Here is a 72,089-nt window from a genome sequence, read left to right as displayed (position 1 = left end):
GGTGTGACAGATTGGTATCAGAGCCATTGGTTATAGAGAACTTGGTTTTAATATGGGAAAACGTTTTTTATTAAAACCAGACTATAACCAGAACAGTGCTCTCAACGATCCACAACGACGCTTCGCTCCACGTGCAAGACTCGACATCCCAGGTAATAAGGTTTATGTTTATTGCCTGATTGCTAGAACTGCTTAGAACTTTGCTCGCATTACGTTTAGATACACATGATACTATAGCATGAGAACACCTACGTGCTTACACTTTTCTGTCATCGCCCTACTCGCGAACCACTCTCATTTACGTTACTTTTTTACTATGAAGATCATGTCTGGAAGAATTAACATGACTCAAGCCCAGCTAGAGGCTCTCGTTCAAGCTCAAGTTGCTGCGGCACTTGCAGCTGCTCAAGCAGGTAGTACATCCTGTAGTCATAACTTACGCTAGGATCTTTAGATCCTACATTCCTAAACTAGCCCTTGTATTTAAACTTTGCCCTATTCGTACACAATAGGTCAACACGCGCAGCAACCTGTTTGCACCTTTAAGAACTTCATGGACTGTCGTCCAAGTACTTTCAGCGGCACAGAGGGGGCAGTTGGACTCCTCCACTGGTTTGAGAAGCTAGAGTCAGTATTCGAAATGTGCGAGTGCCCTGAGGCTCGCAAGGTCAAGTATGCAACTGGCACCTTGGAAGGGATAGCATTAACTTGGTGGAACGCCCAAGTTCAGATCTTAGGGTTGGCAGCTGCTAACGCCACACCCTAGAACGATTTTAAGGAACTTATCAAGAGGGAATATTGTACTCGTGAAGATATTCACAAGTTGGAAGACGAGCTGTATAATCTGAAAATGGTTGGGTCAGAGATCGAAGCGTATACTAAACGGTCGAATGAGTTGGCCGTACTGTGCCCGACTATGGTGGACCCTCCATACAAGCGCATTGAGATGTATCTCAAGGGGTTGGCACCAGAAATCCAGAGCCATGTTACCTCGGCTAATCTTGACAACATCCAGGAAATTCAGCGCCTCGCTCATCGCATCACCGACCAGGCAGTGGATCAGAATAAACTGCCTAAGCGTGTCAACGCTACTGCTACAGTCACTCCTTCAGCTACACCTGCTACTACTAGCGACAGCAAAAGAAAGTGGGATGGAGATTCCAGTAAAGGTTCAGCATCTGTTCAGTCTCAAGCTCAGCAACAGAAGACTGACCACTACCAGAGTCCCAGTCAGCAATCCTCTGGTGGTCATAGACGGGGAAGATATCAGGGTTTTCACCCCAAGTGTCACAATTGCAACAGGCACCATAGCGGCCCATGCAGCAAGGGTCGTTGTCAAAGGTGTCTCAAAATGGGGCATGAGGCCAAAGACTGTAGGAGTCCACGGCCTGCAAATCAGAACCAGCAACCGCAACAACCTACTCCCCAGAACCCACAGCAGCAGCAGCCACAGCGTGGAAACCGGGGATGTTTCCAGTGTGGGGATGAAGGTCATTTCAAACGCGACTGCCCTCAGTTGAACCAGAATCGCAACAACAATAACCAGGGCAACGGGAACAACAACGGTGGGAACAACAACAATAATGGCAACGAGGCTAGGGGACGCGCTTTTGTGCTGGGTCGAGGTGACGCAGTGAACGATCCCAACGTTGTTATGGGTAAGTTTCTCCTCGACAATATTTACGTTACTATTTTGTTTGATTCGGGTGCGGATACAAGCTATATGTCTGTGAAAATGTGTCAACTGCTAAAACGTGCACCAACACTTTTACCCACCAAACATGTAGTAGAGTTAGCTAACGGTAAAAGTCTAGAAGCCACGCACGTAGTTCAGGGTTGTAATCTTATCCTAGCTGGTCAAGCCTTCTCTGTCGATCTCATTCCTATAGTTTTGGGTAGCTTCGACGTCGTGATTGGGATGGATTGGTTATCCCAACACCAAGCAGAAATCTTATGCAGTGAGAAGATAATTCGCATTCCTCGTTCAGGTCAAGAACCTCTCGAAGTCCAAGGCGACAAGAGTGGTGCTGTGGTTGGCATCATCTCTTTCTTGAAGGCTCAGAAATGTTTACGAAAGGGGCACACTGCCATTCTGGCACTCGTTACAGACGCATCAGCAAAGGAAAAGAAATTGGAGGATATTCCAATTGTACGCGATTACCGTCAGGTGTTTCCTGAAGACTTACCTGGCTTACCGCCTCACCGTCAGGTCGAATTTCAAATCGAGCTCGCTCCAGGAGCAGCACCCATAGCTCGCGCACCATATCGCTTAGCTCCATCAGAATTGGAAGAACTGTCGAAACAACTGCAAGAGCTCTTGGAAAAGGGCTTCATTCGTCCAAGCTCTTCGCCTTGGGGAGCTCCAGTACTATTTGTGAAAAAGAAAGACGGTACGTTCAGAATGTGCATAGACTACCGTGAACTCAACAAGGTGACGGTGAAGAACCGTTATCCTCTTCCGCGCATCGACGACTTATTCGACCAGTTGCAAGGGTCGAGTTACTATTCCAAGATAGACTTGAGGTCAGGATACCATCAGCTGAGAGTCCGGGATGAGGACGTCTCCAAGACAGCCTTCAGAACTCGTTACGGTCACTACGAGTTTCTTGTCATGCCGTTCGGGTTAACGAACGCGCCTGCTGTATTTATGGACCTTATGAACAGGGTGTGCAAACCCTATCTTGACAAGTTTGTCATAGTATTCATCGACGACATTCTGATCTACTCCAAGAGTCAGGAGGAACACGAGCAGCATCTTCGCCTGATATTGGAACTCCTTCGGAAGGAACAGCTATACGCTAAGTTCTCGAAATGCGACTTCTGGCTTCGTGAAGTCCACTTCTTAGGCCATGTGGTGAACAGGGATGGGATCTATGTCGATCCATCCAAGGTAGACTCGATCAGAAACTGGCCTGCACCGCGTACACCGACAGAAATACGCCAATTCTTGGGTTTGGCAGGTTACTACAGACGGTTTATCAAAGACTTCTCCAAGATCGCGCAACCACTTATACTACTGACACAGAAGGGTGTCACCTACCATTGGGGCAACACGCAGGAAACTGCTTTTCAGTATCTAAAGGATAGGCTTTGCAGCGCACCTATTCTCTCATTGCCAGAGGGCACGGATGACTTCGTGGTATATTGTGACGCATCAATACAGGGTCTGGGTTGTGTATTGATGCAGCGGGATAAAGTTATTGCCTATGCCTCTCGTCAACTAAAGATTCATGAACGGAACTACACGACGCACGATTTAGAGCTGGGAGCTGTGGTTTTCGCGCTTAAGATATGGCGACACTACCTGTACGGTACCAGGTGCACGATTTACACCGATCACAGGAGTCTCGAGCATATTCTTAAGCAGAAGGATTTGAATATGCGTCAACGACGATGGGTTGAACTACTGAACGATTATGAATGCGCTATCAAGTACCATCCAGGCAAGGCCAATGTTGTGGCTGACGCCCTCAGTCGGAAAGACACTCTACCACGGCGCGTGCGAGCGCTACAGCTTACGATTCAGTCTAGCCTCCCTGCACAGATACGAAATGCTCAGATAGAAGCATTGAAGCCCGAAAACGTTAAGGCTGAAGCCTTACGCGGCTCACGACCGCAAATGGAACAGAAGGCAGACGGCGCCTACTATGTAACGGGGCGTATTTGGGTCCCATTTTATGGCGGTCTACGCGAACTTGTGATGGAAGAAGCACACAAGTCTCGCTATTCGGTACATCCAGGATCGGACAAAATGTACCACGACATCAGCACTACTTACTGGTGGCCTAGCATGAAGGTCCACATTGCTACTTACGTCGGCAAGTGCTTGACCTGTGCGAGAGTCAAGGTTGAATATCAGAAACCAGCTGGCCTACTTCAGCAGCCTAAGATACCTCAATGGAAATGGGAAGAAATTTCCATGGATTTCGTTACAGGCCTACCTAGATCCCAGCGTGGGAATGATACCATATGGGTGATCGTGGATCGACTCACTAAGTCTGCACACTTCCTACCTATAAAGGAAACGGATAAGTTCTCCACTCTCGCAGACGTTTATCTTAAAGAAGTTGTTTCGAGGCACGGAGTGCCCACATCCATCATTTCGGATCGGGATGCACGATTCACGTCAGAGCTATGGCAAGCGATGCACAAATCTTTCGGCTCACGATTAGACATGAGCACAGCATATCACCCTCAGACGGATGGGCAGTCTGAGCGAACAATCCAAACTCTCGAAGACATGCTTCGGGCATGCGTTATAGACTTCGGCAACGGCTGGGAAAAACACCTCCCTTTGGTGGAGTTTTCGTACAATAATAGTTATCACACCAGCATTCAAGCCGCTCCATTCGAGGCATTGTACGGACGTAAATGCCGGTCACCTCTCTGTTGGGCAGAGGTGGGAGATAGTCAGATTACGGGTCCAGAGATTGTAGTGGACGCCACAGAAAAGATAGCACAGATACGACAACGCATGGCGGTAGCACGCGACCGTCAGAAAGCCTACGCGGACAAGCGTAGAAAGCCGTTGGAATTTCAGGTCGGGGACCGGGTTTTATTGAAAGTCTCACCCTGGAAGGGTGTGGTACGTTTTGGCAAACGGGGCAAACTAAATCCGCGGTACGTCGGACCATTCGAAATCTTAGAAAAGATTGGCAAAGTAGCATACAAGCTAAACCTACCAGCTGAACTCGGGGCAGTTCACAATGTCTTTCATGTGTCGAACCTAAAGAAGTGCCTATCAGATGAAACCCTCATCATTCCTTTAAAGGAACTCACTATCGACGAGCGGTTGCAGTTCGTCGAGGAACCAGTTGAAATCACGGACCGGGATGTGAAGGTCCTCAAAAACAAGAGAATCCCTCTTGTCCGAGTACGTTGGAACTCCAAACGTGGCCCAGAGTACACCTGGGAACGCGAAGACAGGATGACAGAAAAGTACCCCCAGTTATTCGAAACCAATACAACCACTACTGAGGCTGAAGCTACTACTTCGGAATTTCGGGACGAAATTCCAGATCAACGGGGGGAGGATGTGACACCCCAGGAAAACCAGTGAATGATTGAACTTACCTAGCTTCCTCAGTGAGTGCATACCAAATTTCGGGACGAAATTTCCAATTAGTTGGGGATAATGTGACAACTCGAACCTTAGACTTACTTTGTGTAACGATACGTGTCTACGAGAACGTTATCAATTGAATGAATACTTGATATGTTATGTTTATGTGCATTATGTGTGTATGTATGTTATGTGTTGCACGAGCCAAAATCACACACCATAACCGATCGCACAAGGCTCAACCGGTCACAAGCCCATTCGGGCCACTTCTTGAAATCGGACCAGAAGGGGGCAGCCGTGATGGGCCGGCCCACTTCTCTTCAACGTGAACAAACAAACACCCTAAGGGTGTTGTTTCCCATTTGTTACACAAGAACTCTAACACACACATAACCCTAGCTCTCCTCTCTCTCGTCCCTTTCCCTCTTGAAGCCGACGGCATCCAAAGGCTCACGAGTTTGGAATTGTTCTTGCATCCTCCACCTTTCGGTTAGTGTTTGGTTATTTAATTGGTTGATGTTATGTGGTTTCACATGTTTTAGAATTGCATGATGATAAACTAGGGCTAATCCGGTTAGTGTTTGATGTTAAGTGCTTGCTAAACGATGCTTTGATTATGGGTTATTGAATGTTTGTAATCGGCTGTTGATTGACGTATGAATGGTTATTCGGGTTGTTGAATCGGATGAGATGTGGTATGGATCTAAACCGAATTGATGTTGTGATTAAAGAATTAGGTTGCATGTTAGATAAAGGAGTCGATTTGGTTTGAATAATGATCCGATTCTATGCTTGATTAGTTGATGATTGCTGTTCTTGATGATGATGATATGAATATACTTTGAATTGTTTGAAACTGTTGTTTGATCTGATTTCCGAAACTGCCTTAGATGTTTGCTAGAATCACGGATAAATCATTGCATGAATTATGGAAATCAGTTACACACTTGGTTGCGACCCAGATTGCGAGTCGGGAACCCACAGTCTCGACTCGAGACCACAACAGCATGAACCGAAACCACGGTTGCGAGTCCCGTTGCGACTCGTAACCAGACCATGATGAGCCGAGACCACCTGTTGCGACTCGTAACCCCTTTGTTGCGACTCGAGATCGCCGGTTGCGACTCGAGACCAAGTATGCACGTACACTGTTTTGGGCCTACACTGTCATGGGCCCAATCATTCTGGACCAAACCTTTTGGACTTATGCAATTGACTGTCATGCGTTATGTATTTGGGCCGTGTATACCATTGGACCTCTATTGGGCCGATATGTATTTGGTAGTATGTAATTGGGCTGATTGTCTTTTGGGCTTAGACATTGGATCGCACAAGTTCAATATATTGGGCCGGGTTATGTTGGGCCGAGATTAGAACGCACAAGTTATGCTCTTGACTGCTAAGTGTTACCATGTTCTATAAGTGCTCGAAACATGTTAATTTGTATGTTTTATACGTGCATTACGTGAAGTCAAAACCTGACTTGTATTATAACCATGATAGGACGTGGTTGACCATTTACTAGCTTACCTGTACTCTTTGTGTATCTGCCGAGCAAACCAAGGTGAGTTCACACAGCCAAGGCATGGGATTCCCGGGTTGGGAATTGGGTTGGAATGTTGATATGATATGATTACTCGTACTTACGCAATCACTAGACTATAGACCATCGTCCTCAGGATAGTCAGGACACGTTACGTAAAGCCTACGTAACCCAGTAATTACCATTTGTCTCCCGGGTCGGGAGGACATGTTACGTAAAGCCTACGTAACCCAATACCATCTACTGTCGTCCGGGTCGGAAGGACACGCTACGTAAAGCCTACGTAGCCCCCACGCGTACCACTGTCCTCGGGGAAGGGCACGTCACGTAAAGCCTACGTGACCCAGTACGTATTCCTGTTCTCGGTTTAAGAAGAACACATGGTTGCACTAGTCTAGTAAGTACCATAATGGGAATCCCCCATTGTTAAGGATAATTGTGAGAATCCCTCACCAATAGTATGTACTTGTATGGGAAGCCCCCACTTGATGAATTTACGCATTACTGTTACGAACTTACTTTCTGTGAACTCGCTCAACTAGTTTGTTGATTATTTGCTGCATGCCTTGCAGGACCTTAGGTACTTTATGGAGCTTGCACAAGGAGAAGCAGGTCGTTGTGGACAAGGGTTCTTGAATGCTTACTAAACACTTATGATATTTCATACGTTAACACTTATGATTGGGTTTTACTTAAATGCTTCCGCTACATATACAATGTTTGGTTTTGAACATCAATTATGTCTATGGTTGCTATTAAATGCTATGTTTGATATAATTGGTGGCTTGATCCTGGTCATGTCACGCACCCAAGCGGAAGTACTCCGCAGGTGGATTTTGGGGGTGTGACAGATTGGTATCAGAGCCATTGGTTATAGAGAACTTGGTTTTAATATGGGAAAACGTTTTTTTATTAAAACCAGACTATAACCAGAACAGTGCTCTCAACGATCCACAACAACGCTTCGCTCCACGTGCAAGACTCGACATCCCAGGTAATAAGGTTTATGTTTATTGCCTGATTGCTAGAACTGCTTAGAACTTTGCTCGCATTACGTTTAGATACACATGATACTATAGCATGAGAACACCTACGTGCTTACACTTTTCTGTCATCGCCCTACTCGCGAACCACTCTCATTTACGTTACTTTTTTACTATGAAGATCATGTCTGGAAGAATTAACATGACTCAAGCCCAGCTAGAGGCTCTCGTTCAAGCTCAAGTTGCTGCGGCACTTGCAGCTGCTCAAGCAGGTAGTACATCCTGTAGTCATAACTTACGCTAGGATCTTTAGATCCTACATTCCTAAACTAGCCCTTGTATTTAAACTTTGCCCTATTCGTACACAATAGGTCAACACGCGCAGCAACCTGTTTGCACCTTTAAGAACTTCATGGACTGTCGTCCAAGTACTTTCAGCGGCACAGAGGGGGCAGTTGGACTCCTCCACTGGTTTGCGAAGCTAGAGTCAGTATTCGAAATGTGCGAGTGCCCTGAGGCTCGCAAGGTCAAGTATGCAACTGGCACCTTGGAAGGGATAGCATTAACTTGGTGGAACGCCCAAGTTGAGATCTTAGGGTTGGCAGCTGCTAACGCCACACCCTGGAACGATTTTAAGGAACTTATCAAGAGGGAATATTGTACTCGTGAAGATATTCACAAGTTGGAAGACGAGCTGTATAATCTGAAAATGGTTGGGTCAGAGATCGAAGCGTATACTAAACGGTCGAATGAGCTGGCCGTACTGTGCCCGACTATGGTGGACCCTCCATACAAGCGCATTGAGATGTATCTCAAGGGGTTGGCACCAGAAATCCAGAGCCATGTTACCTCGGCTAATCTTGACAACATCCAGGAAATTCAGCGCCTCGCTCATCGCATCACCGACCAGGCAATGGATCAGAATAAACTGCCTAAGCGTGTCAACGCTACTGCTACAGTCACTCCTTCAGCTACACCTGCTACTACTAGCGACAGCAAAAGAAAGTGGGATGGAGATTCCAGTAAAGGTTCAGCATCTGTTCAGTCTCAAGCTCAGCAACAGAAGACTGACCACTACCAGAGTCCCAGTCAGCAATCCTCTGGTGGTCATAGACGGGGAAGATATCAGGGTTTTCACCCCAAGTGTCACAATTGCAACAGGCACCATAGCGGCCCATGCAGCAAGGGTCGTTGTCAAAGGTGTCTCAAAATGGGGCATGAGGCCAAAGACTGTAGGAGTCCACGGCCTGCAAATCAGAACCAGCAACCGCAACAACCTACTCCCCAGAACCCACAGCAGCAGCAGCCACAGCGTGGAAACCGGGGATGTTTCCAGTGTGGGGCTGAAGGTCATTTCAAACGCGACTGCCCTCAGTTGAACCAGAATCGCAACAACAATAACCAGGGCAACGGGAACAACAACGGTGGGAACAACAACAATAATGGCAACGAGGCTAGGGGACGTGCTTTTGTGCTGGGTCGAGGTGACGCAGTGAACGATCCCAACGTTGTTATGGGTAAGTTTCTCCTCGACAATATTTACGTTACTATTTTGTTTGATTCGGGTGCGGATACAAGCTATATGTCTGTGAAAATGTGTCAACTGCTAAAACGTGCACCAACACTTTTACCCACCAAACATGTAGTAGAGTTAGCTAACGGTAAAAGTCTAGAAGCCACGCACGTAGTTCAGGGTTGTAATCTTATCCTAGCTGGTCAAGCCTTCTCTGTCGATCTCATTCCTATAGTTTTGGGTAGCTTCGACGTCGTGATTGGGATGGATTGGTTATCCCAACACCAAGCAGAAATCTTATGCAGTGAGAAGATAATTCGCATTCCTCGTTCAGGTCAAGAACCTCTCGAAGTCCAAGGCGACAAGAGTGGTGCTGTGGTTGGCATCATCTCTTTCTTGAAGGCTCAGAAATGTTTACGAAAGGGGCACACTGCCATTCTGGCACTCGTTACAGACGCATCAGCAAAGGAAAAGAAATTGGAGGATATTCCAATTGTACGCGATTACCGTCAGGTGTTTCCTGAAGACTTACCTGGCTTACCGCCTCACCGTCAGGTCGAATTTCAAATCGAGCTCGCTCCAGGAGCAGCACCCATAGCTCGCGCACCATATCGCTTAGCTCCATCAGAATTGGAAGAACTGTCGAAACAACTGCAAGAGCTCTTGGAAAAGGGCTTCATTCGTCCAAGCTCTTCGCCTTGGGGAGCTCCAGTACTATTTGTGAAAAAGAAAGACGGTACGTTCAGAATGTGCATAGACTACCGTGAACTCAACAAGGTGACGGTGAAGAACCGTTATCCTCTTCCGCGCATCGACGACTTATTCGACCAGTTGCAAGGGTCGAGTTACTATTCCAAGATAGACTTGAGGTCAGGATACCATCAGCTGAGAGTCCGGGATGAGGACGTCTCCAAGACAGCCTTCAGAACTCGTTACGGTCACTACGAGTTTCTTGTCATGCCGTTCGGGTTAACGAACGCGCCTGCTGTATTTATGGACCTTATGAACAGGGTGTGCAAACCCTATCTTGACAAGTTTGTCATAGTATTCATCGACGACATTCTGATCTACTCCAAGAGTCAGGAGGAACACGAGCAGCATCTTCGCCTGATATTGGAACTCCTTCGGAAGGAACAGCTATACGCTAAGTTCTCGAAATGCGACTTCTGGCTTCGTGAAGTCCACTTCTTAGGCCATGTGGTGAACAGGGATGGGATCCATGTCGATCCATCCAAGGTAGACTCGATCAGAAACTGGCCTGCACCGCGTACACCGACAGAAATACGCCAATTCTTGGGTTTGGCAGGTTACTACAGACGGTTTATCAAAGACTTCTCCAAGATCGCGCAACCACTTACACTACTGACACAGAAGGGTGTCACCTACCGTTGGGGCAACACGCAGGAAACTGCTTTTCAGTATCTAAAGGATAGGCTTTGCAGCGCACCTATTCTCTCATTGCCAGAGGGCACGGATGACTTCGTGGTATATTGTGACGCATCAATACAGGGTCTGGGTTGTGTATTGATGCAGCGGGATAAAGTTAATGCCTATGCCTCTCGTCAACTAAAGATTCATGAACGGAACTACACGACGCACGATTTAGAGCTGGGAGCTGTGGTTTTCGCGCTTAAGATATGGCGACACTACCTGTACGGTACCAGGTGCACGATTTACACCGATCACAGGAGTCTCAAGCATATTCTTAAGCAGAAGGATTTGAATATGCGTCAACGACGATGGGTTGAACTACTGAACGATTATGAATGCGCTATCAAGTACCATCCAGGCAAGGCCAATGTTGTGGCTGACGCCCTCAGTCGGAAAGACACTCTACCATGGCGCGTGCGAGCGCTACAGCTTACGATTCAGTCTAGCCTCCCTGCACAGATACGAAATGCTCAGATAGAAGCATTGAAGCCCGAAAATGTTAAGGCTGAAGCCTTACGCGGCTCACGACCGCAAATGGAACAGAAGGCAGACGGCGCCTACTATGTAACGGGGCGTATTTGGGTCCCATTTTATGGCGGTCTACGCGAACTTGTGATGGAAGAAGCACACAAGTCTCGCTATTCGGTACATCCAGGATCGGACAAAATGTACCACGACATCAGCACTACTTACTGGTGGCCTAGCATGAAGGTCCACATTGCTACTTACGTCGGCAAGTGCTTGACCTGTGCGAGAGTCAAGGTTGAATATCAGAAACCAGCTGGCCTACTTCAGCAGCCTAAGATACCTCAATGGAAATGGGAAGAAATTTCCATGGATTTCGTTACAGGCCTACCTAGATCCCAGCGTGGGAATGATACCATATGGGTGATCGTGGATCGACTCACTAAGTCTGCACACTTCCTACCTATAAAGGAAACGGATAAGTTCTCCACTCTCGCAGACGTTTATCTTAAAGAAGTTGTTTCGAGGCACGGAGTGCCCACATCCATCATTTCGGATCGGGATGCACGATTCACGTCAGAGCTATGGCAAGCGATGCACAAATCTTTCGGCTCACGATTAGACATGAGCACAGCATATCACCCTCAGACGGATGGGCAGTCTGAGCGAACAATCCAAACTCTCGAAGACATGCTTCGGGCATGCGTTATAGACTTCGGCAACGGCTGGGAAAAACACCTCCCTTTGGTGGAGTTTTCGTACAATAATAGTTATCACACCAGCATTCAAGCCGCTCCATTCGAGGCATTGTACGGACGTAAATGCCGGTCACCTCTCTGTTGGGCAGAGGTGGGAGATAGTCAGATTACGGGTCCAGAGATTGTAGTGGACGCCACAGAAAAGATAGCACAGATACGACAACGCATGGCGGTAGCACGCGACCGTCAGAAAGCCTACGCGGACAAGCGTAGAAAGCCATTGGAATTTCAGGTCGGGGACCGGGTTTTATTGAAAGTCTCACCCTGGAAGGGTGTGGTACGTTTTGGCAAACGGGGCAAACTAAATCCGCGGTACGTCGGACCATTCGAAATCTTAGAAAAGATTGGCAAAGTAGCATACAAGCTAAACCTACCAGCTGAACTCGGGGCAGTTCACAATGTCTTTCATGTGTCGAACCTAAAGAAGTGCCTATCAGATGAAACCCTCATCATTCCTTTAAAGGAACTCACTATCGACGAGCGGTTGCAGTTCGTCGAGGAACCAGTTGAAATCACGGACCGGGATGTGAAGGTCCTCAAAAACAAGAGAATCCCTCTTGTCCGAGTACGTTGGAACTCCAAACGTGGCCCAGAGTACACCTGGGAACGCGAAGACAGGATGACAGAAAAGTACCCCCAGTTATTCGAAACCAATACAACCACTACTGAGGCTGAAGCTACTACTTCGGAATTTCGGGACGAAATTCCAGATCAACGGGGGGAGGATGTGACACCCCAGGAAAACCAGTGAATGATTGAACTTACCTAGCTTCCTCAGTGAGTGCATACCAAATTTCGGGACGAAATTTCCAATTAGTTGGGGATAATGTGACAACTCGAACCTTAGACTTACTTTGTGTAACGATACGTGTCTACGAGAACGTTATCAATTGAATGAATACTTGATATGTTATGTTTATGTGCATTATGTGTGTATGTATGTTATGTGTTGCACGAGCCAAAATCACACACCATAACCGATCGCACAAGGCTCAACCGGTCACAAGCCCATTCGGGCCACTTCTTGAAATCGGACCAGAAGGGGGCAGCCGTGATGGGCCGGCCCACTTCTCTTCAACGTGAACAAACAAACACCCTAAGGGTGTTGTTTCCCATTTGTTACACAAGAACTCTAACACACACATAACCCTAGCTCTCCTCTCTCTCGTCCCTTTCCCTCTTGAAGCCGACGGCATCCAAAGGCTCACGAGTTTGGAATTGTTCTTGCATCCTCCACCTTTCGGTTAGTGTTTGGTTATTTAATTGGTTGATGTTATGTGGTTTCACATGTTTTAGAATTGCATAGGGCTAATCCGGTTAGTGTTTGATGTTAAGTGCTTGCTAAACGATGCTTTGATTATGGGTTATTGAATGTTTGTAATCGGCTGTTGATTGACGTATGAATGGTTATTCGGGTTGTTGAATCGGATGAGATGTGGTATGGATCTAAACCGAATTGATGTTGTGATTAAAGAATTAGGTTGCATGTTAGATAAAGGAGTCGATTTGGCTTGAATAATGATCCGATTCTATGCTTGATTAGTTGATGATTGCTGTTCTTGATGATGATGATATGAATATACTTTGAATTGTTTGAAACTGTTGTTTGATCTGATTTCCGAAACTGCCTTAGATGTTTGCTAGAATCACGGATAAATCATTGCATGAATTATGGAAATCAGTTACACACTTGGTTGCGACCCAGATTGCGAGTCGGGAACCCACAGTCTCGACTCGAGACCACAACAGCATGAACCGAAACCACGGTTGCGAGTCCCGTTGCGACTCGTAACCAGACCATGATGAGCCGAGACCACCTGTTGCGACTCGTAACCCCTTTGTTGCGACTCGAGATCGCCGGTTGCGACTCGAGACCAAGTATGCACGTACACTGTTTTGGGCCTACACTGTCACGGGCCCAATCATTCTGGACCAAACCTTTTGGACTTATGCAATTGACTGTCATGCGTTATGTATTTGGGCCGTGTATACCATTGGACCTCTATTGGGCCGATATGTATTTGGTAGTATGTAATTGGGCTGATTGTCTTTTGGGCTTAGACATTGGATCGCACAAGTTCAATATATTGGGCCGGGTTATGTTGGGCCGAGATTAGAACGCACAAGTTATGCTCTTGACTGCTAAGTGTTACCATGTTCTATAAGTGCTCGAAACATGTTAATTTGTATGTTTTATACGTGCATTACGTGAAGTCAAAACCTGACTTGTATTATAACCATGATAGGACGTGGTTGACCATTTACTAGCTTACCTGTACTCTTTGTGTATCTGCCGAGCAAACCAAGGTGAGTTCACACAGCCAAGGCATGGGATTCCCGGGTTGGGAATTGGGTTGGAATGTTGATATGATATGATTACTCGTACTTACGCAATCACTAGACTATAGACCATCGTCCTCAGGATAGTCAGGACACGTTACGTAAAGCCTACGTAACCCAGTAATTACCATTTGTCTCCCGGGTCGGGAGGACACGTTACGTAAAGCCTACGTAACCCAATACCATCTACTGTCTTCCGGGTCGGAAGGACACGCTGCGTAAAGCCTACGTAGCCCCCACGCGTACCACTATCCTCGGGGAAGGGCACGTCACGTAAAGCCTACGTGACCCAGTACGTATTCCTGTTCTCGGTTTAAGAAGAACACATGGTTGCACTAGTCTAGTAAGTACCATAATGGGAATCCCCCATTGTTAAGGATAATTGTGAGAATCCCTCACCAATAGTATGTACTTGTATGGGAAGCCCCCACTTGATGAATTTACGCATTACTGTTACGAACTAACTTTCTGTGAACTCGCTCAACTAGTTTGTTGATTATTTGCTGCATGCCTTGCAGGACCTTAGGTACTTTATGGAGCTTGCACAAGGAGAAGCAGGTCGTTGTGGACAAGGGTTCTTGAATGCTTACTAAACACTTATGATATTTCATACGTTAACACTTATGATTGGGTTTTACTTAAATGCTTCCGCTACATATACAATGTTTGGTTTTGAACATCAATTATGTCTATGGTTGCTATTAAATGCTATGTTTGATATAATTGGTGGCTTGATCCTGGTCATGTCACGCACCCAAGCGGAAGTACTCCGCAGGTGGATTTTGGGGGTGTGACAAAATTTATATAGTGTATTCTAGTGAGCGTATTTTACTGTTACAAAGCCTCGGGTTCGTCAAAGGGTCACTCAGAGGTATACATTAAACATGTTGACACAATTAACCCCTGTAGCTTATAATCTCTCACTTTCTCCCGCGTTTCGCTCCGTACGATCCATGATTTATTCGTTTGAAGATACGAGCATCATTTAGGGTTACTATACAGTATATTTACCCTTCGTTGACATTTATAACCCTCGAATTTACATACTTTCAAGGTTTGTCAACTTTAGTCCCTTATTTAATAGTTAATACCACGTGTAAGCTCATGACACGTGTCAACACATTATTGGACACAAAATTTCAAGGTGTTACATCCTCACCCCCTTAAAATAAATCTCGACCCGAGATTTACTGAAATAAATTAGGGTATTTTTCTTTCATCGTGGCTTCAACCTCCTACGTGAATTCGGGACCTCTACGGGCATCCCATTTGACCTTAATAATAGGTACATGCTTCCTTCGAAGCTTCTTTACCTGTCGATCTTCAATCGACAAAGGTTTTTCCACAAACTTCAAGCTCTCATCTATATGCACATCTGTATGGGGTATCACCAGTGATTCATCAGCGAAGCACTTCTTTAGATTGCAGATGTGGAACACATTGTGAATTCCATTGAGCTCCTCTGGTAAGTTTAACTTATAGGCAACTGACCCGACACGTTCGATAACCTCGAAAGGTCCTATGTATCTCGGGCTTAGTTTGCCTTTCTTACCGAAACGCATCACCCCCTTCCAGGGTGATACTTTAAGTAACACTTTTTCACCTACTTCGAAATGAAAATCCTTACGCTTTGGATCCGCGTAACTCTTCTGCCTATCTCGGGCAGCTTTGAGACGGTCTCGAATCTGGACAATCTTATCCGTCGTCTCGAAGACTATCTCTGGTCCTGATAATTGGACATCTCAAACTTCCGCCCAACAAACAGGCGATCTACACTTTCTACCGTATAATGCCTCGAAGGGCGCAGCCTTAATGCTGGTGTGGTAGCTATTGTTGTAGGAGAATTCGATTAATGGTAGGTTCTTATCCCAACTACCACCCAAATCGATAGCACATGCACGTAGCATGTCCTCTAACGTTTGAATAGTACGCTCACTCTGACCGTCTGTCTGAGGATGGTAAGCCGTACTAAAATTCAAGCGTGTGCCCAAAGATTGCTGGAAGCTTTTCCAGAAATGAGACGTGTATCTAGTATCTCTGTCGGAGATAATAGACACAAGTATGCCATGTAAGGCTACAATCTTATCAACGTATAACTGGGCTAACATGTCGGAGCTATAAGTCTCCTTGATGGGTAAGAAATGAGCTGACTTGGTCAGTCTATCGACTATAACCCATATTGTGTCATTTCCTTTCCTCGTCTTGGGTAACTTGGTAATAAAATCCATAGTTACACATTCCCACTTCCATTCGGGAAGTTCAGGCTGTTGTAGCAAGCCTGATGGCTTTTGATGCTTAGCTTTGACTTGCGCACAAGTCAAGCATTTGGCTACATAAGCGGCTACAGACTTTTTCAAGCCTATCCACCAATAATTTGCCTTTAGATCCTGATACATCTTATCAGCTCCCGGGTGAACAGAATATTTGGAACTATGGGCTTCCTGGAGGATAACATCTCGTAGTCCTCCATAAATTGGAACCCATATTCGTCCATTCAATCGTAAAATTCTGTCCTTGCTAAGAGTTAACTGCTCCTCAGTTACTCCCAGCTTCTCTTTAGGATAGTTAGCTTCCAACACAGCTTCTCTCTGTGCAGCTAACAACCTTTCAATCAAATTATTCTTCACTTCAATGCTCTTGGCATTGATTCGGATGGGTTTCACCCTTTCCTTTCTACTCAGGGCATCAGCGACTACATTCGCCTTGTCGGGATGATATCTGATTTCACAATCATAATCATTTAAAGTCTCCATCCAACGGCGTTGCCTCATGTTTAGCTCTTTCTGATTAAACAGATGTTGAAGGCTCTTGTGATCAGAATAGATCACAAACTTGATACCATACAGATAATGCCTCCACAGTTTTAGTGCGAACACAATGGCACCCAGCTCCAAGTCATGGGTGGTGTAATTTTTCTCGTGCACCTTTAACTGTCTCGAAGCATAGGCAATAACTTTGCCTTTCTGCATGAGCACACATCCCATGCCAGTGTGTGACGCGTCGCAGTAAACTACGAACTCTTCGGTACCTTCAGGTAATGTCAGCACTGGAGCGTTGCTCAACTTTTGCTTCAGAATATCAAAGGACTCTTGCTGCTTAGGGCCCCAAACGAACTTTACTTTCTTCTTGGTCAGGGAAGTTAAGGGCGCAGCAATCCTTGAAAATTTTTCAATGAAACGCCTGTAATATCCTGCTAACCCCAGGAAACTACGAATCTCTGTAGGCGTCTTTGGCTCTTGCCAATTCATGACAGCTTCAACTTTAGCGGGATCCACTTGGATACCACGCTCGCTGACAACGTGTCCTAGAAATTGGACTTCTCATAGCCAGAATTCGCACTTGGAGAATTTGGCATAGAGTTTCTCATTATGCAGGAGTTTGAGAATACAACGAAGGTGTTTCTCGTGGTCAGCTCGGTTCTTCGAGTAGATAAGAATGTCGTCGATGAAAACGATGACGAATTTGTCTAAGTACGGCTTGCAGACGCGATTCATGAGATCCATGAACGCAGCCGGTGCATTAGTGAGCCCAAAAGGCATCACTAGGAACTCGTAGTGACCGTAACGAGTCCTAAATGCGGTTTTATGTACGTCTTCATCTCTGACTTTCAGTTGATGGTAGCCTGACCTCAAGTCAATCTTCGAGAAATAACTTGCCCCTTGTAACTGATCGAACAAATCGTCGATCCTCAGCAAGGGATATCTATTCTTTATCGTGACCTTATTAAGCTCGCGATAATCGATGCACAGACGCATCGATCCGTCCTTCTTCTTGACAAACAGGACAAGTGCTCCCCAGGGAGACGAACTAGGTTTGATGAAACCTTTAGCTAGCAGTTCATCCAGCTGGGTCCTCAACTCCTTCATTTCGGTTGGTGCTAGCCTGTAAGGTGCTCTAGCAATAGGTGCTGCTCCAGGGATGATATCGATCCTGAATTCCACTTGCCTATCTGGTGGCAAACCAGGTAGATCTTCAGGGAAAACTTCTGGATATTCCGAAATGACGGGAATGTCTTCTATCTTCGGTTTAGGCTCATCAAAAATCACCTGTGCCATGTAGATGACACAACCCTTTTTTAGAAACTTAGAAGCCTTGAGCATAGTCACTTGCTCAGGCAATCCGTACTGGGTATCTCCCCGAATGGTAAGCGATTCACCAGACGGAGTCTTTATTACCACTTGCTTTCTGTTGCAGACGATTTGGGCCTGGTTGTGAGATAACCAGTCCGTACCCAATACTAGGTCAAAACCGGCCAATTTAAAGGGAAGTAGAGATAGAGGAAAAGAGTGGTTCTTAATGGATATCACACATCCATCTAACACAGTGGAGACGGTTTCTATGGTGCCATCTGCTAGCTCTACCTCGTAGTTCACATTTAAGGTTTTGACAGGCCTATTTATCAATTTGCAAAATTTATGATCTACGAAAGACTTATCAGCACCCGAATCAAAAAGTACTCTTGCAAAGATATCATTTACGAGAAAAGTACCTGTGATCACGTTATCATCCAGTACTGCTTCTTTCGCCTCCATCCTGAAGACTCTTGCATTGGTCTTCTTGGCTTCTTCAGGCTTCTTGGCATATTTAGGGCAGTTGCTTTTAATGTGCCCCTTCTCGTTGCAGCCGTAGCAGGTTGCATCCTTTATCTTTTTGCAATCCACGGTCTTGTGGTCCTTGGACTTGCATAACCCGTAAGCATACGACTTCGACTGAGTCTGCGAGTTTGATTCGAGTCTACACTTTCCAAAGTGATGTCTCTTGCAATTCTTGCACTTGGGCTTCTCACCAGACTGTTGCCCATCCTTCCTTGACTCCGACCCTCTCTTGTTATCACCGTTTCCATGGTGCTTCTTGCCCGACCTCCGTAAAGTATCATCTTCACGCTTTCTCTTCTCAGCTTCTTTGTTCCTCAGCGATCTTTGTCGGACTGCATCAAGAGTAAGGGACAAAGATATGTCGGCTACAGACCTAAAGGTCGCTGGCCGAGAGGCCTTCACGCTTGCCTTTATTTCGGGGGTTAACCCACCAATAAAACGAGCTATTCTCTTTGGCTCCGGGGTTACCAAGTACGGAACCAACCGGGACATCGTGTTGAAGCTCGTGAGGTAAGCTTGACAGTCAAGGTTCGTCATAACCAACGATAGAAAGTCAGTCTCGATCTTTTCAACCTCATGTTGAGGGCATTAATTCTCCTTGATGAGAGAAATGAATTCCTCCCATGTCATGCTGTATAGAACAGCCTTTCCCGAGGCCTGAACCAAACTTTACCACATCTTTCTCTGCACAGCCACTGATGTCCACCACGGTGTCCATCTCGTCTAGCCACGTCATGCAATCTACCGCTCCTTTCTCCCCAGTGAAGTCTCGGGGTTTACAAGATACAAAATACTTGTAGGTACAGCCCCTGGCGCGAGACGCATCAGTATACACTCTTTCTGGACGGACACTGTTCTCATTGGATGAGTGATTATCATCGTCCTTTTTGGGTTTAGACGGGGGTTTGCTATGAGATTTTGAGTGTGTTTTCGGCTTTGAGTGTGGTTTGGATATGGTTCTGCTCCGGGATTCAGTATACTCCTCGTATTGTCGATCCAGGGCTGCCTTAACAGCATTGTCGACAAGAGCGTTTAATTCAGCGCCCGTTAAATGAACCTGGGCGTTATCGTATTCGTCTTCTTTTGAATGACTATTCTCCCTACTTGGATCATCCATGGTAACTTGAATCTGCTACAGAAGAAAACGAAAAATTTTATTTAGGAGTTTATTATGGAATTTTCTTTTATGACAATTCATTAACCATGGTAAACAGAGAACATATCTGGTTAATTTGTTACTCACTTTTACTTAGGATTTGAACATACTTATCCTAATTATAAACAATATTGCTAGTGGCATAAAAGCCTAGTCACGAGGACGTTTTTATAATATTAGCCGGGATTACAGAGAATCAAGGCATGAAGGTTTGAATCGTAGTTCTTTTACCTTTTCCGACAGGGAGTCATAGACTACCACTGCCTTTTTTCTTATATGACAATAATTATGGCCCGTAGGCACTACATCACTAATGGATGTTTAATAATTTGGCCCGTAGGCACTACGTCGCTAATGGATGTTTTAATAATTTGGCCCGTAGGCACTACGTCGCTAATGGATGTTTAATAAATTTGGCCCGTAGGCACTACATCGCTAATGGATGTTTAATAAATAATCATCTTTATTGATGATTTAACCCATGATTTATAAATCATTACTTTGGGCTTTGGAATCCTTAGAAGGATTCTTATACAAGAATGACGCGTGCGATTTTAGCGAATCACATCTGCCATGAATGTTAACATGATTACAGAGGTTAACTTGGAATCTGAATCTTTTAATCAGGTCTTACCATCTTGGCCGGATCTTATAAAGACACCTGGCTAGGTTTCACTCTTAAGATTCTTTATTTAGGCAGATCTAATTTAAAAGGAATGATTTTTAATTTATTTCATATATAATAATAACAAAAATGAAATTTATAACATAACATTCCATAAACTTCAAATACGATTACACGCTGCCCTAAGCGGGACTTTTAAATAAATAACTACCTACACAGAGGTTTATAGAAAAACAAGTCCACACAGGGACCAATACAAGATAGATGTCCGTGTAGGGACTAAAAGATAAGTCCACGTAGGAACTGTAATACGATAAATGTCCACGCAGGGACTAATATTTCAAATACAACAATACATAAGGAGACTAATGATCTCGTTTCTTCCTCCTTTTTAGCAGGTTTGCTAGGCCCTTGAGAAATCCACGATTACTCTTACGTTCTTGTTCGAAGTCTCGTTCCACACGGTTTAAACGGTGGAGTATTTCTTCTTGCTCCGGTGGAGAAAAACGTGGCTGCTGCGACGGTTGTTGAACCGGAGGTCTAGGAGGTATTGGATACCCATGAGCTGAGTAATCTGGTCTCCAAGAGGTTCCATGGAGGGCATTATAATTTGCCGCTACCACATATGGATCGGCATCATAGTTATAGTTGTAGTGCGTGTGAGTCGGCTGCTCAAACGGATTGTACGCCGTGGAAGTGCCGTACACTGGTATCGGATTGTCATATCCGAATGGTGGCAGAGGTGGTGCAACTGGTGCAGAATTCACCTCTGCAGGGTGACCAGAAGGTTCCCCTAATTGTGGTTCTTCTTCAGGTGCTGACGGAAAGTGACTCGCACTCTAGTGGCGAGGGGTGCTGAAATGGAATTCCCCTCCTCGAGTGGACATCCGTGCGCCTGATCTTCTACGCCTTGGCGGATCTGGAATTACTGGTTGTACCGGTGGCGGTAGCGGTGGCGTAACTGCCACGAACCACGAATCCTCGGAAGGATCCTGTTGTTGCTGTTGGTCATGAGGCGAGAAATGTTGCGATGGTGTGAAGTACCAATTACATTGGTCAAACCTCGCCTGGTAGCTGTCAGGACCTTGATAGGGTGTTCCATGAAAGGATGACCCATCAGAAATCTCGATTGGATGATTGGGAGTACCCCTTGTAGGTTCGACGGGATCTGTATCCTCGTCCATATCCACGGCATTGTCTTCAGAAAAGTGATCCTTTGGTCCTAAAGGGTTATACCCTATTGGTTCTTGGACATAATCCGCCGGGTTAAACTGTCCTATGAAGAAAGGTGAAGGATCGCCATAAGAACGGTGCGAAGCAGATCGCTGTAGAGGTATAAAGGATGGTTGGGGGTTATTGGGATTGTTTTCCGAATCTGGTCCAAACGAATGACGGTATGAGGGTGTCGAACTGTGTGAGGTGGAATGTCTTGCTGGTTCAAAGAGGTTTCTTCTTCGTCTCTATGGTTCTTCACTCCTTGTACTGGAAGGAGCTCGCATGTTCGAAGGTCCAGCCTCGTGATTATTATGAGTAATGATCGTTCCTCTGCCTCTTCCTCCTCTTCCTCGTCTGATTGCAGGTGGCATATTCCTGCTTTCAAAATTTTAAATAACAATAAAACAATAAAAAGACAAACTGGAATAACAATTCGAATTTGTCCTATGTTCTTGTCTAGACTCAAGTATGTGCAATTGTGTCATTGAGATTAAACACATAAGGATAGTGTTTAATTCACTCAACGTTGGCTCTGATACCAACCTGTCACACCCCGATTTCCACGTGTCTCACCGGTGGGCCCGGTGGGGGATTACCGTGACGTAGTTGGCAATATAGTCAAACCACACAATATATGAATGCACAGCGGAAGCATAAAGATAAATATATTTCAACATTAACTGTAATATCAAAGTATCACCATTGTTGAAATAAAATCCACAGGGGATCAGTAATAATAATAAAGTATTGTTCAACAGACTTCAGGCATCTTAAGCTTCCCAGCCAATTACGCATAGTACCTGCATTTAGTCTCTTTTGGAAAAATACGTCAGTTTACACTGGTAAATACATTCAACTGACACTTTTGTAAAATGTTTAATAAAATTGGTTTAAATGCACAAGGCACAAACTCTTTATAACTTGGGATAATTTATAATTAAATCTTGTAAATAATTACATGTTTGCTATGCGTTCGGTCGCCCGGGTCGTGCCGGGTTAAAGGTTAATAGACACGCCACAAGCATAAAGCTGTGGCGGGAAAACCAACGGTTATACCTTTAATTAATATAGACACAATGCCGGGTGTACGCCTACACCCGGATGTCGAGGTAGTGGCCATTTCGTAAAATGATGCCAAGGATATCCGGGACATGGTCATTAAGCTCCCAAAGGCGTAAAGCCAACAAAACAAGTTTTTAAACGGGTCACATTGATAATACCCAACTACTAATGAGTTGGGGTCAATTGCCCGACCAAGCGGTATTTTAAATACCGTAACCCAAGCCCGTATAACGGAAAATAAGTTAAAAGTATTTACCTTTGCAAGTATAATTCCTTAATTGAAATAAATTGCAGATAGCTTTTACTGGTCCCCTAATCTGGAACGAAAGTTTAAATTAACCTATTAGAATCCTAACGGGTCTTAAATTTAGCCGTAGCTTAGACCGGTCAGTTTCGAAGGATAGTTACGGTTTAATCGCGTGAAAGGCGAAAACCGTGAATGGAGTGTGATTTTGACCCAACAAGTTTGAAGACTTGTTTTATATGGGTATAATAATCATACTCTGGATTTTGGGGTCAAAACAATATGGTTTGACCCGTTTCGGCTAATTTATGTAAACTAGTTACATAAGCCGAACCGTGCGCGCAAAAGGCGTAACGGGTAACCGTAAGAGTCAATATGCTTTAAAGAGGTTGTGGTATCAGTAGGATACCTTCCATAATGCCAGTAACGAGTTTAAGTTCATATTATGCCCCGTAGGGGTATTTCGGTCTTTTTAAAGATTATAAAAGGGGTTTCTGAGTTCTACAGGAAATCTGAGTTTCCCGAACAGTTTATAAAGTCTAAAATACTTTATTTATTATTTAAAATCTGTAGCAACTGGAATCGGGTCAAAAGACCTTGTAGAACTCAAGTTATGGCCGAAAAGGGTATATTCGGTATTTACCGAACCGTTGCCATAACCGCAGGTTATGAGCAGGTTAAAATAATTAAAAATCTTTAAAAATCCCAAAATATTATTTTACATCAGTGAGTAAAAGGTTTGGTGTCGAAATCCGGGTTTAGATAGGCGTTATGCTAATTGCGCTATTAAATTACTAAAGTTTCCGTAATTTGCGCTATTTAGCATAACTCCTATTCTGGACCTCGGATTGACGTGAAATTTTTAGGGACATGCTTAGAAATCAGTAACCAAGGTTATGGTTCTTTCACATGTCCGAAATTCTCGTTTTAAATTGAAAAGGGCGTTACGGTCAACTTTTAAGCATTTATCGGAAATGTGTAAAAGACACGGACAAACAACGAACCGGTCACAGAGGGTTATACCATCATGTAACCTGGTCCTAAGAGAGTCCTAAGGCATATCTATATCATATTTTAACGGGTCAGAACTGAAGTCAAAGCAAAAGTCAAAGCTTTTGCGACTTTCGCCTCCGAACCGGGTCAAAACAGTAAATGGTCGGATCAAACAAGCTTAGACTAGTTAATATACTTATTACCATGTTTTATGAGTGTTTAAACAGGTTACATATCATCTACATTACTGATTATGCAAGAAATCGCAAAATAGCATTTCTGTTGACTTTTTCTAAGCACATTTGACTCGACATTTGGACTAGTTAGAGTGGGAATCAGAGGGTTCCCTTTTAGGGGTTTAAAGCCCACATGATTACCAACATATAACTATCTTTGATTCGACAAACCACTGGACCATTTGTGATTTATCGCAAAGTCAATCGTTAATTACGACGGATTGACTTTTATGCTAAACTAAGCAAAAACTAAGCCACAAAAGGGTAGACACACTTACTGAAGCTTGGTGCATGACTTAGGATGATAGAAGAATGCTTTGGAGCTCCAGAAGTGAATTAGAATGCAGGTTTGAAGTGTGATTCAATTGTGTGCAATGTAGTGCCTTTTATAGTGAAAATTTAGGCTCAAGATCATTACAACTCACCCTACAAGGGACCATGGATGTTCAGTAGGTGGCCCTGAGTGCTAGGGGGCATGTAGAGGGCGCCCATGCTTCATTAATTGCCTCAATGATCGTTCACAAGCTCAAACAGCAAGTCTGTCCAAAGTTTCTGCATCTGGGGTCCTTATGCGGCCAGCATTAGAGATCAGACCATGTGTACGCGGGCCGCCTGAATCTTCATGTCAGTAAACGAATCAACAGGTGGCTCGCGGCCCGCATTGACTTGCTGGTTTCACCCACGCGGCCCGCCTAAGGGTTGATTTCAAAGATTTTCAAATCTTTTGTAATGATTAACCTGACCTTTCGGTTTCGAAGGGGTAACTTTGCGATATGGCCCTCGATTATTTACAATTAAGGGCCTCGTGACTTTTACCCGCATTGTTAAGTCCCTGGTTAGTTTAATTACTATCCGAAAAGCCTTAACTTTTATTGTTGACGCTTTTAACCCTTCTCATACGAATTTGATCATAACTTTCTCGTTTTAAAACGGAACTTCGCGAAATTTATGTAGTGTATTCTAGTGAGCGTATTTTACTGTTACAAAGCCTCGGGTTCGTCAAAGGGTCATTCAGAGGTATAAATTAAACATGTTGACACAATTAACCCCTGTAGCTTGTAATCTCTCACTTTCTCCCGCGTTTCGCTCCGTACGATCCATGATTTATTCGTTTGAAGATACGAGCATCATTTATGGTTACTATACATTATATTTACCCTTCGTTGACATTTATAACCCTCGAATTTACATACTTTCAAGGTTTGTCAACTTTTGTCCTTTATTTAATAGTTAATACCACGTGTAAGCTCATGACACGTGTCAACACATTATTGGACACAATATTTCGAGGTGTTACAGTGCGGAGCAGGAATCGGCATCTTTCTTGAGAAATTCACTTTTGTGATATTTCGTCTTTCAAAGTGGTAAATCAGGGACATTAAGTTGTACTTGATTTTCTACAAGTGATATTGTTGTTAAAATTCAAAATTGCTATATTTGTCAAATGGTTGAGAAAAACAATGTGATGAACCCCTAACCTACAAGTGGTAAAATCAGCAAAACTTATTTTCCGGAAAAACCATTTTGGTTAAAACAAACTTAAGTGTTTTGAAATCATAATGAGAAAATAGTTTGTTGAAAGGGGGAGTTCTGATTGTTTATGCTAAGTGGATGGCGAATTGATGTGATTTGATATCAGTTGTCAACTTTACTTGTATAGTTTGTTTTCATTTTTCTTTAAATGTTTTTGAATTTTAGGGGGAGTAAGAACTTTCAGAAATCCAAAAACATTAGAAAATTGAAAAAGCCAAAAACATGATAAAATGGAAAAATGAGTTTGTTGTAAAAAAGAGGAAATGATAGTACATCAGTAGACAGTTACAGTATGCTAAAGAAATGTAATGTTTAAATAGTGTTAAGCGGTCTCACTGATGATATGCCGATAGGTTTTTACACATTTAGTAAGCTTTTTCGGGATATAAACTTAAATTCAAACTTGCTTATTTTGTGGGGAACACTACTTGGATATATAGGTAACCCTTGAAATTTCGTTTGAAAGATCCCTCTTTCTGAGATACTAGGTCTTTATGCTCAGTGATATCTGGGGTATTATCCCGGGACTTCTGATTTTGCGGAAGCAATGGCCTAATCCCCGGAGAATACTTTACGCTTGCTTGAAATAAAAGCCTTCCCTCAGTACAAAAAATGATGAAACATTGAAAAATGCTAATGATGTGTTGTTGTAAAAAAAGATCCTCTAAAGGGGACCCACCAAAAGTCGAAGCCGTCATCTCTCTGCTGAACGGAAGTTCTAACCTGAGCTCTCACGGTTCTTCGCATTTAACCCCTTACAGATATCATTTGTGGTATACTCACCTGTAAGACTGAATATTGGGATCTGGATACGGGAGTATATTCAAGAGGTGGGACACATGAATGAGTTTAAGTCCTTAATACACCTAATTCATATCCTGAATCAGTTGAAATTTGTGTGAGAATTTAAGTGGATCAGTATATTGGCAATCTAAGTGAATTGTTTAATCCTTATTGTGTAACTAAGCTCAACGGTACTTGTGACTTGTCAAAAACTGATATGATCCTCTTACACAAACTCACAAAAATATTGTCTGTAAATATTTCTTTATTGCATTTCATTTCTTTTCAAAAATACAAAAAAAATTTAAGTGTGTTTTAGCATACATTTTGAAAAATTCAAAAAGATTTTTGACAACTGGTGTTGAAGAGCTGATTTCCAAAATTCCAAGCGCTAAACATGATGAGCATGTGATGAGGGGAAGCTTGTGTTTAAATGAGAAAAGGTTTTGAATATTTAATTACAAGTGGTTCATCAATTGTTAACATTGTTATATCATTCTGGATAAATTTGAGGGGGAGTCAGGTTATATAAATTTGTCAAATGTTAAATTTGTGAAATTTATTATGAGGTAGAGGATGTGCAGGATAGCCTGGATTCTGAAGTCTGAGTATAGAGCCAGGACACAATTCTGATCCTGTGAAAGTCAGATTGCAATCAACATCCGAGGGTAAATGAGATTGTTTGAGGGGAGTATGTTGATGCTAAAGAAGAGAAGAAAGAGATAAAGTTTGAGGATGCCTACACTGTCAGATTCTTCAGAGAGCGATCAGACTGATAAAGACTGAAGACGTTGAAGACTCGACACTTAAGACTCGTCAACATCCGAGGGGGAGTCTGTTGGTGCATACGTCTGTCGACTTCGTCATGTATCGAGTCTTGTAATAAAATAGTTAGATCGAGTCACGTAGTTCAGGAAAATAGAGTTTTAGAGATAATTTCCTATGAAATGTCTATTCCCTACGAAATAGACATGGCACTTTCAAGGGGAATTAGAAACATGACACTTTCAAGGGGAATTAGAAATATGGCACTTTCAAGGGGAATTAGAAACTCTATAAATAGGGAGTTTAGTCATTTCATTTGTAACAACTCCGATTCCAGCATCGAAGCTCTGCTGAAGTGTCTACAGGTCTGTAAATGTGTCATATCAATAAACAAGACGGTTAAGCTACTCTCTAGTGCAAATCAAGCTGAACCGACACCGAAACGTTTGATTCCGCCTCTCGTTTTGGTCTAGAACTCTTCTGAAAGACTCGTTTTGGTCGTTACTCGATCCTACACTTGACCCATTTCGGTTCGCGTCAGCAAGTGTTTTATATCAAAAACTTATTTTTACTCGTTTGACCCATTTTGGTTCACGTTAGCAAGTTGTAAGTCCAGAATCACTACAATCAGATATCAAACACCAAACAAGTAGCGTAATTACAAGTGAGATGTAGAAGATTGAACAAGCAATGTATTGATTCAATGAACAAGAGCACACGATTACTATGAATCGTCTGGTACTCTAGATCGCACAAAACACCAAGTTTGCAAAAGAATCAACAACATAATTCGACTAAGGACTCCCCTATTTATACTAGTATAGGAGATCCTTTTACATTGGGCCAAGCCCATACCCCATAGACCATCAAACAACTAACCAAGCCCACTATACATATCGAACTCAAAACATACAAGATAGCCCAAGACAGATGCTGTAACACCCCGTGTTTCGGAAGTTAAAGCCAAAGTCAAGATTGAAGTCAAAGGAAGACAAGATTGCTAATTGCAATCTATCTCTCCTTGGTCAATTCCTGTTTCGACTTCTTTGACTTGTAGATAGTCTATTTTTATGTTTTTATGTTGGTTGTATTATGTGGAGTAATCAGTTAAAATCGCAGTAATCGAATACTTATCACTACGAATCGCTTTACGACTGTGAATAATAGGAAGTAACAATGCGATAAAGTCAAGTAAACGCTAATCAAACTAATCTAATCAACATCGCGCTCGCAAACTCGAATTACGCAATTTTGGTGATTATTATATGTGTGTGTGTGCCTTATGTGTTACTTGTGCATGTTTATTTACATTATGTGGTAATCAATCGAATCGCAATCGAACTCATCGCAATCGAATCGCAATCGCAAATCAAATACGAATTAAGGATGATTGTATATGAATATAGTATGATAAGTAGTGGAGAAGAGACAGTGCTCGATATGAGTAGTTGGGATTAAAAGTAATTTGAATAGGAAACTCAATCGCATCGCAACGCTCGCAATCGGAATCAAAATATCAAAAATCATCGCGCCGGCACTTGAACCAGATGCCAGCCAGCCGGATTGCTATCCGACCGGGCTGCCATCCGATCGGTGTGTCATCCAACCGACCAGCCATCCGGGTGTGGTGTCATCCGACCGACACACCCTTTCCACTTTTGGAATCCTATAAATACCCATGAAACTTTCAAACTTTCTACGTTTGGAAATCCTCTGTCCGAGCAGCTCGTGTTCTTCACCTTTTCTTCTATTTCTCTCAAATCCGGTAAGATCTCGTCTAAATCTTGTACTTTCTTGATCTACACGCACTTCTACACCTTTCTATCTTTTAGATTTTAACTTTTAACCGTGAAATCACCAAGATTCGAGTGTTCTATGATGACGTCATCATGGTATTCTTCAAAGAACTTCATGTTTTGGCCTCAATCCTTCGGGAACAACTTGAATCTAACCGATTTCCACATAAATAAACAAAGATCTATCATAGATCTAAACATATTCACGGTGAAAAGGATTGAAAGATGGTTTCTAACTTTCTTTCAACTCTTTTACACTCAACGCACTCGAAACTGATAGTATCGGATGTCGTTCTACCCTCTACACGTTCTTACTAATGTGTTGGTTCAAGATCTGGATCCTACCAACGAGGATTACCGATTACGGGTTAAACTGGGAACACCGTCTTACACAGTTCACTGACTGGACTTGGGTGATTCCTGTCTGATCAGGAATACCAAGTTTGACAAAGTTTCCTGTTGCTTAACACGTTATCAACAACATCTCGATAAAACGACAAACAATCAAAACGACCAAGTAATGAACGAATGGAACGACCAGGATGGAATGCCGTCCGCTCGGACAACCATCCGATCGGACTGTCATCCGGACAGGTTGTCACCCGGTCGAACTACACTATGGGTCCCACACTTAATCACTTTTCTTTGAAGTTTGAGTATTGAACGAACTGCCATCCGATCGGACCACCATCCGACCGGATTACTATTCGGATCATGAGATACTTGACTTTAACACTTAACAATTTTCAACATGTACAATGCACTAGGAATGCCACCCGATCGAACTGCTGTCCGATCGAGTGACATCCTGCGGTGAACTTGTTCTCACTGAAGTGTCAACCTACCGGATTGCTAGAGATACTTCAATGCTTTCAAATGCTACAACAAAAACTTCAAAAGTCAAACCATCATACACAAACACATCCTTCTCATAGGAAGAAACAATCCACTCGAATAGTCATCCGACCGGACTACCGTCCGACCGGATAACCATCCGAACGGGTTATCATCCGCAAAGGCAGCTGTCCGATCGGACTGCCGTCCGATCAACCAGCTGTTCGATCCTACCAACACTTGTTTTCGTTTTACACGACACTTATCATTATGCTATCGTTCTAATCAGGCTAACCTTACTCTCAAGCGCTCCCTTCAACCCATCAACTGCTGTGAGTATACTCGATCCCTTTTTGCTTTAAGCACTTATGGGTGTTACATACGTTACTTATACGAAATCACATCGAACACACTACGCAATATTTTAAACTCTAACCGTTACCACATGTATTACGTGACTTAATGAATGCTTGTTTGTTATGTTTACACATGGAATGTTGTCTGCCTGCCTTAACGACGATAGTACTATAGTTTGGACTCAGCACCCGCTCATGCGGGGGTTGTTAAGGACAATTACTTGCATGGATTACAGTGGTGATCATGTATTGCGAACTGCCATGGGCAGTCAAACCGCAGTCATTGGTATCGATAGATCCATGTCGATAATTAACATGCTCCGTTTTCCTCTGTGTACGTGCTGGTTATGCGTAAACTATTTCGAACTCTATATGCTATTATCAAACTTGTATACTCGCCTTTACACTATGTGTATTGACTTTTATTTTAACATATGTGACAGGTAATTAGGATGCTTATCTGCTAGGAAAGCGAGGCTAGAATAAGCTTCTAGAGGCCAATAAATAGTTGTCTGTAGATCTGAAATCAGGAGTCTCTAGAAGCAGATAAACAATTGGGCAATTTTGTAAAATCTAAGTTGTTGGAATAGAACTACTTGCCTGGATTTTGTCTGTAATAATTTGTTTACCTTTCGAGATATGGTATGGGACATGTTTCTTTAAATTGATTGGTAATGATAATTGTTATGGAAACTTCTGGACAATCTGTTTCGCTCAGTGCCATGCCCCGATGATTCTGCCAACGGTTGGGGTGTGACAGACGCAAACCTACACTAGTTTATGCCCTTACAATATCCCCCTAGGTTTGTGTTGGCTTGGCGTCTCCTGCTTCACTGCTGCTTCCACTTCTGCTTTTTAGCTTGTTCTTTCTTTTTCCTTTGTAGCTCAGGCAAGATCGGTATATTTCTTCCAACATATGGACCAAATAACTGTGTTTCCACTCTCGTACATTGCCCTGACCATAACTTGAAATTCATAATCTGGGCCACAGCTCCTGTCCAGCTTTTGGCACACACCTCATACTGAGGATCACTCTGAATTTGTGACTTAGCTAAGAGATTGATGTCATTTGCACCAAAACACATCAAATCTCGAGTGTCAATGAACCTGTATTCAGCATCGTCACACACGATCACAGCTTGACCAAAAATAGGATCATACATCCAAAACTGGAAGTTCTTCAGAGAGTTATTAGGAAGCTCCTTCAACAATGGCACTGTATTTGTCTGTTTAGTTGCAGGCCACTTCACAATCTTATAAGGCTTTCCTGTAGCAGGATCCAACACATTTGCATCCTCTTCAATAGTAGACTCAGCCAATTTCATGTCTCTAAAATTGACTCGAGCTTGTTGCTACAACTTGTTGTAGAATTTGACTCCAATTTTGCAATTTGGATTCTTGACTTGATCATGAAATCCAGCATTGCTCAGTTCCCTCAGATCAACTGGAGTCCAGGAGTTGAATGCCTCAGAATTAGCGTAATACTCCACTTCACCATTCTTCCTCAGTACAATAAACATTTCCTTCTCATCATTGTATGCCCAGCTTCTAATACCCGATCTATTGCCCTTCTTGCTCTTTTCAGTGGTGATCACATATCTATCAGGTTTGTCACCAAACTGCAAGTTCTGTTCAGCTCCTACATTCCTCATAACAACCATTTTCTTTCTTGGTTTTTGATTCACTATACGAGGAGTGCTTTCATAATATCTGTTCATTGCATCTTCGTGATCTTTTCTCTGCTGCTCTCTCTCTTCAGCAGTAGATTCTTTTGGTGGATCAGCAAACTCCTTAGGAAATTTTCCTTCCAGTTTCTGCTTCATATCCATCACTATAGCACTGAGAGCTCCCAAGTTTGTCTCCAACTCATGGATCTTCTGATTTTTAACCACTAATTCTTCCATAAGACTAGCAATCTGAGCACCCTTGAATATCTTGTCTTCTTCAAGAGTAGAGATTCTTCGCATCAGGATTGTTGTCTCATTTTCCTCAAACATATCTTCACTGTCAGAACTATCAGCAGTTGCAGCAGTTTCAGGAGTTTCAACTTGTTTTAACTTAGCTGCTGCTTCAACTTGAACAACGACAGCTTGTAGCAACTCAGCAGCTCTAATAACATCAGCTTCAGATGGGCCACTGCTTGAACCCTCACCTGGTTTAGGAGCAGGCATGTACATCGTTGATCTTTCATTCAGGATAAAATCCACTATCTTGGGATTGAGTTCTGATGGTGTATAGCTGATCTTTGGTTGTGAAGTGCTAGTGGGGTTTGATGTCTTTGGGGTTGTTTGAACATTTACCTCACCGCTGAGCCTAGGATCCCTTCTGCTTTGTTTCCTAGGGGGAAGATCAGTGGTAGGTTCTTCTAAAGACTGATCAACAACAGCAGCTTCCGTTGTAACAACATGCTCAACATGAGGAGGGCTCACGTGAACTGTCTCACTAATCTCTTTTGTTTCTGCTATAAGGACTTCAGCCATGATCTCTGTCTCTGTTTCACTCTCATCAACATTTTCATCTTCTTCTTCATCCTCAACCATCCTATCATCTGCAACATCCTCCTCACTTTCAATACCAGTCAAGTCTACGTTCTCAATCGGCTCTTGAACTCCAGCAGGAGCTTCAATTATCTCTACATCATGCTTTTCAGCCACAATAGCATTTATCTGTGCTGGTGCTTCTTCTTGAATCTCACTAAACACCCCAAACTTCTCTAAATTTCGCTTGTTTTGATACTTGATCCCAACATTATCTCTTGACCTTTGGTTTATCCAGGTAAATACCAAGTGATTCATCATCTTGGCATCATAGGTTTTCATAGTAACTGGCAACTTAAGATACTTCTTTTCTAAGATCATCTGTATAAATCTAGGGAATTTGTACCAGTACTTCTCATTCAATGTCTTCACATTCGCAAACATATCATCAAAGACACTCTTTGAGTAGTTATACTTCCATCCTTCAACCACCGAAACCACTGCAGAAGTTTGCTTCAATGTCAGTTTGTCAAGACCACTCTTGTTCCCACTGATGCATACCAGATAAATATGAGCCAAAAGTCTCCAGTATGGATGCAACAACTTCTTGATTGTGGGAGGAGGAACCGCTCGCTCATAGCTCATTTTGACTAAAATCTCCATGACCTTTTCTTTTGAATACTCTGTTGGATCATCACCTGCATCTCCAAATAGCAACACATCACGTATCTCTTGTTCACTGACTGAAACTTCTGTACCCTGAACCTTTGACTTGATTACCGTGTCACCTTTCTTCGCTGTTGAGTTATCCCAGAAATATTTGATCCAGTCTTCATGAATAACTGGATTCTCCCGAAGAGAATGTGCCAATCTGCAAGTGTTCAGGCCCACAATCAATGACTTGTATGTCTCGAATCCCTTTGGAGGATCTGATAAATAGCAAGCAGTGTTCATGGTCTTCTCCCATGCTGGAACATGTGGACCTTTGGCTTTCTTTCCTGTATCTGCATAAAAGAAATGAATCAATGCGGATACATATGCGTTAACATTAAGGATTTCTGAGTTTGACCGTAAACTTGGTCAAACTAAGTCAACTGATATATCATAATTTTATGAATCCTTAAAAATAAAATTCACAACTGGGTTCTATTTAAAAGAATTCATAAAATTATAACACAAACAGTTAACAAGCCCACTGTGTAAATATAAGCCCAAACAGACTGGATCAGGCCCAACAAATAACATCTTGTGCGATTGAAAGTCCCTTGTGCGATCAGGCAGGTCTTGTGCGATGGCAATTTTGTAATAAAACGGATAAAGCCAGTCGCACAAGACCGGTCAACAAAGGTCAAACGCACAAGATCTGGTCAACGAAAGTCAACGAAGGTCAATCGCACAAGATCTGGTCAACGAAAGTCAAAAAGACTTTCAATCGCACAAGAATTTTAAAACACAGGGGCAAAACAGACTTTTCACAAAAATTTCAGGGGCAAAACCGTCTGTCCCCAGCTTGTGCGATTCACTCTGACGGCGCGTGTGATTCACTCACCATCTCCGGTTGTCTTCTCCGGCGAAACCTGCGGATTCTGGCGACTTTCTAGGGTTTCAAAACAAGCTTTTCGATCAAATCTTTGAGTTCTGATTCATTTTATGGTCAAAATTTAAACTGTTAAAGTCTTATTAAACCCTAAAATTTCCGATTTCAGCATCAAAACCTTTCTAAACACCCAATGTTAATCCTAATGTTTTACCTTAAAGCACATGATAGAAATCCAATTCAAGAAAAGTTGAGAAACACATACCTTTTGATTTCCCTTTCTCACTAGCCATGATTGCAGAGACGATGATGAAGAAAACAGAGAGTTAACTTGTGCGATCGGAGTTTGTGAGTTTTTTGAGAGAAAATAGTTTTCAAAACCAATGATTTGAAAGGTCTCTCAATCGCACAAGTCCCTAAAACCCTAACCGATTAGATTTTTCAACCAAGGGGGCCCACCAAGTATGCGGTGGGCCCAGCCGTCATTCCACACCCTTTTTGTTTACCGATTTGGAACTTTGAATAGTGTTTTGGATTTTGTGGGGCCCACCAAGTTTACGGTGGTCCCAGTTCAGATCCCGAGGAAAAACCACTTTTAAAACTTTGTGCAAAGGACATTTTATGAAAATTCGGTCCTTTTCGATTCACAAACACACGGCCACATAGTTTTTATATTAATAAAATAATAACTAAATATTTACACAAAAATAAATATTTACACGATAGGAATAATATAAAATATTTACAAGTAATAAACATCTTACACACCATTTTTGCATGCACTTTTCTTACGGGATCAAATCACAGAGTTTCGGGCTAGACTACACTTATCAACACTAATTTACTCCGGTAGATCCGAGCGATTGCCAGTATGTTTTTCCTCTTAAACTTATCTCCCTAGGCCTTTATCAAATAACGGACTGCAACTTATTTATCATGTTTTCATTTTAAGTTATATGAACACTCAAATCAATCACGATCAAATCCCGGAATTTTAGATTTGAACAGGCTATCATACGAGTAGTTTCCCTACCACATATTTCACAAGCCCATTCTAGAGTTCTGAAACCTTGACTGGACTGGATTGAGAAAAGAACAGAATGGATCAGCGGAGATGGATATAATATATAAATCAAATGAGATTTTCTCAGTTTGATATAGGTTTTTGTTTTTGGGTTTCTTTTGGGCACTAGAGGGCCTCTTTCAGGTGTATTTGATCCACAGAGCGACAACGTATATCTAGGTCTTTGCTCACGCAAAACAGAAGCTGACGTTGCCTAGCACCTCCAGGTCTTTGCTCACGCAAAACAGAGGAGATACACGAGTTTGTTAGAAAAGATTTCAGAACTAGAACAAAATTGTTTGTATCGGGACATCACACACGCATTCAAATAGCTATGCTCTAATTCCAAGTGAACGTTCTTTCCTGAGGTCATAGAATAAATTAGTGTTCTACACAGTACCGGTCAAATAGTCCAGCCATCGGGATAAAGCCTACCAGCACGTCACTCTGGAGTCAGACCATTTTAATATTGGTCTCACATGAGTCAGCCTTAATCCACATAGTGAAAATTCATTTCATTTCCCGGGTTGTAGCCAAGGCATGGCAAAAGCAAAGAACTATTTTTGTATTTTTCTGATTTTTTAATGTTTTTGTATTTTTCTGAGAGACTACATCCCCCTAAATTTTTGCTTAAAATAAAAGAAAAGATATTTTAAGAAACAAATTTACAGAAACGAAGAAAGATATTTTTCTGTGACCGCGGTCAATCCTCGAATTCGACCATTTTGAGAAGTTCAAGAAGAGCAAGAAAACGTACTTTATCAACCGGTTTTGTAAAAACATCTGCGACATTGTCGTCAGTATGAATTTGATCCATTTTAATTAAACCTTGGTTGAACGAATCACGAATAAAGTGAATTTTTATGGCAATGTGCTTGGTTTTTGAAAAATACACCGGATTCTTCACTATTTGGATAGCTGCATCATTGTCACAATAAATGGGAGTTTGGGAAAAATTCAAACCGTAGTCCACCAGCTGGTATTGAATCCAGATAACCTGTGAGCAATAGGCTGAAGCGGCCACGTATTCCGCTTCTGCAGTCGACAGAGAGATAGTTTGCTGCTTTTTGCATTGCCAGGAGATGAGGCGATCCCCCAGAAACTGGCATCCAGCTGATGTAGACTTCATGTCCTGACCAGATCCCAACGCGGGAATGATACTATTTGGGTGATAGTAGATCGATTGACCAAGTCCGCACACTTTTTGGCCATTAAGGAAACGGATAAGTTTTCTACTTTGGCGGAGGTTTAATTAAAGGAAGTAGTTTCGAGACACGGGGTGCCAACCTCCATTATTTCCGATCGAGACGCCCGTTTTACTTCGGAGTTGTGGCAAGCTATGCACAAATCCTTTGGCTCACGTTTGGAAATGAGCACCGCTTATCACCCACAAACGGATGGGCAGTCTGAACGCACCATCCAAACCCTGGAAGACATGCTTAGAGCATGTGTGATCGATTTTGGCAAGAATTGGGAGAAGCATCTACCGCTAGTGGAATTCTCCTACAATAACAGCTACCACACCAGCATTCAGGCAGTACCCTTCGAGGCATTGTACGGTCGTAAATGCCGATCACCTCTTTGCTGGGCGGAAGTTGGTGACAGCCAGGTCACAGGCCCAGAACTGGTGGTAGACACAACGGAGAAGATTGCCCAGATTAGACAACGCATGGCGGCAGCTCGTGACCGTCAGAAAAGCTACGCTGATAAGCGTAGGAAACCGCTAGAATTCCAGGTCGGGGACTGGGTTCTACTTAAAGTCTCACCCTGGAAGGGTGTGGTTCGGTTTGGTAAACGGGGAAAGCTGAATCCACGATATGTTGGACCATTCGAAATTACCGAGAAAATCGGTAAGGTTGCTTATAGGTTGAATCTGCCTGAAGAGCTGAGTGCGGTGCACAATGTCTTTCACGTGTCTAATCTGAAGAAGTGTCTGTCAGATGAAACACTCATAATCCCCTTCAAAGAACTCACTATTGATGAACAACTACACTTTACTGAGGAACCGATTGAGATCACGGATCGAGAAATCAAAACCCTCAAACGTAGCCAGATACCTCTCGTGCGAGTTCGTTGGAACTCGCGACGTGGCCCAGAGTTCACCTGGGAGCGGGAAGACCAGATGAAGTGCAAGTATCCCCAGTTGTTCCCAAACGAAACCCCCAGCACTGAAGCTACAACTGAATTTCGGGACGAAATTCCAAACTAACGGGGGGATGATGTGACACCCTGTTGAAACGCTCTCACTCATACTAGCTTGACAGTGGCTGCCTTAACTTTCGGGACGAAAGTTCTTAAAACTTGGGGATAATGTGACACTCTAGGTTTTCCCGAGTAACCCTTTTGTATTAACATTGTGTGTATATACGTTATTAAATGAAAGTGCGTGTTACCTTGATGTTCTATGTGATCCTTTTGCTATGTATGTATGTGTAGTATATATATAAATGTATAAATACTAGTGAACCGAGACTACGAACCCGACTCGAGACCATTCTCGGTCTCGAGTAAACAGTAACGGTTGGGCCGGTTGGGCCGCAACCTCCCTTAGCCCAATCGAAACCCACTTAGGGTGCACCACCTTATACATATACCCGAAAACCCTCACACTCTCCTCTACACTCTCTCTCACTTCATCCTCACTCCCTCTCTCTCTAGAAAACCTTAAACCCTAACAATCAAGCATCACCTCTCCTCTCCTTTCTCTCGGATTCAACCGGCAACAAGGAATCTCGGTCAAAGCTCATCATCATCACCGGATACTTCATTTTCTCACCATCTTCCTTGACTCGGTGCCTTTTCATCAACCGGTTAGTGTTAATGTGTGTTAAGAGTTTTGGTGTGTTAATGAATAAGAAACATGTCTAGTCTAGAGTTCTTTTGTATGATGTTTGTTTGATTGGTGAGTTTGATATTGTGTGTGAACTATTCTATGATGATGTTTGCTAAGATGTTCCAAAATGACAAAAGAATGATAGTTTAAAGAGTGTTTAGGACCATCCGGATTATGTTCAATGTTATAAAACAAATGCTTCTTTTGTTTCTTGCAAGATGATCTTGATATCTAAGTGATTTTTGTTCATAGAATGCATGGTTATGTAGGAGGAACATGTTTGTTATAGAGAAATCCTAAAGATGAACTAGATGAACATGTGATGAATATGTGTTGAATGTGTTTGAATGTTGTTACAAATATTTGAAAAACTTGTTGTTTGATCCATTTTGGTTAAGTGCTAGACAAGGGAACATGTTTGTGAAACCTTATTGGATAGTACATAAGGGCATGAAATCAGAATTCTGTTGCATAGTACAATTCGGGCAGATGTATCAGAATCAGCAGGTAAACGACTCGAGACCAACGGTTGCGACTCGAGACCATGGAACCACAACTCGAGACCGCAACGGTTGCGACTCGAGACCTGGGCCAAGCAACTTCAAAACGGACTTCAGGGACTCGAGACCCTCAAGGTCTCGACTCGAGACCACATCGTGACAACTCGAGACGGGACTCGAGATCTCCGGGGTTACGAGTCATGCCTGCACCACTCGAGAACCAACCATTACAAGCCGAGACCTCCTGGTTGCGACTCGAGACCGCATGTTCTCGAGTCGAGACCACCTTGTCTCGACTGGGCTGTTCACTTTAGTTATTGGGCCACAACGTGATTTGTTTGGGCTGCTTGTTTAACTGAACTATGTGTTAGTTGATACTGTTGACTGATCCAATAGTAGAACAGGCCCAATAACTCAACATGTAACTGTATGCATGTTATGTGTTAGATTATGTGTAAATATACGTGACATTCTCTGTACCCAAACCTGACCTATACTGGTAACCATGTTAGGACGTGGTGACCAGCGTGTTTGACAAGTAACCTAATCTGCCGAGCAACCGAAGGTGAGTTCACACACTAAAAGCATACGTCCTAGGGTGGAACACGGACAACTACCAACTTTGGGAAAAATACTTTTGAACTATTATTTCCGGGGGAAATCCGAATGGGTATTTACTATCTCCGGGGGAGATACGTTTGGATATTATTTATAAATCACGACTAGCCAAGCTAAACGAAACTCTATCACCTTAAGTCCCTGCTTACAGTACCGATTAATCGCCGGGGGCGAATGGGTTATTAGTTGATAGCGCTATTAGGTTTGACAACCTCACACCGTGACCGGGGGAGATCGGGCGTGAACTAGTAGACCTTGCATCTTGGTCAATGACGATAGACATTGACTCGGGGCACAATAACTTTCCGTCAACAGTTTCGGTATCTACAGTTTAGTGAGCTTACAGATGGGGTAGCTCCCCACAACGTGATTATAAATGCTTTATCTAAACAACTTATATTTTCGAAAACTAAAACTGGACAACTAGTGAACTCGCTCAACTTTACGTTGACACCTTACTGCATGCTTTGCAGGTACCCAGTGATTCAGGAGCTTGCAGCTTGCGGATGTGTAGTGGTCGTCTAACCCGTGTGTTGGGTTCTAAACAAACTTGAACTAAGAATCTTGTTCTAAGCTATTTTGTCTATGCTTCCGCTACTTACCTGAATTATTACTTAAACTTAAATACTTTTGAACTTTGATTATGATATTTGCCAACCTTGTGGTTGGTAAGTATTACTTATGTTATTAATTAAATTGCTCAGTATAATTGGTGGCTGGATCCTGGTCAGTCACGCCTCCAAGCGGTGGTGTTCCGCATGTGGATTTTGGGGGTGTGACACCATCAAACATGTCACTTTAATCGATGGGTGTGTCCTCCTCATTAGATGAGTCCAACCCCTCCCCTCCATCATTAAGAATGTCGGTATAATCCAGAGCCACTTGAATGTCAGGTGTAGATGTTGAAGATGATACTGCAGGTGTGTGATCCCCCATAGCTGTAGAATCCCCCCCAAATTCAACATCCCCCTCTTCTTCAGCATTATGTGGAACAATTGAGGGTCGAGATACCGCATTTGTTGTACCAGAGGTACCTGCATGAGTAACAGGAGGATCATCAAGAATATCAAAAGATTTAAATAGATAGGCATAATTATAAAGGAGTAAATGGCCCGTTTCCAGCGTCCGTCTGATTTTCTTCGAGCCACTGCACATCATAAGACTCAATGATCTGTCTATTTTTCTTGTTGTACACTCTATATGCCGTCTTGTTTTCATGAGCAGCCTTCCCAGCATATCCAATGAAATAGCATTCATCTCCCCTAGCGTCAAACTTTGGTATGGATTCCAAATGCAAAAGTGTACATGGATAACCGAAAGCTCTAAAGTGCCCCACATATGGTTTCTCGCCAAACATTACTTCATGAGGCATCTTCATGCGTGCCTTGTTGGTAACAACTTTGTTTTGAATGTAGCACGCAATATTAATGGCCTCTTCCCAGAAGAAAACTAGGAGTTTTCAATCAGGGTTCTATTCTTTCTTTCAGCAACTCCATTTTGCTGAGGAGTTCTAGCAGCACTGTATTGTCGAGCGATTCCCCTCTCGGCACAAAAGAAATTCAATTCAGCATTCTTGAATTTGGTTCCATTGTCGCTACGAATCCCTTTCACTTTCTTGCCAGTCTGATTCTCCATAAAGATTATGAATCTCTTGATTAATTCTGCAGTCTCACTTTTGTTAACTAAGAAGAAAACCTAAAAACGTGAGTAGTCATCAGTAATCACAAAACAGTAAGACTTTCCAGACAGACTGAGCACATTCACTGGACCAAAAAGATCCATGTGAAGAAGCTGTATCACACTGTTAATGGTGTTTACAGTTTTGGGAAAGTGTGGTCTTCGATGTTGTTTACCCTTTGCACAAGAAACACATTTTTCAAAAGTTATGAAGTCTTTTACAGGTAGACCCCTTAGCAACCCCAGTTTTGCAAGACGATCACTACGTGAAAAATGGCCTACGGCCACACTTTTTCCAAAACCAGCCTGCCACACATTTGAAAAGACGTGTGGCTAAAAGTCATTAATTATATTTTAAAACACCTTTAGCCTCATATTTTTATATTAATGTGACTATTGTATAACAGTTAAAAAACTTTAGCCACACTTTTTGAAAAAAAATGTGACATTTACTTGCCAGCCTAGCCAGAGCCCGAAAAATATGGCCAAATGTGACCTACAGCCACAGTATTTGTGTAATTTTTTTAATTCATGTAATGAAAACACATCTTTTCAAAACCTTTAGTCACATTTTTAATAAAAAAAGTGACAATCACTAGTCACACTAAAAAAATGTGACCAAATATTACTAACTGCGATAGTAAGTTTTATTGATGTGGCTAAAATACAATACATATATAGTCACTTCGGGATTTGTGTGACCAAATAGTAGTTTTTGTTAGCCTCTTCTAAAATTTTATACGTGGCTGAAAGTTACAAATCGTCTTGAACATAAACCCTCCATCTCCCTATTGGAACCCTAATGGCCTAATCCATCATCTTTCTGCCATACGTTCACCTTCAGCGCTTAGCCAACTTTGAGAAAAAAAATTGATAATATCCAATTTCCACAGTTCATCAACATCGATTGAAGCTCATCTTGGTTTGGTAGGTGATTTGCACCAAAATTTTGAGAAAAAAATGAGGAAATTAGGTTATAGAAATCTTATAACCAAAATTTATGGTTATGAATTTAGTTCTTCGTATGTGGTTATGTTGGTTTTTCTGAATTTGGTGTGGCCTGGTCAAATTACTCTTAAGTTTGAAAATTAGGGCTTGATTTGGCTCACTATTGATATGATGTTACTTGTTTAACTAAACCGTGGTTTATGAAATTTTCAATTTCGTTGTTACCTATGCTATATAAAATCTGAGGATTATTATTTTGCTGTGTTTAATTTTCATGCAGTTTCAGGATCTTGTTAGAAGTTGGGTGTTCATGGTTTGGTTTCAAACCGGTCATTGGTTTGGTTCGCGATCTATTTAAAAAATTCAAACTGTATCAAACGGTTTGGTATATGGTTTATACTGAAAACCGGGCGAAGAAAACCAGATTTACCGTAAGATTTAAGCATATATTTAAGTTTTTAGATAATTCATATCGAATATATTTAATTATTGCTTAATGCAAATAAATCTATTCTAAATGACTTAATTGAAGTACAGTGCATTATATTAGCTTAAAATAAAAATGGGCTTAATAAACATATTGTTGCTCTCAATCTACCATCAGGTATTTGTGCACATTGTATTACTATAACCCTCAATGAGCAATTCTTTGGCTCAGCACAAAATCGGTTAGGGCGAGTTGACTCAAAGCACTTCTTTTAGGATACAATATACAGAAGTAACTTAAGTATAAGTTTTTTTTTTCATCAAGGTCACCAAACTATTATGATAGTTTTAGAGGCCATCTAAGTATCAGTTTGTTTTCGTTTATTGTAATTCTGTTGCCAAGAAATCGTAATTAGTTAAAGCTCTTGACACCTGTAGAGTTCTAAAAATGACAAAAATGCTCATGATCGTACTTAAAAGAATCAAGTTTACATGAATTGACAACGCATATTTGACTAGATTTAGGGACGTGGCATGTAAGAGATCACCAAGAAAATGAAAAAAATGCTCATGATGTTACACCTTGTTGGCAGGTATATATTTATGTCTGGTTTGTATTGTAAATAGCATTGATATAAAATATTTTCTTACTACGAAGGGAAGGATCTGCTAAAGATGTTCACATCACTTATTATATTATATTGCTGAAAACTTGGATGTTTTATATGGTTTTGCAGCTCTTCTCAGATACTATTCCCAAGACCTCAGAGAATTTTCGGGCACTTTATGCGTGTAAGATCAGGCCTGGCCCAATGGAGGGGCGGGGTGGGCGATCGCCGAAGGCCCACTCTCCCGAGGGGCCGGGGATGTTTTGATAAAAATATATATTGGTTTAAATAGTCCATTCAACTCATACATTCGCATACCATACAATAAAATGTTTGTAGTCTAGTTGGAAATACCATCTCGAAACACTGCATAGGTCTTTGCTTCGAGACCCAGCAGTGGCGTTTTTATTTTTTTATGCATGGTAGATTCCTTATTAAGTGAGGATAGATTCACTAAGATTTGGCCCATAAGTGTAAACTGAAGTATAAAAATATATACATATTCATTATTGGTGTGACCTTTTTTTTTAACTTTATTTAGCATCATGTATATATTTCTTTGTTTTTAATGTCTTTCATACTCTCTATAAATAGTAGTTTCAAGTTCAAATTTGTTGACGAGCCAAGCTCGAGTTGGCTCGGTAGGGGCCCGTCTTTTTACTCTCCTAGGCCCCGAAAATTTTAAAGATTCTCAGGGACGGCCCTGGGTAAGATGTACTCATGTACACCAATTACTTTAATAAATTATACATTGTTAGTTTATTTTCTACCTAGTTCTTTGATTCTTTCTACTCCTATAAGTCTTGGTGGTCTGTCTTTTAGTCGGCTATGCTTGTTTACACTGTAGGATACACGATTGATGGTCACTACTGCTTTTCTTGTGATGTAGTTTTAAGGTTGTACTTATTGGGTACTTGGTTACATATCCTCACACAATTTTGTAGATATCATACAAGTCTAGCTTTATGCAATGAATTTCTAATATAGTTACACTAATTTCTGGTATCTGTTTTGCAGGGTTGTGATTTTTTTAAATGTGATGGTATGTACATTTTTGCCTCTTGACTTTTTTTTTTATCATGTTCTTATTTTATTACCTTCAGGTCAAAAAAGTTGTATAGGATTATCGCATAAGTATGAACATTTCTGATATATATTTGCAGGAAGTCATGGAGAGAGCATAGATGGTGGGAAATTTCCAGGTGAGAATTAAGTCTTGTATTTGTTTCAATTTTGATTGTGTTGATATGGTCGCAGTGGTTGTGGAATTTCATTTAATTGTTCCAAATGGACTGTTGAAAAGTGATGGCTAGGTGATCGGAGTCGCGGCTGGATTTCAAATATGGTCAACATCTGGTTATAGTTGATAGGTAAATGCAGTCAAAAGATAAGTCAGATAAAGTCAACTGTCATGTGCGTAAACGGTTATACTATCATTAAGTTGGATGACACTGAAGGTAATTAGTTTAATATCATTAAGTCATAATATTCGAATGAGCCGAGCTTAAATGAGCTCAAGATCCCGAGCCTAAAAAAGCAAGCTCGTTTACTAAACGAGCCCGAGCTTCACTTATAGAGCTCGAGCCGGCTCGCGAGCCTATAGTTTATATAAGTTTTTATTACTATATTAAATATATATATTTAAATAATAATACTAATAATAATAAAGTTATGAAAAAATAACTAAATTATATATAAATAATAATAATTAATATAAATTAACTAACAAATAGAAAACGAGCTGAGCTCGAACTTGAACAATACCCACGAGCTGAGCTCAAGATTATAAAACAAAGCTCGAATTGAATCGAGTTCTCATAAGTTAAATGGGCTCGGCTCGGCTCGGCTTGTTTGCACCCTGGCCGGAAGGAAGGTATATAAAGCTGTATTTCAGTATGCATATTCTTATAAGTTTGTACTTATAATTTAATGTATTCTCAACCAGGATTCAAAAGTGTCGCCTAATGAAGACGTCTTCTAGAGAAGAGCTATGCTCACCCAAATTACAAAAAAAGGTTGGTCGAAATGAGCAAAACAGAGCAGGTTGTTCATGCCATGCGACCAGGAGCACCTCAACGTGTCATAAAATCACTTTTCATCTTGGAATGGAGAAATCTAGCAGATCATGAAAAAAAAGACAAAAAAAAAAAAATTACTATAGGTCAGCATGGTGATGTATGCATACGAAGGGGTGAACTTGTATTTGTGATTTGTATCCTTGCCTTGTATTTTTTTTCTTACAATAGTTGTATAGATAGTTGTTCCAGTGATAGAGTGGGACTTGTATTTTGAACACGTCAAAGTGTTCCAATTAGATAGTATTTAAGTTGTTTAAAATTTGTTCTTAGAATATATGTAGAGTGATAATAATTCATTACATTTTGGCGTGTTTGACCGGTTTCAGTTTAAAATGCTATATTATTACCTGTGAGTTTTTTACTGATGTAGTGCAGCTTTCAAAAGATTAATCAAAACTAGTGCCTCAGAAAACATTTCACAATTGATGCAAATGCCATTATAAATGGCGAATTTTCCGAAGTTGTAGGCTGTGCGCAGCTTTTGCAGGGTTAAGGCAGGCTTTTTCAGGACCAATTGCAGACCAATCATTGCCCAGGAACTTTCAGATGTTAAATCATTGAATGGCCCTGCACTTCGCCATTACAAATGGCGAAAACTTTTATATCTCTGCACTTTGCCATTTTGAATGGCGATTTTTGAAAACAAATTGACGTTAAATCACTCTAGTTTATTAAATTGGAACCAGTCCCAACCCGCTTGCACATGGAAAGGCGTTACTTGCGACCCCAGCGGCATCACCGTCCTCTACCTCCGCTTATCTGGAAGAACACTAAACGGAAAAATACCACCCAACACAATCGAGAAGTTAACCAGCCTCCGGGTGCTGTACCTCATAACGGTCTCTCTGGCGAGATCCCTTCTGATTTATCCGTTCTCGTCCGTCATCTGTCATCTATCTGGTAATGGCATTTTCCAGCAGAATTTCGTCCATTTCTGCATGTTGCCAGCAGTTTTCGCCATTGATAATGGCATTTTCCAGCTATTCGCCATTCATAATGGACATTTCTGCATGTTGCCAGCAGTTTTCGCCATTGATAATGGCATTTTCCACACTTAAAAATAAAACTTTATGTGGCTTTACATCACTTTTAGCCACATCATCCTTATTTTGTTTTTTTATGTGACGGAATGATAAGATCTGTAATATGCAAAATGAATATGTGTAGCCAAAGGTTAGATGATAGTCACACTTAAAATTATAAAGTTTTATGTGGCTTAACATAATCATTAGCCACTATAGTTAATTTGTTTTTTATGTGACAGAATGATAGCAAGCGTAATGAGAAAAGTAAATTATATATGACCAAAGGTTATCCAATAGCCACACTTAAAAGCACAAAACTTCATGTAGCTTTACATAAACATTAGCCACACATCGTCACTTTATTGTTTTTTGTGTGACGGAATGATAGCATACGTCATGTGAAAAGAAAAAAAACTGTGACCAAAGATTAAATAATAGTCACACTTAAAATTACAAGTTTATGTGTGACTAAAGGTTAGACAATAGTCACATTTGAAATTACAAACTTGTTTTGTGTGTCTAGAAATGGATTTTAGCCACACTTATAGTAAACTCATGTTACTAAATAATAGAAACGACCACACTTACAGTGAGTTTATGTGGCCATTACTACCATTTAGCCATACTTAATGAATGAAATGCTTGATTACAACAACTCTTTTTGCCATATTTTTTTTAAATTGATGTGGCTAAAACAAACTTTTAAGTGACCATATAATAGAAACGACCACATTTACAGTAAATTCATGTGGCTGTTGCTAACCTTTAGCCACACTTATCGTACTAAATGTCTGATTCCATCAAGAAATGGTGGTGCCCTTTAGCCACACTTTTAAGTTGATACGGTCACTAAACGTGAATGTGGCCGTATGATACCTACGATGACTCGACCTTTGGTCACACTTGAGTTTAAAAAAAGTGTGGCAAAAGGCGTATGGTCACACTTTTTTTGTGTGGCCGTAAGCCTTTTTTGACGTAGTGGATTTAGATTTTTCACATTAGAATGTCCTGAACGACGATGCCACAGCATAGCATTGTGCTCAGAGATTTTGGTAAACAAACAGACAACACCTTTAGTGGGAGGTTTATTCATGTCAATGACATAAGCGTCGCCTTTTCGTTCAGATTTTAACAAAAGCCATTCATCAGGAATGACCATTCCTAGTTTCAAAATAAGACAGTGTTTATCAGTGAAGTGAGTTGAGTAACCGTTGTTGCAAATTTGAGCAACACTTAGTAGACTGTGCTTCAACTCAGGAACATAGTTGGCGTCTTTGAAACAGAGATCACCATTCTTGACTGTGCCTCTTTTTGTGGTCTTTCCTTTCTCGCCACCCGCAAAGGCAACATATCCTCCACTAAATTCTTAAAGTCAGAAAGTTGGGATAGATCGCCAGTCATATGCCTGGAACAACCACTGTCAATGACCCAAAGTCGAATAACAGCCCTCCATAGCCGTTCCTACACATTATGCGGGATTAGTTAGATTTTGGTACCCAAGCCATAGTTGTAGTGGGTACATCCTGTTCATTAAAATATATGACTTGCATCCAAATCAACTTTTCTTTATAGTAGATAGGTTTATTATTGATGCGCGATGATTTAGGAGAGTTGTCTGGAACATGATTCTTGGGTTTCCAAACTTGCCTAGAACTCTCCAATCTCTTGGATGCTTTAGGCGAATCAGAAAAAGAGTTTGGAATTTAATTGTTTCTTTTCATTTTAAATTGTTTAGATTTGTTCCAGTCTCCATCAGAGGGCTTCAATATGGAATTCAGCTTCCTAACAGGTTTAGAGTTTGAAGTCTTCTCCTGTTTTGAAAGTTTGACATTCCCTTTTGGAGCCTTCTGATGCTCTCCCCTTTTGAGTTTATCAGGACGATGCTGACAATTTCTTGCAATGTGTCCAGCAATTCCACACGTGTAACATATTTGTCGTTTCACATGTGGTTTTGCTTGACATCCATCAGTCTTTGCAGAACCTGAGGGCTTGTGTGGTTCCTGAGATGCAAACGAGACTTGTTTAGCCGTATCTTTAGAAACAGAATGACATTTAATTGGCTTGTTTGATCTTGATTTTGGAGGAACATATTTACCTTCATTTCCTCTTTTAGTTTGTTTTACCAATAGATTTTTAGACTTGTCAACTTTATTAGGCAAAACAAATGAATTCAAATCCACACAAATAGAACCAAAATAAATGTCAGAACATTCATCGCTCTTTAAAACAGAGCCGACACAATCCAAAGCATTAGAAGAAATTGAAACATTGTTTGACTTTTCAGAAATTAAAGAATTGTTTTTCTGAATTTTATTTTTCAAAACTTTAAAAGCAACGTCATCCTCATCATCTCCATCTACCCAATCTTCAATAATTACTTGGTCTGCATTTGAAGCAACAGGGTTAGTATCATTAATTTTCTCACAAACAGTGTCACTTGATGCTGCAGAATTGCTCTCAGCCTCTTGTGACACAATTGGTTCAGAAGGATCAGAATTATTTTCCTTTGAACAGTCAGCAGGGGCTCCTGTGGTTTCATTACCATCTAACTCAACAGAGGCTCCTGATGTTGTTTTTGATTCTTCTTTGATCGAATTTGAATCAACTGTTTCAGATGATTCATTTGTTGATTCCACTGAAGCAACTGACTCTGAATTACCACAGTCAGTCTTTTCATAGGAGTCACATGTTGAATCAGATGAAGTTGATGATTCAGTCTGAGATGCCTCTGCTTCCTCAGATGATGCGTTGTTGACAATAGATGACTCATCCATTTCTGATTTCTCAGAAGTGGCTGACTCAGAATTATCACACGATGTATCACATGGAAAAACAGATTAACTTTGTTTGCCATTTTTAAATTCTTTCATAAACTCAGTCAAACCTTTTAACATGGCAAATTCAATGTTGTCTACATTAACTCTAGGCGCTCTTTCCTCAGGCTCTTGTGTTGCTGAATTATTTTCAAAAGATTGTTGTGACTCACACGACTCTTCCTTTTCCAATACTTGAAAATGTTTATCAACACTTACATTTTTCTCAAAGTTTAGGGTTTCAGTGTGATTTAAAACATTTTCTGATTTAACAAATGTTTGCTTATAAGCCTGCTTTTCTAAGATGACTTCAGTATTATCAGGCCTAGTGATTTTTATCTTTCGAGGCTTGACAGGCTCTGGCTTCCTATCCTCTGGTTTTCCATATTCCATCTTGGGTAAATTGTCTATATCCTCTTCAGTCATTGGAATTGAGGAATAGTTGTGGTTGTATGGTGGAGGTATGCATACAAAACCCAACCCTTTATTCCTCATTTCCTTTTTGCTATACTTTAACTGTTGATTTATCATTTTCTTGACTTTTTCGCTTGAAACATCAAACTTTTTAAAATTAAATTCAGTATTTTTGAAAGTTGATTTTAAGTCGTTTAATTCAACAGTTAATTTTTCAGATAGCTCCTTGAAGTGGAGATATCAACAGTTCGCTTCGCTTAGATCACTATGCAACTTTCGAATATCGCCTTTTTGTGCCTCCACCATATCCTTATACCCATCTGTAGGACCGGTTTTGACGCCGTTCGATTGCGTAACGAACGTTCGACGTGCGGAATCCGTGAACGTGCGTGACCGAACACACGATAACGTACTAGAAACGTGAATCCATTGCTAGATATGACAAATACGGTACAAGATTCACATGTATAATGATTTTCTCTCTCTAGACTTTCTCTCTCTAAACTTGGATCACCAAAGGTACAAATGAGAGCTAAAGTCTTCCAAAAGTCTTCCAAGCCTTACAACTTATGACATAACTCTCCTATTTATATGTTATTGGAATTAATGAGATTTCTCATTAATTACCAAAATGACACCTTGCTAATTTTATCTACTTGTGACATTATGAGCTTGATTTCTTCCGGCTTTTCACTACGACACGAATTGACGAAGGCGATAGACAATAAATGCATCAACAAACTCCCCCTTGGATATTGCCGCAGTCAATTCGTAGTTAAACTTGTAGTGGCTTGTCTTTCTTTAACTAAGACTCGAACGAGGATGTAGTCGACAGACAACTGCACCAACAGACTCCCCCTTGAATGTTGACGGAATCTTCAGTGAGAGTCTTCAAACATTAACAGCTCTTCACTCTTAATCGGTCTTCTTCAGGAACTCTTCCTGGAATTATGTACCCGGATCTTTCTCTGGCTCTAACTTTCATCAGACTCCCCCTATCATCATGCTGGGATCGCCGTCTGGAAATCGTTATCACCATCGAAATCAATTCCTGGCTTTATCAGTCTAACCTTCTTCTCAGGTTCTGATGTATCTCCTGGCTTTTTGTAGCAACAGGATCAGAAACCTGCACAACTCAAACAATCTATCACAAACAAACACAATAAGAACAAACAATATTGTGATTCAACTAACTGAATCAACTAAACATTTGAGAATCTTTCACATTTAAAATTTAACAAAATTTGAAACTTTAACAAAATTTGAAACATTTCAAATTCTGATTCAACATTTCAAACCAATTAACCAATCCAACTGTTCATCTTATTTAGCTTTTGAGATTTTGAATATCAGCTTTTCACCATCAGTTGTCGAAAATCTTTTTGGATTTTTTTAATAATATGAAACATAGGTGCAAAAACAAAAATTAAATGCAGAAATGAAATATGTACAAATATATTTTTATGAGTTCGTGCAAGAGTATCATATCAGCTGCTGACTAGACACTAGCACCGTTAAGCTGTTATTTCATTTTAAGCTTTTAAACAGTTCGCGTTGATTGTCGATATATTGATCCACTTAAATTCTCACAAAATGTTCAACCTGTTCGGGATACAGATTTAGTGTTTTAGAACTTAAACATCTACATGTGTCCCACCTCAGTATATACTCCCGTATCCAGACCCCAGTATTCAGTCTTACAGGTGAGTATACCACAGCTGATATCTGTAAAGGGGTTATGTGCGAGGCCGTGAGAGCTCAGGTCGATACTTCCGTATATGCAGAGAGATGACGGCTTCGACTTTAAGGTGGGTCCCCTTTAGAGGATCTTTTATTACAACAGCAAAGATTATCAATTTTATTGTTTAATCAAATTGCTGAGGGCGAGCTTGTATTTCAAAGCTTTTTGCAGAAAGTATTATTCGAGGACTAGGTCAGTACTTCCATATAGCAGAAGTCCCGGAATAATACCCCAGATATCACTGAGCATAAAGACCTAGTATCTCAGAATACGGGACCTTTCAAACAGGATTTCAGGGGTTACCTATATATCCTGGAGGTGTTCCCCACGTAGACGTAAGTGAAATTTATGTTTATATCCCAAACTGATCTACTAATTCTGTGAAAACCTATCGACACATCTTTAGCGAGACTGCTTAATTGCATTTATACATTACAAATCTTTAGCGTACTGTGCCAGTCTAGCTGATGTACTATCATTTCCCCTATTCGCACCAAAACTCATTTTTGATTTTTCAATGTTTTTGACATTTTCAAATTTTCTATTTTTTAAAAAATTTTTACTCCCCCTAAAATCAAAATATGTTTCAATTTTGATTTTCTGGGAAAATTTGAAACAGACTGTACAAATTTCACAACATGATGAGAATCACTTCAATTCTCCATCCACTTGGCATAAACAATCAGAACTCCCCCTCACAACAAACTATTTTCCCATTGTGATTTCAAAACACTTAAGTTTGTTTTAATCAAAATGGGTTTTCCGGAAAAATTAGTTTGTATACCAAACATTTGTAGATACGGGGTTACTTCATCACCTTGTTTTCTTCCTCCACATGACAGATTTAACAAATTCAGTTTTAGATCTCAAACACCACTTGTAGAAAATCAAGTACAACTTAATGTCCCTGATTTACCACATGTAAAACGAAAAATCACCAAAGTGAAATTTCTCAAGAAATGTGCCGATTCATGTTCCATGCTTACCAACCTAGGAACTCCGGCAAGTCAGGTTTTTCTATTTGAACAGATTCACCCAAGCCTGACGGTCCTTGGGTGATTTCGAATTCTTATTCAACAATGGTGGAAAATTTGCATCATCTATTGTTAAATCTGAATTCTCCTTTTTTACCTCAACCAATGGCTCCTCTGGTTTTGACAAACCAGAATCATTGCCCGCAGGTGGCTTGTCTGACTTTAACTTGTCAGATTCATCGTCGACCATTTTCTTCTTCCTCTTTTCCTCTTTCGTCCTCAGATTTGTATCTGATGAATTCATCTTGTATGGCTTTGCAGCCGAGGAAGTTGATTCATCAGAACTCTTATTCTTTCCAACGGATGAACCCGAGGACAAAATCTTCTCGAGATATTCTCTCGCCTTCTTCCTCTTTTTCCTCAGTCTGTCTTTCTGCCCCTGTGAAAGTTTAACTTTCTTTTCTTGACTTGTCTGATCTTGAACTTTAGGTTTTAGAACCTTCTGTTCATGGGGCTTGACTTTGACTGGAATCTTTGCCAATTTCTGAGACTTAGCCCTCAATCTTTCATTCGATCTCCTTGGGCAATCTCTAGCAATGTGACCTTTGATCTGACAATCATAGCATCTTCTGGTCTCATAATTCCAATTCCGGCAGTTAACAGCAATGTGTCCTTGATAACCGCATCGGTAACACACTCTGTTATCGTACCGTATACCACCTTCACACCAAACGCTCAGATCATAGCATTGTCTGGCTTGGTGATATTCCTTCCTCATGTTTATTGCTGGATTTGACTTTTCTGCACTGTGGTTTGACCTGCACCACTTATTACCAACACTTTTTGAGTTTTCATTTTTTATTTTTGTAATTTTTCATTACGATTGGATAATCGATCTGATGAACTTTTATTATCTTTTTGTTTTTGTTCCACTTTCTTCTTCAAAGGTTTTTGCTTAGAGCATTCTCCCTTTTCAGTCGGTTGTAGAACAGTTTTCTGAAATTTTTCTTTCAATTTCAAAAACAATTTTTGTTTTTCTATTTTTTCATTTACATCATCAGATTTCTCATCGCAATCTTCAACTTTGACATTGTCAAAGTTTGTGACATCGTCACTTATTGGAACTGAATTGATGGGTTTTTGACAGGGAAAATTAAAACTGTCTGATGCAGTCATAAAACCTATCAATTTCTTCTCAAGTTCATCAATCTTGTTTCTTGAATTCTCAGCTTCGTTTTCAAGTTGAGATATTCTAACAAGATGAGACTTGATTGAATTTTCATTCTCATTCTTCACGTTTTCAAGAACAGACTTTTCATTTTCCAAAGCTTTTATCTGTTCCTGAAATTTCGTTTCATTAGCTTTCAAATTCTTATTTTCAAGCTTTATCCAGAAATCCAAATCTTCTGAAGATTTCTGTTTGCTTTCAAGCTCTTTTTCCAACTCTTTGATTTTCTTTTTAGCACATTCACCTTCTTTTTCCAATTTTATAATTTTCTAAGGATGGGAATTTATCATTTTCTGTTTTTCAATGTTGTTTTTGCTAAACACATCTCTCCCATCTTCAAGAATTTTCATTTGATTTTGAAAATCTTTCTCAATTTTTGTTTTTTCAATTTCAAAACCTTTAACTTTCTCTTCAAAAACTTTTTCTTTTTCTTTCAACTTCTTGTTTTCAAATGTCAAACTGTTCAAGTTACTTAACAGTTTGTCATTTTCAGCTTTCAGTTTCTCACAATTTCCCTGCAAAACAAGAATATGTTTATCATCAGTTTGCTTTTCATCTTTCAACTTCTCGACTTCCGATGTCAAACTTTCCGCATCCTTCAATAGTTTGTCATTGTCAGTTTTAAAGTTGTCACATTTGAAGCATACTGATTCAGAGATCTGTTCATCTTCCACTTGAATACCTATATTCCTGCTTCTTTTTCCAATTTGACTTTTCTTCTTCTCAGCATTTTTCCCCATCTGTTCTTCAAGTTTCTCAATGAATTGACAAATTGTCAATCTAGAGTATTCTCCAGTTCTTTTTAAATCCAGCAAATAGGTACCCCATTCTTGTTGAGGTATGGCATTGGCTAAACCTTCAACCCATTCGCTTGGATTTTTCCGAATACCTTTTTCAGACATTGAGCGAACAAGATGTTTATACCTTTCAATGATACTCTTTGTTTTTTCTCCTGGATAACCTGAAAACAAACCAAATTCTTTCGTTAAGACATTTATCCTGTCAATTGTTTCTTGATTCATATTAAAGAAATTTGTATCCATGATTCGGTAATAATAAGATTCACAAAAACGGATTTTCAAATAATTCTGAAATTCACACAATCAAATAACTATCAAAGATTAGGCGACAACGGATCGAGTGTGAATTCGCTCGTGCGTGTATTCGATGCTTTACAAATCACTTCGTATTACCTGCAAACACACAAATAAAAACACTATCAGTTTTAAACGAACTGAATGCGTAAAAGTGAGTGTGTGAAATCAATCTAAGACTCGTTGTCGAAGATTCATTGATTCGTTTCAATGTTGATGATGTGAGATCGCTGAATGAATGGGCCAAATCGATTGAACCACAATATATGGGCTTTATCGGATGTGCCAAGTAAGACGGGCTTCAAATGGTTTTAACTTCATGTCCACTTTAATCTCAATTACAATCTAATCTCAATCACATGGGTCAATCACATGGGCCTCCCAAATCACTTAAAAATAGCCGATCATTGGGCCGTTCAACTGTAACAATGATTGGGCCGAAGGTAGTGAGTGGGTCGGTCACTAAATCCAAACTATTAATTAACCGACAAATGGGGCGGTGTAATGACAGCAGACAAATGGGCGGTGACCACACAATGATTGGAGCAGTTAAACAATGCTTCACATGCAGACAACGACAACAACCTGCCACAACCAACGATTGTAACTGGGCCTTTCGTTTCAAATGGGGCGGCACTCAGTAGTCAACAACAACAACCACTATCACATGGGCTACCTTTTTCACTGATTGGGCCAAATGTGAGTTAATGGGTCGGTGCTATTACTCATAAACAATGAAAACAACCTGCCACAACCTTTTCTAAACCATGTGAAGAAGATGACACAAAAGCGAATCTTTATCAAACCTTTGGAGCGAATCTCTTTGTCAAATAAGCGGACCAGAACAGATGTTTAGAGCGAACCTAATTATAACATTTGGAGCGGACCTTTTTTAAAAACCAATAAGCGAACCTCCTTTTTAACCTATGAGCGAACCTGTTAAACTTCACACGAGCGAACCTGAAATTTATGATACGAAATCGAACCGAAATTCTTCGATTACTCCTAAACGGCTAGGAGTTTGGGTTTGAAACTTGGTAGGGTTGTTAATCAACGAATTTCGCACAATATATCAAAAATTCAGACGAATCGGACCGTGAAATCACGTTCAATTTGCCGAATTTCCGTCAAAACCGTGAGAAATAGGTAGAAGATGAAGAAATTGATGAAATCGGATCTGAATCGGCTGAAATCTGGTACGAAAACGATGTGTTTGATCGTGCAATCGAGCTCCTAGCTCTGATACCACTTGTAGGACCGGTTTTGACACTGTTCGATTGCGTAACGAACGTTCGACGTGCGGAATTCGTGAACGAGCATGACCGAACACACGATAACGTACTAGAAACGTGAATCCATTGCTAGATATGACAAATACGGTACAAGATTCACATGTATAATGATTTTCTCTCTCTAGACTTTCTCTCTCTAAACTTGGATCACCAAAGGTACAAATAAGAGCTAAAGTCTTCCAAAAGTCTTCCAAGCCTTACAACTTATGACATGACTCTCCTATTTATATGTCATTGGAATTAATGAGATTTCTCATAAATTACCAAAATGACACCTTGCTAATTTTATCTACTTGTGACATTATGAGCTTGATTTCTTCCGGCTTTTCACTACGACACGAATTGACGAAGGCGATAGACAATAAATGCATCAACAAACTCCCCCTTGGATATTGCCGCAGTCAATTCGTAGTTAAACTTGTAGTGGCTTGTCTTTCTTTAACTAAGACTCGAACGAGGATGTAGTCGACAGACAACTGCACCAACACCATCCAGTTTCTTTTTAACTTCATAACAACTGGATCTGGTATATTGAAGTTGCATTGTAAGCGATTCGGCCTGTTCCTTAAACCCTTTTACCTTCTCTTTACATTTTAAAGTACAACAAACATCATCGACACATACCTTAGCCTCAGAAGGAGTGTAGTCATTCATTTGAGCCATGAGGGCATGATAGAACGTTCCCTCAACGTCTTCAGTAGCCGAGTCAACATCTTCTCTCACTTCTGCCATGAGAGCTTGATTTGACTGGTATAAAGTGTCTGTAGTGATCTACAGATCGTTCATCTGTTGGTTCCAGTAAAACCCCCCTCCTTCCTGAGCCACCAACGCATTTCCAGGATTTGCAACAGATTCAGCAGCTTGAGTTCTGACAGTAGTGTTTGAGGGTGAACCTTGAGTGGGACGAGAGACAGTGATGTTTGAGGTTGACACAACATTTGGAGCTGGTCGAGCTGCTGAACTAATAGTGACAATAACATTTGGATCGACTCTATCCCTTCTTGGCTGTTTGCACTCTCTAGCATAGTGCCCAGGCTCATGGCAGTTGTAACATCTGAGCTTAGCCTTGTTCCAACCAATCTCACCATCAATTGTTTCCCATTTGTTTCTACCAGTTTTCTTCACGACGTTCTTGGCACGAAACACTGCCATGGCCATTTGCCAAGTGATATCCATTTCTTCAACATCATCAGGATGGACTTCCAGCAGTTAAGCAGAGTCGATGTTGTTTGTAACCCTTCCAGCAATGAACGTGTGATAACAATTCATGACCCATTTCATGAAAGCCAGAGCCTTCTCAAATTCCCTCAACGTGGCAACTGAAGAATTTATAGCAGCAAAAGCAGTAGTGATATTCGAAAGAAGCTGTGTGGGTGTAAGAGCCGATTGATTAGCAGGCTGTGGAGCAGATGGAGTTTGGTTAACGAAAGTTCCAAGGTTAGCAGGGAACTACACAGTAGAGGGTCCTTAAAGCGAGCTCATTCCTTGCTGAGACATCAAAGCACTGTTGGTCAACACACCTACATTGTTGTAGCTTGCAGTGTGGTTGTAGAACCTTTGTTTGTCGTCCATTTCATAAGACTTTGGCAATGAAATTAGCTCAGAAAGAGTCATTCTAGCTAAGTCCCTGGTTCTTTTGATGAGAGTTACATTGCTATCCCAGTTTCTTGGAAGAGCATTAAGCAGTTTCTTATTAGTAACGGACTTTTCCAAGCTGATATCATGAGTTTTCATATCACTGACCAAGGCAACAAATCTTTGGATTTGACTTTCCAAAGTTTCCCTTGGGAAGTGATTGAACAGGTTGAACCTCTGGGTGAGCATTTCCCTTCTACTTTCCTTCATCTCTTCATTTCCCTCATACATAGCCAGCAGAGCTTCCCACATTTCCTTAGCAGTTTTGCAATCACGAACTCCAATGTCAATTTCTGGTGCAAGAGCAGAGTGTAGCATAGCAAGAGCCTTGACATCAATGTCATGCTTTTCACGACCCTCTTCAGTAAATTGTGACTCGGGCTTAGGAGCAGTTGTTCCCTCAGCATCATTCACAATGTAGGTGATCACAGTTGGTGCGTTGTAGATGGACCTCCACGCCTTTGGATCCTTGATTCTCATGTATTGGATGAACCTGAACTTCCATTCTGAAAAGGATCCCCCAGAAATGAGCCTGGGAATCCTGTTGTTAGTTCCAATTATGTTATCTAGGTCCTGGTTAATGGCAGTTGTTTCAGTCAATCCCAATTGATTAATTTGAGCCATTTCTTTCTTGTTGAACTTCGAACATAATCAGCAGCAAAAGCAACCTTCAATCTTCAAGTTATCCGATCCAACCGAGCCTTCGTGAGACTACCTAGGCTCTAATACCAATTGTAAGTCCAGAATCACTACAATCGGATATCAAACACCAAACAAGTAGCGGAATTACAAGTGAGATGTAGAATATTGAACAAGCAATGTATTGATTCAATGAACAAGAGCACACGATTACTATGAATCGTCTGGTACTCTAGATCGCACAAAACACCAAGTTTGCAAAAGAATCAACAACATAATTCGACTAAGGACTCCCCTATTTATACTAGCATAGGAGATCCTTTTACATTGGGCTAAGCCGATACCCCATAGACCACCAAACAACTAACCGAGCCCACTATACATATCGAACTCAAAACATACAAGATAGCCCAAGACAGATACCTACACTAGTTTATGCCCTTACACAAGTGTTTATATTAGAAACTATATTTTTACTCGCTCTACCCATTTCGGTTTGCGTCAATAAGTGTTTTATGTCAAAAACTTATTTTTACTCATTTGACCCATTTTGGTTTACACCTTAGGGTCAAAATTATAAAATTCTTTATGCAATCACCAAATGGTGATCTAAGATAATCTCACCCATTTTGACTCGTTTGATCTTCACCGTGGGTCTCGACTTTAACAAGTCATGTTTATTTCCGTCTACTTCATATTTCTTAATTAGTGATTCTATTATAGGAGGTGTACGTTTTACTTACCTTGCGTCTGGTCATGCTTTCTCGCGTCTCAACCCATTTGACTCATTCCTTTCCATGCTCCTTTCTAGGTTGTAAAGAGTCAAACTATAACATCATATCCATAAGATGGTTAGATTAGTCCTTCTATATCATGACTATCATACATTATGGACTTTTATATCATATTTCTCTTCCAACTCTATTATCAGTCAGTTTTACTTGTAAGAGTTAAACTGTCAAATGACATGTATAAATGCACTAACACTTTGATGAAACTCACTTAAGCATTTTATCAATCACTTGGTAGGCATCATTTTTAAGGCTATCATGTTAGCTAACTTTGTCATCCAAATTACCTTATTTCTTCCAATTCAACAAGTTTACATACTTAAACAACATCAAGTTAGCATAGACTTTCAAGCATCATAAACTAATTTATCAAATTATGACACTATAAATTAGGGTTTTCATCTCTTATGCAAAAACCCATGTCATCAAATAATTAGACATTCATCCGAACACCTAAATTATTCAAGTTCTTCACACATTCTTGTATACACGATGATTTCAAACACATTTCAACATCAATATAACATTGATTTCATCATGATATGCACAAAATGCAACATATAAATTGTATCAATTGTGGCATAAAACTAACCCTTTTTTAGTACTAATGTTGGAAAAGGTGTGCTTTTGTCTACCTTTTGTATTTTCAGGATTAAATGAGCTCAAATTAACAAAAGAAGCAAAAAGACAGCAAAATCTAACATAAATACAAGAAAAGGAACGAAAGTGGAATGCCCGACCCCTCGACAGCATCTTCCCAAGCAAAACTGAGAAAACAGAAGACTGAACACGCCCCGTGCTCAGCGAGCACGGGGCCGTGCCCAAGTAGCAGCAGAAAAGATAAACCCATAGAAGCTTCTACTGCCCACCACGGGGCCGTGCCCAGCGGACACGGGGGCGTGGTCAACTTCCTGCAGGCGCATTATTACAATTAATGAAGAGAGAGACATGGATGGACACGGGGCCGTGCCCAGTGGGCACGGGGCCGTGCCCGAGCTTCTGTTCAGCCTATAAATAGGAGTGTTTGGAGCCATTGCAACTCATCCCTTGGCACACCACCTCTCTCACACTTCACCCACCACCCACCACCACCATAACACCATCATCCATTGTCCATCATAGAGTGTGCGAGTCGTCTCGGGATCCAAGATTGATCGTAAGAGTTCTTGACAATCAAAGGCCATGTTTGCCTAAGTCTCTTACATCACTTGGTGAAGACAAGTGTTTAGTGTAATACTTTTTATTTTTAATCTTTTGAACTTTTTAATTGGTTTTGTATTAATGACTTTAATTACTAGTTTCTTATGTTGAAGGTGATTCTTCCTTATCGTTTGTCCGTGGTGTCTTGGCATTATTTTACTGTCTATATAAAATAAAAGATTTTCACCATTCATATCTCCACGGTCTATATGGAGGTATGTTGGCTACCTGGTCAGGGGTTAAGGGAACGGTTTGGTAAGAGTCTTGCCATTGTTCAGTGTATAGATCCAGCAAAGGACCTGGGTCAAATTTAGTAGGACCTCCTTCAATACCCAAAGGTATTGGATGGCGGGGGTCCAAACTCTTTGACCCCTCATAAGTTAAACTTGTTGATGCATTTATTGTCTATCGCCTTCGTCAATCCAAGTCGTAGTGAAAAGCCGGAAGGAATCAAGCGCATAATGTCATATTTAGTTAGAAATGGCAAGGTGGCAAACTTGTAATTAGTGTGAACTTTCATTAAATAGCCTTGACCATATAAATAGGGGATTATGTCACTAGTTTATGTAGGATCGGATTTCGACCTAAACGAGTCGTTCGGAAGAGCTCAACTCCGTTTCAGAGGCGGAAACAAAGAAACGGATGCGTACACAGCTAGATTTACACTTTAAACCTCTTGTAGATTGATTTTACAATGTTTACATTCACAAGGAAAACCGGCAATACCTCGGTACCAGATCTGAAAACCGTTACAAATGAATTGACAAAGTACCTATATATACTAGTTGTGAACCGCCCATAGAGACATGCCACAAAGGCGGTTCCAACATGTCCATAAACGCGATTCCATCAGCTTGCCGTAAAAGCGGTTCCAACATCTTCATAAAAGCGATTCAAACCTTTGCTTCATAAATGATCTCCTTTGATATAACTTTGTCTTTAGTGAGCTTTTATAATAGAACCTCATTGGACCTTTATAAGGAAGAAGCTCATTGGACCTCCATTTGGTCCAATCAACACCAACCGGCCATTACACTTACAAAATAACCATGTTATCATAAATTCTTTTGTCGATTGTTGGCTTATATGACATATGATGACATCACATGTGATGTCATCAGGATGATGTCACATGTGATGTCATGTCTGACCAGATCCGCAACGAGACCGATACTCGACATAAGACTTAGTCGACAAATGACTGCACCAACAGTTTAGTTAGATTTTGATAGAAGATTTGGAGAAGACTTGGAGAGAAGACTTTCTAGAGAGAGAAAGTAGAGAGAGAAAGTATTGTATTTGTGATTCTTGTACCGTACACGTCAAGTTTAGCAATGGAATCACATTAGTAGTACGTTATCGTGTGTTCGGTCACGTTCATTCACGGATTCCGCACGTGAAACGTTCGTTACGCAATCGAACGGTCGCAAAACCGGTCCTACAATTGGTATCAGAGCTAGGAGCTCGATTGCTTGATCAAACACATCATTCGTACCAGATTTCAGAGCCAAATCAGATCCGGATTCATTGATTTCTTCATCTTCTACTCATTTCTTACGTTTTTCACTAAAAAACGTCAAATTGAACAGGTAAATACGGTCTGTTTCGTCTGATTTTTGGATATGTTGTGCGCATAGACCCGATCTAAAACCCTACCAAGTTTCAGCTCGAAACTCCAAGTCGTTTTGGAGATATCGCGGTTTTTCGGTCCGAATTCGCGTCAAATTTCAGCTCAGGATCGCTTATTTGGTCTTTATTATGAACCGCTCGTAACAAAAGTGTTGGATCGCTTATAGGACAGTTGATATGAACCGCTTTTAAGTCAATGTTATGAACCGCTTTTGTGAACAACTCATGGATCGCTCTTTGTGTTTGATGTGGTCCGCTCCAAGTGTCAGTATGGATCGCTCATTAGTCATCTTCTTCACGTGATTCTCTGATCATTAAAGGTAGTCGGCTGTTATAGAGTTGATCTGCTGTTGTTGTGTAATTGGAAGTGCCGCCCATTTGTAAGCTTAGTGGCATATGAGGTCCAATCAAGAGGCTTTGTGTAACAAACAACTTTGCATGTGATTATTCTGTTCGAAGTGTCTTGCCGCCCATTATTACACCGACCCACTTTGAAAAAGGTTCAATCATCATTCAACAGTGCCAGTTTTAAGGTCAAATCATCATTCAACAATAAAAGATCCGATTATACACAGTTGTTGTTATTAATATCATGTGAAGAGTTACACCGGCCCGTTAAACTTGGCCCTATCAGCATACTTATCACCGCCCCACTAAGCTTTGTCGATGGTTGTTTTTTGGTCCAATCACACAAGGCCCAGTCACTGATCCACTATCTTTGACCCAGTTATGTTTGCCGCCATTTGATACATAGACTCAATGTTGTTGATTATTGCACGTGAAGTGTTGGGTGGTGTTGATAAAATTGATGCTTAAGTGTGTCTTGGATGAAGTGTGTTAGTTTAGTTGGTCCAATCCCAGCTGCCGCCCCATTACACCACCGCCCATTAAAGAGATCGGCCTAATCTCAGCCTTCTTGTTCACCGCCCCATTATTCTATAAGGGCCCAATCACATTTTTTTGATAATGTGAATTGTTCACATTCAATCATTTGGTCATAAGTCTATCAACTTTGAGTTGGGCCAATATGTTTGGGCTCCTATTGTGAATCAGGTTTGATTAGTGGGTTGCTAGCTTGTGGAATTAAATTGGGAAACTAACGTTTAGCGGGTTTTGTGGAAATTGAAATTGTGTGAGCTTTGAGCGAAAAACAAATTTTTGAATCAAGTCACTTAGCGAAGAAAGTGAGATCAAAATGTTTGATGAAGAAGAAAATTATTATTTTGAGAGATTTAATGATTGGCATCACGGATTTCTAGATGAGGGTTATAGAAAAGTGAGCAAAGATGGATGGGCAAAAAGGTTTAAATATTTCGTGTGTCTGAAAGACGAAACGTTGGATGATCTTAAAGACCGATATAGTGTTTTACTGAATTATCTGAAAGATCATGAGATATATCCGTCAAATGTTGAGAAATTGGAGAAATTTGCAGATGCATTGCAAATTGAATGGGGTGAATGTTTAAAAAGTTTAAGGGAGGACTCAAATTTTTCAAAACTACCTTTAAATCAATTCATCAGCAAACTTAAAGCTCATGAACTTGAAATCAGAAAGAGAAAGAAAGATATAATCAAGGTTTTGGAGAGTAATGTGCTAGATTTGAGTTTAGATGTGTTTGAGGAGATGATCAAAAGGATTGGTAAATGTATCAGGGCAAAACATGTGCTGAAATACGATTTCAAACGAGGTTGTTATATTGATAATAATGGAAATCCTCTTGATTTCGTTAAAATGTTCTGTGCAGGTACATTCACAGCAAAGGAAGAAGAAAGTCCAAAAGCTGAAGAATCGGTGAAGAATGAAACAGTGTGCTCTAAGTGTGACAACTTTAAGACTGACAATGACAAACTCGTGAAAGACATGGCAAATTTGGCATCTGAAGTCAAAAAGTTGAAAGACGAGAAGCACGTTGCTGAAAATCAGATTCTTATTCTGAAAGAAAATTGTGAGAAGTTGAAAGCTGAAAATGACAAACTGTTGGTTGGTTTTAACAGTTTGACTTTGAAAAATCAAGAATTTGAGGGGCAAGTGAAAATTCTTGAAGATGGGAGAAATGTGTTCAGTAAAAACAACATTGAAAAACAGAAGATGATAAATTCCCATCTTCAGAAAATTATCGAACTTGAAAAAGAAGGTGAATGCGCTCAAAAGAAAATCAAAGAGTTGGTAAAAGAGCTTGAAAGCAAACAGAAATCTTCAGAAGATTTAGATTTCTGGATTAAACTTGAAAACAAGAATCTGAAAGCGAATGAATCAAAATTTCAGGAACAGATAAAAGTTTTGATGAATGAAAAATCTGTTCTTGAAAATTTGAAGAATGATAATGAAAAAACTATCAAGTCTCATTTTGGGAGAATATCTCAACTTGAAAGTGAAGCTGAGAATTCGAGGAACAAAATTGATGAACTTGAGAAGAAATTGATAGGTTTTGTGACTAAATCTGACAGTTTGAATTTTCCCTGTCCAAAACCAATCAATTCAGTTCCAATAAGTGACAATGTCACAAACTTTGACACTGTCAAAGTTGAAGATTGTGATGAGACACCTGATGATGAAAATGTTAAAAAAGAAAAACAAAAATTGTTTTTAAATTTGAAAGAAAAATTTCAGAAAACTGTTTTGCAATCGACCGAAAAAGGTGAATGTTCTAAACAAAAGCCTTTAAAGAAGAAAGTGGAACAGAAACAAAAAGAGAATAAAAGTTCATCAGATCAATCATCCAATCAAAAACAAAAATTACAAAAAGTAAAAAATGAAAATTCAAAAATTGTTGGTAATAAGTGGTGCAGGTCAGACCACAGTGCTAAAGCGTCAAAACCAGCAAATTTGAGGAAGGAATATCACCAAGCCAGACAATGCTATGATCTGAGCGTTTGGTGTGAAGGTGGTATACGGTACGATAACAGAGTGTGTTACCGATGCGGTTATCAAGGACACATTGCTGTTAACTGCCAGAATTGGAGTTATGAGACCAGAAGATGCTACGATTGTCAGATCAAAGGTCACATTGCCAGAGATTGCCCAAAGAAATCAAGTGAAAGATAGAGGGGTTAATTCTCAGAAATTGGCAAAGAAACCAGTCACTGTCAAGCCAAAGGAACTGAGAGTTTCAGACCAGAAAGTCAAAGAACAGAAGGTCCAAGAACCTAAAGTTCAAGAAAAGAATGAAGCTTTCTCAGGGGCAAAAAGACAAACTGCGAAAGAAGAGGAAGAAGGCCAGAGAATATCTGGAGAAGATTTTGTCCTCGGGTTCGCCCGACAGATCGAATAAAAGTTCTGATGAATCTACTCCCTCAGCTGTAAAGACAAGCAAAAAGAATTCATCAGATACAAATCTGGGGACAAAAGAGGAGAAGAAGAAGGAAAAGGTCGGCGATGAATCTGACGTGCCGAAGTCAGACAAGCCACCTTCAGGCGATGAATCTGGCTCATCAAAGTCAGACAAGCCACATTCAGGCAATGATTCTGGTTCGTCAAAGCCAGAGGAGCCATTGGTTGAGGTAAAATTGTCGAAAACACCCAAGGCTGGTCGGGCTTGGGTGGATCTTTTTAAATGAAAAACCTGACTTGCCGGAGCTCCCAGGTTGGTAAGCGTGGAGCATGAATCGGCATCTTTCTTAAAATTTTATTCGTTAACGTCATTCATTCAAAAGGTAAAAGGTTTGTTTGTGATTGATTCAAGTGGTTCAGATTTTGAATCAGATCAATCCTACAAGTGGTTAATCAAGGTCATTAAATTGAACTTGAGTTAACTACATGATTTGATCCCCAGAATCTACAAATGATTGGTAAACAAACTAAGTTTTCCGGAAAAACCATTTTGATTAAAACAAACTTAAGTGTTTTGAGATCACAATGGGAAAATAGTTTGTTGTGAGGGGGAGTTCTGATTGTTTTCGCCAAGTGGATGGAGAATTGAAGTGATTCTCATCAAGTTGTCAAGTTTGTACAGTTTGTTTCAAATTTTCCCAGAAAATCAAAATTGAAACATATTTTGATTTTAGGGGGAGAAAAATTTTAAAAAAATTAGAAAATTTGAAAATGTCAAAAACATTAAAAATTTAAAAATGAGTTTTGTTGTGAAAAAGAGGAAATGATAGTAAATCAGTGGACTATCACAGCATGCTAAAGAAATGTAATGTAAAATGTGATAAACGGTCTCACTGATGATGTGACGATAGGTTTTTGTATATTTAGTAGATTTATTCGGGATATAAACCTAAAATTTCAAACTTGTGAAATTCGTGGGGAACACTACTTGGATATATAGGTAACCCCTGAAATCTCGTTTGAAAGGTCTCGTATTCTGATATACTAGGTGTTTATACTCTATGATGTCTGGGGTATTATTCTGGGACTTCTGCTGAACGGTAGTTTTGACCTAGTCCTTGGCTAATACTTTCCACAAAATGCTTGAAATATAGCATAAAGCCCTCAGTTGATTAGACAATAAAATTGATAATCATCTGTTGTAGCTGAAAAGATCCTCTAAAGGGGACACACTGCTAAGTCGAAGCTGATATCTCTCTGCTGAACGGAAGTTCTGACCTGAGATCCCTCAGTTCTCGCATCTTTCCCCTAATTTATGTACAGACATCATTGTAGTATTCTTGCCTGTAAGACTGAATATTGGGATTCTTGATACGGGAGTATATTCAAGAGGTGGGACACATGAATTGAACTAAGTTCATAAAACATTTAAATAGTATCCTGAATAGATTGAAAATTGTATGAAAATTTAAGAGGACAATTATATCGTCAATCTACGTGAATCGTTTAGAATTTAAAACGATTAAAAGCTTAACGGTGCTTGTGTTATGTTTCAAAATCTGATATGATCCTCTTGCACAAACTCACAAAAATATGTTTGTTTTGCATTTAAATTTCTGTCTTTGCATTTATGTTTCATATTTTCAAAAATCCAAAAAGATTTTCGACAACTGATGGTGAAGAGCTGATTTTCAAAATCTCAAAGGCTAAACTTGATGAACATACAGGTTGGTTAAGACATTTGAAATGTTTAAAATGATTCATTAATTTTTTTTTTTAATTTGAATCAGAAATTGGAATGTTTCAAATTTTGAAAGGTTTAAATGTGAAAATTCTCAAATGATTTATTGATTCATTAAGTTGAATCACAACTTTATTTGTTTGTGATAGAGTGTTTGAGATATATGCAGATGATGCAGATGATGAGCTGAACAGAGAGAAGTCAGGAGATAATTTCTATGGTGGTAACAAATCCCAGATGTCTATCCTAGCAGGGTGATAGGGGAAGTCTGATGAAAGTTATAGCCAAAGAAAGAAAGATCCAGGCAGAATTTCTGAAGAAGACCAAGCTATATCCGAGAATGTCATGTTGAAGACTCTCACTGAAGATTCCGTCAACATTCAATCTGTTGATACGCAAAGCCAGGTGTTGATCCCAAAAGCACGGAAGCTTGACGCAAGGGGGAGCCTGAAGAATCTGAAGAAAGAGAACAACGGAAGCTGAAGACAGATCCACCAGGATTCTGTTTGAGCTAGAGTAGTTGAAGACTCTCACTAAAGATTCCGTCAACATCCAAGGGGGAGTTTGTTAGTGCAGTTGTCTGTCGACTACATCTTTGTTCGAGTTTTAGAGAGAGAGAAAGTCAAGTCGCTACGAGTTTCACTACGAGATTGACTACGGCAATATCCAAGGGGGAGATTGTTGATGCATTTATTGTCTATCGCCTTCGTCAATCCGAGTCGTAGTGAAAAGCCGGAAGGAATCAAGCGCATAATGTCATATTTAGTTAGAAATGGCAAGGTGGCAAACTTGTAATTAGTGTGAACTTTCATTAAATAGCCTTGACCATATAAATAGGGGATTATGTCACTAGTTTAGTTAGATTTTGATAGAAGATTTGGAGAAGACTTGGAGAGAAGACTTTCTAGAGAGAGAAAGTAGAGAGAGAAAGTATTGTATTTGTGATTCTTGTACCGTACACGTCAAGTTTAGCAATGGAATCACATTAGTAGTACGTTATCGTGTGTTCGGTCACGTTCGTTCACGGATTCTGCACGTGAAACGTTCGTTACGCAATCGAACGGTCGCAAAACCGGTCCTACAAAACTACTATTAAAACTTTAACCCAGCTACTTAGGACTGTATCCCTGCTGACTCAGACTACTTGGCTGAGGGTAACGTCGCCTTCAAAAGAGGGGCCTACCACATTATGCATTAATAACTTAATTAATTATCTTTCAATAATCCGACCCTTTAGGATTGTATCCTTGCTGACTCAAACTACTGGGTTGAGGGTAACGTCGCCTTCAAAAGAGGGGCCTACTACAATAACTAAGATAATCTCTTAAACAAGTGCAAAAGTGCGAAAATAATCAAAGTTTACACTAACACACGAGTCGGATCCAAGTGATTCATCTTGTCTATCTGTTTTATTTTTATTTTAATTTTCAGCATTTTAGTTAGTTTTATTTTCTTAGTTTAAAAATCTTTTTCTAACATTTTGATTTGATTAGACGTTGAGGATAAACCGGTACTAAAAGCTCTTGTGTCCTTGGACGACCTCGGTATCTTACCAACACTATACTACGTCCACGATGGGTGCACTTGCCCATATATGTGTTTAGTGTTAGTCAATATCATGTTTTATAAATTTAAAACTTGACTAAAAAAGTGTAAAAGGGCTTAAGATACATACCTAAAACATATACACACTGACACACATCACATCATATCATACAAAAACCCATTTCATGTCATGTATGAACATATACTTAAACCTCTAAATTGTTCAAGTATTTTACACCTACAAAGTAATATGATGTTTATGAACATCCATACATAATCGATTTCATCAATTCATCAAAACCATTTACATCGAAATTCATCATAATCTAGTTTATCACATACCTTAGGTTTGCTAGGGCTAGATGATTCAAAATCCTCAATCATGCAAGGAAATCATCTAAGTTTTCATACTCAATTTCTCTCTTCTCCTTTTTCTTCTTGATTCATCTAATTTAAAATCACACACAAGTGTGTGTGAGTGTCGTGGTTTCTCACCACCACCACTACCAGCCTTTTTTTTTCTTTTTTTCTTTTTTGTAAAATCTCATTTACACCTTTAACCCCTCTTTGTTCCATCTTTATATAAATAAGCACTAAACCTAAGTTTAGTTCCTTATATTTATCATATCAAGTAAATATTATGGCTCTAACTTTAGCCCTTTGAGTTTAGTTAGTCATTTATGATTAGCATTAACCCATTTATCTCTTAGTAGTCAACTCCACTTCTAAATAAGTTAGATAACTTAGTTATTTTTATGCCATGGCATACATAAAAATGTACTAATTAATTGATCCGATATGAAGGGTTCGAAATGAAAAATGGTCCGAGATGGTATGTTGTCCGAGATGAGATGTTTATCCAAGATGAAAGACAAAGACAATCTTCAAACAGTTGATCCGAGATGATTTGATGACAATCCGAGATGACTTAATGTTTATCCAAGATGGCTTGATGATAATCCGAGATGGCTTAATGATAATCCGATATGATTTGATGTTTATCCGAGATGTTTGATGATGGTCCGAGATGGTCTGATGATGATTCGAGATTAATTGATGATGATCCGAGATGGTTTGATGATAGTCCGAGATGTCTTGAAGTTTATCCGAGATGGTATGATGATGGTCCGAGATGAAGGCAATCTTCAAGTCCGAGATGGTATGATGTCTATCCGAGATCGTCCGAGATACGATGATGTTGATCCGAGATGCACTGGAACACGTACGAGATGACCAGAAATGTGTAGAAACGAGCAGAAATAGTACCAGCAGAAACAGTCCGAGATCAGAATCGACGTGATATCAGATACGAGCCTGGAAACAGGTTCAACAGGCTCTGATACCAATTGTAAGTCCTGAAACGAGATCACAATGATATCACACAAGCTTGAATGGTGGCGGAATCACACATACCAGCAACGATTCAAGAAAAGAGATGAAGTAGAAAGATCTTTGATTGATGATTAATATCTTGCATACATAAGATGATGTCTAATACAAGATTCTTGATTTATGTCACCAACACTAATGATCTAATAATGATTTACTATTTATAGGAAGTGTTTAGGAAGGAGGCTCCCTAAACCCTAGGCCCATTACCATAAATAGCCCATTCTAATATCCACTAACCCACAAACCCTCTAAACCACTTAGCTACTAATCCATAAACCTAATAAGGGTCTAACAAGTGTGGGACACGTGTCATGTTTTTAGGGCCTCTAGATTTGGTTTTTTGTAGGAAAATAATATGGCATTATTTTAAGAAAGTAATTGCATACTTAATAATTTTTTTTTTAATTTTCATTTACAATTACAACAATTTCCTTTTTTTAATTTGCATTTACAACTTTTCCCTATATGATTTTTTATTTTATTTATGATATAATTCATTTGTATCTTTGAAATTTAGATTGTGACCGAATATTTTTAATCAATTTCACAATTATATTTTCCTTTATTCCTATACAACCGATTACATACTAATTAAACAATATGTCTACATAATATATTCAATTAAAACCAAAATTGTTAATTAAAATATATAGTTTCCTTGTAGATGTAGTTGGAAGAATAATATGAGGCGAGCGAGTAGCTGAAAAACATTTATTTAGATTTTTTGTACAGGAGTTTACGTAAGTCAACATTTCTTTAACAAAAACACCATTGTTTTGGCATAATTTTTTTAATACATCTTCATCGTATTAAATTATTACGTATAGTATCACTTTCACTTTACTTTGTAGTAGACAGGCGATAGAAATGGAGTTGTATGACATGAAAATATGGCTACATATCTACTCGCTTGAATATTGAAAAGAAGTTTGTTATATATCCGGTACGTGTAAAGTTGGATAATTGAAACTCAAGTAAGTTGCTAGCATACTGGTTTACATACATTATCCATCACTTTTCTAACAATTATACCTTGCATCTTATATAATCAAACTATTATGTTGTGTAGAAAAATTTTAAGGTCAACAGATTTGACTAGCATTGTATACCGCCCTAATATCTCAAAAGCACGCATTATTGCTTTTAAAATTTTTTCATGCATTTCATGTCATTGTATTCTAACATGATTATTAAATTATTCTTCCTTTATTATTTGAATTTTTAATTAAATGTTATCTTTAATTAATATTCATTATATGTTTATGAAAACTTTTTTAAATATTTTTAAAATTCTAATACATATAAATTTTAAAATGATATATGCAATTGTTTTGGTATATATCTTGCCATAACCAATTCTAAAAAAAATATTTAAATAATAAAATATTAATCACATTCCACAAATAAATATAATTTGAAAGGTATAATAATTTTCCATAATTTAAATTTCTAATCATTAACTTGAAATTAAAGTAGTCAAAATTCATAATCAAGGCAACCATTTAAGTTCTTTGTTTCTGTTTTTAAATATGATTTCTTGATATTTGTCATCTTTAATATATATGAATAACTTTATTTAATAATACAAATTGTTTGTTTATATAACATATTTTTTAGAGTTAATTACGTAGTTAGTCCCTGTGGTTTACACTAAATAACAATCTAAGGTACTAAAAGTTTAAAATCACGCTTTAGGGTACTAACTTTTATTTTTTTAACAAAGTAAGGTACTAAGGTTAGTTGGCTGCTAATTACTAACCCTGACACCCTCACGTGCCATAAACGTGAGGGTAAAATTGTCATTCAATCCTAATGTCTGCTTTCCCTCCCAATTTATAACCCTAACATGTTCTTTCCCCCCTTTCCTCATCTGAAGCCCTAATTAGAAGACAAGCAGCTGTCATCTTTTTAAAATTAAAAGACATCAAGACGGTGATGTGCAAGTGTGGTAGAGCAGCATTGATGAAGACATCGAAGACCTCAAAAAACCCTGAACGAAGATTTTATACATGCCCACAAATGGTAAGTATTTGATTCCTTGTCACCTAATTCGTGTATTCACTGAATTTTTGTATTTGCAGAGATCCAAATGTAAGTTCTTTGTGTGGATTGATCCTCCCGTTAACTCCCCTCCATCCCCAGAGTTAGGGTTTCATAAACCCCCAAATCACAGTTCGAGCATTGAAGTCAGATTTGAAGAATTGAAGCATGAAATTAGAAGAAAGGATGCAGCATTAGTGATGAGTTGGTGTATACTTGTTGGCCTTTTAGTGTTAATCCTTGTAGTTGTTTTGATCAGTCTTCTTTTGAAGCCTTCATAATGTTAATCCAGTAATGAAATGTGAAGCTGTGTTTTGTTTGTAATGAAGTGTGTTTTGTTTGTAATGAAGTGAAATGTTAAGCTGTGTTTTGTTTGTTATGAAATGACAAGTCTAATTGACCATAATATGCCTTTAAAACTTGACAAGTAATACTGACAAGGCAAATTGACCATAATACAAACTTGTCCATAAGATAAACAAACCATAGATAAACCTGATCATAAGATAAACCATATCCCAGTTTTACAAAAACCTGACCATAAGCACAAGACAAAAGACAGAATAACCACA

The 72,089-nt window shown here is 40.2% G+C and overlaps 1 protein-coding gene and 1 long non-coding RNA gene across 4 annotated transcripts; both read left to right on the top strand.

Annotated features, from left to right (window-relative positions):
* Window positions 1-41,702: 41,702 nt before the first annotated feature.
* LOC110877787 lies at window positions 41,703-45,399 on the top strand. Of its 3 annotated transcripts, none has more exons than XR_004866256.1 (3): window positions 41,703-41,920; window positions 42,222-44,017; window positions 44,139-45,399. It is a non-coding gene; the product is annotated as an uncharacterized LOC110877787 (long non-coding RNA). The 3 variants fall into 3 exon arrangements; XR_004866255.1 differs by having other exon boundaries at window positions 41,703-44,017; window positions 44,139-44,177; window positions 44,279-45,399; XR_004866254.1 differs by having other exon boundaries at window positions 41,703-44,017.
* Window positions 45,400-71,412: 26,013 nt separating this feature from the next.
* LOC110875772 lies at window positions 71,413-71,798 on the top strand. Its single transcript, XM_022123975.1, has 2 exons — window positions 71,413-71,499; window positions 71,559-71,798. Exons 1-2 carry the CDS (start codon window positions 71,413-71,415, stop codon window positions 71,796-71,798), a joined length of 327 nt encoding a protein of 108 aa, XP_021979667.1.
* The last annotated feature ends 291 nt before the right edge of the window (window positions 71,799-72,089 follow it).

This window comes from Helianthus annuus, chromosome 9, assembly GCF_002127325.2.
Source record: "Helianthus annuus cultivar XRQ/B chromosome 9, HanXRQr2.0-SUNRISE, whole genome shotgun sequence".
NCBI lineage: Eukaryota > Viridiplantae > Streptophyta > Magnoliopsida > Asterales > Asteraceae > Helianthus > Helianthus annuus.
This window is presented reverse-complemented; position numbering and strand designations above follow the sequence as displayed.

Excerpts from the sequence above, each read along its gene's own strand:
- LOC110875772 (XM_022123975.1), top strand. The coding sequence starts at position 71,413 with ATGTGCAAGTGTGGTAGAGCAGCATTGATGAAGACATCGAAGACCTCA. Across the intron at positions 71,500-71,558 it reads TTTATACATGCCCACAAATG|AGATCCAAATGTAAGTTCTT; the intron begins GTAAGTATTTGA and ends TTGTATTTGCAG.